Here is a 72089-nt window from a genome sequence, read left to right on the forward strand (position 1 = left end):
TTTTACCCTCATTCACCATATTCCACTCTTAGTGCATTAATTCCTTTCTATTAAGAACTTATTTACACTTTATAATCATATCACTCATTTATCATAGCTTTAGAAATTTATTTCAAAGTTATAATTTACTCAAAATGACCAAAATACCATTTTTGGCCTACACACTTCTATCATAAAGTTACTAACTTTATCATATTCACATACAATATTTTGCACTATTAATTAGTCAGAAATTATAGATTACTCTAGCAAAACAAGTGTGACAAGTTATCTCCATCTTAAAAAAATGTCCCCGAAATCTAATTAAAACAAGTACGGGTATTTAATTTTAAATTCTTCTTCGGATTCCCATGTAACACCTGCTCCTCTATGATGTCGTTATTTGACTTCTACAATTCCAATATTTTTACTTCACAGCTTTGTATCCTTTTTGTCCAATATTTCCTCTGATTGTTCTTGATACCTTAACTCCTCGTCTATCTTTATCTCACTCAACGATACTTCTTGTGACTTGTCAAATAATGTCTTTTATAAACACAAAACATGGAACATGTCATGAATAGCTTCAAATTCACTTGGTAAATTGAGATGATATGCAACTTTTCTAACTCTTTGTATGATCTCAAAATGTATAATAAAATGAGGACTCAAATTTCCCCATTTTCCAAAATGGAACACACCCTTCCATGGGGATACTTTTAACATCACCATATCTCAAACTTGGAATTCTATTGCTTTTCGGCTTTTGTTAGCATATTTTTTTGGGGATCTTGAGAAACTCTCATGTTTTTTCGAATCTCTTTAATCTTTCTTCCATTTCTTCCACAACATCAAGTTTAGCAAGCCGTTTTTCTCCAGCTTTCGTCCAACAAGTAGGAGTTCTACACGGTGCTCCATATAAAGCTTCATATGATACCATTTGTATACTTGAATGGTAACTATGAAACGTCCCAAAATACAAAATAAGTTTTTGATTTTCAAAATATAATAAACACCCATTTTATAAAGATATAATCGATGTAAAACCATTGTTCATAAAATGTAGTTTAAAATCAGATTTATAAGGAAAAACAACATGAAATCTCGAATCATAAATACCATTGATGTGTGTGTACAGTCCCACCTTCGCGATCCAATACGTACGTGAAAGCATTATATCCACGACTGTAAGCCAAAACTTAGTGAGTTTCCCCAAAATACCTCATACAACAATAGAAATACAATTCATGCATATATGAGCCTTCAGCTTGCCTGGACCGCCTCACAAGGTCTACAGTATGTCTGGACCACTCTACGAGCTTACAACCTGATTGGATAGCCTCACAAGGCCTACCATCTATATGAACCGCTCTATGGCCTACGACCTGACTAGACCGCCTTGCAAGGCCTACAGTCTATCCAAATTGTCCAGGTATCTTGACCTTCAGCACAAAACAGGACTGCTTGAATCCAACCAACATAATATGTCGATATATACAAATAATCAAATAACAGGTAATAACCAACAATACAGATAATCATACAAATCTACCAATTATCCAATTCCTACCGCATACCATATCTTATATACTAAGATACACACATAATCCAGATGACCGACATTGGTACCTTCTACCCCCAAAGTATAATGAGGAAGAACTCACCTACTATGAGGAACTGAAGATCACACATACACGTCCACAAAGAAATCCGCTACACAGGCCACCTAAAACCAAAAGAGGTCCAACCTCAATCTATATCTTAAATCTATATTTATAATCCCTTATTCTCTCATTTCAAGCATAACTTATTAATACTTCATATTATACTTTTTAATTTACTTTCATTATCGTTATAGCATTGGGTTCATGAACCGATTAAAATCTACTTAGGGCCCTTATAATTATGTCCATTCATCGTACCAAATAATTATAAGTATTTCATGACCTATAAAATAGTTAATTCGAAATAATCTCACCACATATTCATAACCTTTCCTTTAATCTCGCTTAAGAAGCCTCATCAATATGTTATTGGGTCACTTATGAAATTGCATTCACCCGGTTAGCTTTGAAGTTCCTATTATTTGAGCCCATAACGAAGCCCATTTACTAAATATGCAGAAACCTAATTTCCATTTTAGCTCCGGTAGTTGTCCTCTTCTCCTGCGATTCTATCGTCCCCGACAGTGCCTTCCTCACCGGCGGATCCTTCTTCTCCGGTGTAGCTTTCATCTCAAATATTTATAAAACAAGTGGCAAACAGCCAAACATCTACATTACTCTCAATATTTCCCACCTCTCTATATCAGCGTCCCCCCTCCCCTCGATTCACTCTCTGCATCTTCTCTTTTCCATAAGCTGTCAAATTTCACTCACGTTGTTATTTGTCTCGATGGCGTCTTCACTGTGACCTCAAGTGCCGAGATGGTAGGAAACAATCGAGATTGTACAAAGCAGTCTATGGAAAACCTCATACAAACACCTCAAGATCCAAATCCTTGACATTGAACGAGTTTAAGGCATTCTCGAACAACGAATAGCCATTGCATTAAGATCTTTCTTCCATATCTGATGTGGTGGTCGTGTAAGAGAACCACCAGAGTACTCTCCCTCTCTCTAACCTCCGGCGAACTAGCCTCACTCTTGTAGCTTCTAGTTCACGATCTACTTTCTTTTTCTTCGGTTTTGAGGCTTAGGGGGTGTTTGGGATATTTTTTGAGAGGAAAAAAACTTTTGGGAAAAGATACAGGACAAAAGATGTTTGGGAAAAGCTTCTACTTCTTTTGGATTTTTTAAAGACGAAAAACTGATTTTTTGGAAAAATCAGGGAAATGTGATTTTTTGAAACTTTTGCCAAAAGTTGTTTTGCCTTTGAAAAGATACCCCAAACACCCTCTTAAATGAGAGAGGAGACGCATAAAAATGATTAATGGTTGAGTATAGAAAAAGGGGTAGGATCAGTTGGCTTTCGGTGGGGACCGGTTTGTAGTTCTGAAAATGGCATGGATGGAGCTGGCCTGTCGAAAATACCCGATACCCGAATTACCCGCCCGATTTTTTCGGGTATCGGGTAAATTTTTCCGGGTAATCGGGTTACCCGATTTTTTTCGGGTTAGGTAAAGGGTACATTTTTTGGGTTTCGGGTATACCCGAATTACCCAAATTATTTAAATTTTTTTTTTTTTTTTTTTTTTGTAGAGCATGTACTATATAGCAGGTATTTGATCACGCTTAAACTAATATCATTATTATAAAACATAAATATATTTATTATGATAATACGACACTAACAATATTAAAAGTAATTTTTATATATCATCACGTTCTTTAAAACTTAACTGTTTTCTATATTATAGTTTTTATTACAACTAACAAACTCATTATCTTGACGAAACTTTAGAACATGGAAAAACTTATGACTACATTTATCTTAAACATTTTAAACTTTTAAATTAAGATTGTTAGGTATTTGTTTTCTTAACATCTTATTAGATTAGATTAAGTCGTTAAAAAAATACTTGATATCTCATGTATTATTGATTAGAAAATCTCAACGTTCAAAGCTTGAGTAACTTCGTTTATGTCTCGTTTGTTTATATAAACAAGATTAATAAAGCACGACGTATTTATTTCATTAAATTTATTTTTAGGTGAAATTCAAAAAAAATCATATATTTCGAGTAATACCCGAATTACCCAAACCCGACCCGATACCCGAATTACCCAAACCCGAATTACCCGAATTTAGTTTGGGTAGGGTAACGGGTAAATTTTCTAACATGAAAAAACCCGAATTACCCGAAACACGAAAAAATTACCCGTTCAACACCCCTAGATGGAGTTGCATCGATGGGTCGCTGATAAGGATAAGAAGACACAGGCTTTTCCAAATTTGGCAGATTCAGCCCACAAAGTTCGATATTTTGACATAATCTACCCTAACATCAATTTCTCTCTACAAAAGTGATTTATGGAAATGACAAATAAAACCTTTAACTATGTGTGTGTGTGTGTGTGTGTATATATATATATATATATATATATATATATATATATATATATATATATATATATATATAGTAACCGTTTACCCGCGTCAAGCGACAGGTATAAATACTTTTTTAAGAAATTAGTTTCTAAAGACGATTATTTGTTTTACACAAATGGTTTATTTCACCAAATAAACAGTGTATTAAAAACTTAGTGTGTTAAAAACTCAGTTCCAGGCAATCATAAAACTCTCGTACTCTACTCACTTGGCTATAGGTCACTAACAATAATTAAATATACGACTGAATCAATTCAATCTCGACCCATCCAGAACAACACAATTCTATAATTGTTTACTTTAAATAGCAACCAAATTATAATAAATGAAAAAATATTAGTTTTTTATATTTAGACGTGATACATAGACACCATATTATAGATATGCTTGTACATTATAGTACTTCCGATATTGTTTTTCTTATTACAACATTGTAGTTTTTTAAAAAATGGAAATATATGAAATTAGGATGCTACTTTCTAGAACCTGCATATATGAGAAATCTATAAAATAATGTGTTGGCTATCCCACATCACAATAGAAGTGCAGGGTTATTTCTTGCTAGTTTACCAAAATTAAATGCAATATATAGCAACCTACTTTCATTTATTAGCAAAAATAGAAACTTACAAATGTTTCTTTTTACAAATAACCACACATACACATACAAACCTATTTCTTACCTTATGCCATTATACTTTCTGAGTGCAATGCTTAAATAAGAAAAAATAATAAAAATAATAAAAAGGAAAGTAAGATGTTATAATAGACAACGAAATGAATGTGACCTGTGTGTGGGGTAAGGGCATAATTTCATTCTAAAGAATATAACAACTAAGTGTTTGTTTTAACAGCCTAGTGACCAACCATGTAAAAATATCAAAACTTGGATTAATATCACATATTAAGGCAAACCACATGCACCGAAACTATAATTTACTATATATATATATATATATATATATATATATATATATATATATATATATATATCTTTACTATATTATTAAGCATATTGATCATTTCTTGAAAAAATTAAGAGGTACAATCTTTACAACAACAAGTACCATAATCAAATACAAATACCACTAATCTTTATTTTGAGAAAATCAAGCTATTAATTCTTACTAAATACAACGGACACCATGAATTGAGGAGATAATTATGGAAATCAACTCTAAAAAATAAATATTAAGCTTGGTATACAACTTAACTAGACATAAATAGATCACTAATTAGTCCTTACTAAAAATCAGATATCCTCCGATCTCGCCTAAAATTTGTCTTTGTGTGCCTCTCGCTTCTCTGCTTTAGAAACCCTAATCTCAAACATCATCAAGCAACACTTGCTCTGTTTCTTTCGGTCTGCACTGATGTATCTCATTCTTTCAACATTAAATCAAACTTGATCCAAACACCACTCACCACTTCATTTTGATAAGCTCCTATATCTCTCGATAGTCCGCTTCTACCATCGTGGACCATACCATCCCTCAACCACTCATCCGCCAAGCCATAGCCACCACTCATGCTCACTCTCACCTGTGTATATATCTGTTTACGTTCACAACACTACTCATCACATTATTATCGCCATCCACCACTCATTACTGTAATCGCCGCCATTCATCAATCGTCGCTGCTCCCCCTTCTCCTTCTATAACTGAGAAAAGCCCCAACTGTCTTATTTTCTTCAAATTGAGACTGTTGCTAGGAACCACTCTAATCTTTTCTTCTTATTTTGGATAGGATGTTAAAGTTAAGTTTGATAATGCTTGATTATGTATTTTTATTCTTTGAGTCGTTGTTAGAATGGCAGCTCTAACCATTCTCACCACTGGTTCTTTTTGTTTTGTTGCATATCTGTTTCCTTAATGGGTCGGGAAGTTCTTGGAGTTTCTTGATGTTCTTGGCCTACATTCCCTGATTTTTTTCGTGTTTCAGGAAGAAGAGGGGGATGCGGTGCTTATAATTTTGAATAAAATAAAGTAGGGTTTTAGTTCTTTAGAGCCCCTTATAACTCAGGACATGTAACAAAAGAATGGGTTTTCTACAGAAAATCAATTCATTGCCATATACCTACTCCTTTGTCTTATTGGGACCATTTTTCAGAAGTAAAGAGCTCATTTCCTATATGTTCTCATTCATATTTTCAGACATGCCTTGCAACATTGTCACATATTTCACAGTTTTTTTATCTTTACTTATGTTGGTATTGATGCTTTGATTATTAGAAAGACAATTTTCAAGTACTGACCATGTTTAAAAACGGTTTTTGTATTACATGTTTATTCTTCTATCTGCTTTGTTGATTACTGTGATTTTAAATCAAGGTTTTGTCAACCATAATTTGGATTCTAACAATGGTTTATTCTTAACTTTGGATAGACAACATAGACCAGAAAGGTAAGCAAATTAGATCTTGGAAGTTTACTTCTTAATTTTAAAATTGATTTGATACAATTGATTTTGTTGGGATTTTTCTTAATATGAGAATAAATTTGAGATTGTTCTGGAACTTTTAAATTTATAAAGGGTACTTTGGTTATTATTGGAAAGTATAGTAATTAGGTCCTACACGAATTAAGGTTTATGCTGAATTGTTGGAGTTTTTATAGTGATGTTAAAAATTGATTATCTGAAACTTCAATTGAGGTTGAAAAGCTTTTGGAATTAGATTGATAAGGTTATTTTGGTCAAAATCAAGGAAATTTCGATAGAAGAAATAAAAAGTCATAATTTTTTTTTTAATTTAATTAGTTATCTACACTATTTTTATCATCTTGTAACATAGTTATGCATTTGTTGTTTGTTCGTACATTTGTTTGATTTAATGACTTGATATGGTGTTTTATTTGGTTTTCTGAGACAAGGCATAACTATGTTACACACAGTAGGTTACACACTAACGCCAGAAGTAAAAGACAAGTTTTGAGAAACATTGTACAACTCAAGGGCCACAAGGGTATTGTTCTAACTTTTCAAATTTGGCGAGTCTGCGTGAGAGGAAGTTGAAAGGACTTAAATCACATGATTACCACATGATCATGCAAATGTTTTACCCATTGAAATACGATCTATTATGAATCTATCCACCAAAAATGTTATCATCAGGTTGTCTTTCTTTTTGAAATTAATATGTAGCAAAGAAATCAAAGTGTATGAGGTCTATAAGATGCAAGAAGAGTTATGTGAGACGTTATGTCTTCGTGAGAAACACTTTCCACCAACTTTTTTTGATGTTTATCGTTCATTTAAATGTGCATCTTACTAGATAAGTAAAATTATGTGGTCCTATTTTTTTCGATGGATGTACCCATTTGAAAGGTGTATGAAGGTTATTAAGGACCTTGTGAGAAGAAAAAGTAATCGTGAAGAATGTATTGCTAAAGAGAATGTTGTGGAAGAGACAATTAAGTTCTTTAGTGAGTTCATTAAAACCATGCTTACTGTTGGTATTCCATTTGATAAGCATAATAGTAATGGAATTGAGAGTGGTGAAGATAATAATGCTCAAATGGACGGAACTACACTATCATCGGGTAAAATGGTTGAGGTTACTCCACAACTCTTCAACAAGGATCATTTCTGTGTACTCCAAAACACAACTGAAGTTGAACCGTATATTAAGTAAGTATGTTTCATACATTTATATATAGATTATTTACATTTGTACATTTATGTCTGTTTTTTAATACGATTCATTGTAATGGTAGAAGACACAAGGAGGTTTTGGAAATTAAACACCCACAAAAAAAACTTTGCTAGAGTAAGAGCATAGTAAAACGTTTGGTAGTTGGTTACGAAACGAGGCACATTTTTTTTCATATTGCCCATTTTTTCGTAAGTAAATGTATTTATCTTTATCAAAAGATTACATTGTACTAATATTCAGGTTAAGAGAGAGGTGTATAGGAGAACCTTAGATGGATTTCAAATGGAGCTAACAAGAATGTACTAAAATACGAATTGTATGCTACTAATGGATATACATTTCATACAAAATGTCATGAAGGTAAAGTTCACCAAAACAGTGGGGTTAGTGTAGTGGCAAATGAAATGCACATATCTAGTAAAGAAATTATTACCTATACAAAAAAACATTATTATGAAGTTTTATAGGAGATATGAGTACTAGATTATCATGTTAAAAATATTGCAATTTTCAAGTGTGATTGGGTAGATAATATAAATGGTGTCAAGAAGGACAATTTTGGGTACATATTGGTTCACCTAAACCATTTAGGCCAAACACTGATCCCTTAATATTGGCATCACAAACATAACAAGTATTTTACGTGACAGATCAATTGAACAAAAAAATATATATTGTGTTCAGGACACCTCCCAAAAATTATAAAGATGCATATGAGGATGGGATGAGGAATTTAGTACTAAAGTTTTTCCTCAAAGTGATAATATATATTACCACGTATAGACCCCCAAGATTTGCTTAAGGAGTCCTAAAATGTTTATTTTTGTCTCGACTGTCGGGGTATTGTGTTACGTAAGGTATGTCTTATTCATACTAAAATTTCTTATACTTGTTTTATATGGTTACGTTTACATAATATTATGGTTCATTGAGCTTACACTACTATTTACATTTATTTGTATCAGGAAAATGAAAAAGTTTTTGTTCAACAAAAGGCACGTGACAAGCCTTAATACATGATTTAATTCTTGTGAGGTTTACAAGCAAGACAAATTATACATTTTGTGATTGTCAGAACAATATGCAGGTTGATCTTAACGACTATTTATATTTACTGTGTTTTCAAACACTTTCAAATATTGTAATTACATATGTATGTAATGTTTAAATTGTTACCATATTTATTGCTTTTTGTCGATGTGTATTGTTACAAAACTTATAAAATACATTACATGCTTATACAAATTAAAATTACATCAATATCCTTAAAAAACTTGTAATATGAGAGTCTGATATATGTCCAAATATTTAGTCTAGTTTTAAATAAACTATTAAAATATTATAAAAATGTATGTATTAATTTATTTATTAATAAAAGTACTAAAATACACTTACCATCATCAAAACAAATATAAAGAAAATAACTTCTTCACATAGTCCTACATTGACTATGTTCGACCATTGATCAACATATGTATTTCAAACTTTGGATATTTCAAAACATTAATTATGTAAAACATCTACACAACATATAAAAGGTTTTACACATTGGTATAAATGATCAAATCTAATGGTCAAACTTAAACAAATTAACAACATCAACTGACTACCTAATTATATACCATACAAAGTGCATAGTCTAATTACCAATAGATTACATATATCTATTCACATTAAACCAAATTACACATATATATAGTCAAATTAAACCAAAATACTTATGTAATATGTATAATTAATTATCTGAAACAAACAACCATCAACTAACTATTCCAATCTAATGTGAAACATCCTAGAAAACTCAACCAAACAAAAATCAAATTAATTAGTAAATAGTTAATAAAAATTCTAAATATTTACCACGATTAGTATATATTATATATAAGTTGGGAAAAATGTCAAAAGTTGTTTTGAAACCATAGAGTTCGATTTTACGATTTATATGTTTTTAATATAACAAATATCGAATTAATTAGTAAAAAGTTATTCGTACCGCTGAAGGTGTCGCCCTGGAAGGGTGTCATCTGCTTTCGGAAGGTGTCGCGCTGGAAGGGTGTCATTGGTCCATTCATGATCTATGCCCGAGTTGGTAAGGTTGCGTATCGTTTGGATCTCCCTGATGAGCTGAATCGGATCCATAACACATACCATGTGTCTCAGCTGCGAAAGTGTGTATCAGATGAGGCTGCAGTTATTTCATTGGTTGAAATTCAGGTGGATGAGAATTTGAACTATGTTGAGAAGCCTATTACAGTTCTAGATAGAAAAACTAAAGCTCTTCGTAATAAAGAGGTGAGGCTAGTAAAGGTGAAATGGTAGCACTGGAGGGCTCCGAATGGACCTGGGATCCGGAGGACGAGATGAAGGTGCATTACCCGGATCTATTTGTGTCTGCAAACTTAGAGGATGAAGTCTAAATCAAGTGGGGGAGAGTTGTAACATTCAAAATCCAGGTATTTAATTTAACCACTTGAAGTATTAATTTATGGAATTTGAGGACCTTCGTACGCTGGGCGTACATGTGTGTACGCTTAGCGTACACAAGCGGATGCATCGGGTGACTTAGGCACATACACGGGGCATACAAGCTATGATGCAGGGTCTACGGGTCCAAAGTATAAAACCCTAATAATCAGACTTGTGCCCTATTTAAACCATCGTATAACCTTTGGAACTCATTTCTTTCAGACTCCTTTGCCTCTCGTTTTCCCTAGAAACCCTAATAGCCATTGGAAGTGAGTTTGAGCTTGGAGTGTAGAAGCCATTTTTGGGTGTGTTTGCAAGGAGAATAGCTTGTCGTGCAATTCTTGATTGTGGTGAGGCTTCTAGATCTAACATTTCCTTCATCTTAGGGAACTTCTAGAGGTACAAAGTCCATACCTTGCTCATATATTGTTTAGATCTCCTTTTTGGACTTGTTTTGGTCTCTTTGGTCCTTTTTGAAGGTCTTGATGTGTCAAGATCATTTATGATGCCAAGGCTATAGATCTAGATGTTTAGTGACCTCTTCTAGCTTAAAGGTGTAAACTTTATGGTTGTTGTGACGACCATGAAAGCATTAAGTCATTTATTAAGTTATTTTGGGCTTTGGGGCTTCATTAAGCCATGCATGCACGTGAATTTGGCAAATTTACGTGATTACCCACCTCAAAGAGGTCAGATCTGAGTATTGGAGCAAGTGTCTGAACCAATTAAGAGCTTAATGGCATAATTGGCAAGTAAGAGGAGTGCGTTGGGCGTACAAGCTCGTACGCGCATCATACAGGCCCTTAACCATGTATGCTTAGCGTACAAGTTGAGTACTCCCCACACACTCAATAGAGGGTTCGAGTATTTTGGGCCTTCGGTGTGGGTTTCACATGTGGACTTTAGAAACTTAGGGCTGCATCGTGGGCTGTGACCTGGTTAAGTTAGGTGGGCAAAGTTCCACTGTGGGCCTTTAGGGTCATGATTTGGGCCTTTTGGGCCTTAGACCCATTAGTATAAATGGGCCAAGCTTGTTGGGCCCATTATAAAGAAACTTCTTTTGGGCATTTTGGCCCATTATAGTTTGGACTTGGATGCTAGGCCCATTAGTGAAGGAAAGACTTTTGGGCCAGAATGGAGAGTTATTTTTATATTTATACAGTGTAACATTTTGGATTTGTAGTTGAGCAGCTATTGTTTTCAACAGATTGAGGTGAGTCTTCTCATTATACCAATGGGTTGAATGCACCAATTGTTGGGTTTTGGCCATAAGAACATACTATATGCTCATACAAACCCTAATGCTTGGATCTAGGTTTCTCTATTGTACATGCAATTCATCCAAGACTATAAACCCTAAATCTAGCATATGAAAATCGATATTAGCATAATAATGGGTTTAAGATATTACCTTGATTGTTATGTAGCAATAACAATCTAAAATCCTTCTTGTATTGACTTTAGAAAACTTAGAGACACAAATGTCACTCCTCTAATGGTTCACAAACACCAAGAGCAAGAGGATGAAGAGGAAAAGAGAAGGAGGCTGCCCAAAACATGTGGAAACCCTAACCAATTAGTTCCCCACGTTTTTTGGGGCTTAAGGGTACTATATATACATGTAGGCAATTAGGGTTTTCAACTAGGAAAACCTTAATTTCGATGCTTAGGCCCTAAGAAACCCATGGACACTTCCTTAATAAGCCTTGGACGATTTCTAATGGGTTTCCCCATAGAATTCGTCCAACCTTATAATATAAGGTGATCCATAGCCCAATTTCAATTATATTATAATTACAATTCCAGTCTCTTAAGTTTAATTAATCTCTTTTAGCCACAAACTTAATTCTTATTAATTCTTGACTAATATTAATTAAATAATATGATTTCTCCTTTAATATATTATTCTCATAATATATTAATAAATCATATTTAAATAATTCATCCTATCAAGTTGCTTTGGTGAAGGCAACCCAAAAGGACCATGCACCATCGGGTCAAGTACATACCAAAATAGTTATAGACTTAGACACTAATCCAACAGTCTCCCACTTGGATGAGTCTAATAACTATTCCGCGTATGACTTTAGATCCTGATCTGCAATCGTAGCTTTCTAAAGTCGCTGTCAACTCTGATCTTATCAGATACGCGTGTCCTTTAGATAAGGGATCATATATTCCTCCATTCTAGATATTATGGTATAGACTGAGACATGGATCTAAATCATTCTCTTTGTCTATATGTTGTTTCCCGAATTCAGATTTATGACGACTGACAACAGACTACAATTGAACACATCAATTCAGTCCCAACTTGGCCAAGCGCTTAGGTGTCATCACTAAATCATCGAGGGGCCCACAGATATCGCTTTTATCCTACTTTGGATACAAGGAACGGATAAAATTTGACTCAATGCTCGCTTGCACTAACTCACCAAATCACACACAACAATATGTTTTATAACACCGTGTTACTGGTACGTTTACATATTATCAATGTGCAACCAACTCGCAAGATACAACTCAAACATCTCGTTTCAAGAATATAAGATGTTATCGTCTCACCAATCACTCGTGATAAAATCCATGAAGTGATCTAAGTGAGCGTGGGTTTGATCCAATGCTCAAATCAAATTCATAAGCACTCATGAGCGTTGCAGCAAATATTTGCTTATGTCTAATTCTCTTTAAACAATCCACACACCAATTCACGACGGTCTTCATTCATACTTACTTCCAACATATGAATGACTGTGGTCCGTTCGAATAATTAATTATTCTAAAATAATTAATTATTCAGGAAGTCAAAACATGCAAGGTGATACACAAGGGTAATACTAATCCCATATGGCCTCAAACCTTTGAGTATAAATAAAACACCTTTTATTTATCACAATATCGATTACTCATTATTTTTCGTTTTGGGTAATCAACTTCTTACTTGAATTACAACACTTGTCCCATGCTCTTAGCATGCACACAATGTTTACCTATGGTTCTTACTTTGTGAAATAGATCAAATAAACACATTTCCAATCATACTCATTTCACAACTCCCAATCCATATCACAAGTGTAAGAATATCAAATTCTTGCCACTTATAGAATTTGTTAGATTCTAACATTTTATGCAATGATCCTTTTTTAATGTCACTGCACTAAAGTCACAATGACTATTGCCAATGATATTACAAAGTCCTCTATCGGAGATTGTTACAATACAATTCCTTAGATGTGATGTCTCTCACTCAAAATACATTTCTTTGAACATCCTTTTGCATAAAGTTTCTAATCTAGACATAGATTCTCAATATCTAACTACCAATATGGAAACCTTTCCATACTTACCATATCACAATTCATTCTTAATAGAATCTTATCTATTCATAATGTCCATATGCTCCATCCATTACCATACTTCCAACTACTCACAAGCGACCAATCCTCAGCAAGCTTTGGATCGTCCTTTGATAGTTGTTTAATTATCTTAGTCAAAACCGATTCTATTCCTTTTTCCCTCTAAATGCGCTAGACATTTGGAAATTTTAGAATGGTCAAATATTATAGCATTTGCAATCGATCCTATACGTGAAGCGTATGGGACACGATGCATAATGTCTTACAAAAGATTTGATACTTTATCAATCTTCTGCCATAATATTTTATATGTTACGTTCTCATAATTCGAACTTTATGAAGAGGAATGTCGTAATTATAATCAAAATTTAAGAACACACTATGTATCTTTGACTAAAGATATTAACATTCCACAACCTAAGCCTTTAGATTTGAAATGAAGCATAATATTTTCTCCCTTAATTATAGCAAAACAACTATTCAACCCTTACAACTTTGCGAGGTATGACTCTTGTTTTCTATAATTAATATTGCTAACTTGCAATACTTGACTTAATAATCATACAATCATAACATTTGTGCTCCCACTATCATGATGATTATTATAAACATAACACTTATGCTCCCACTAGCTTTGACATGTATTCAGAAACAGCTTAACTTTCAGAAAACAATACTTATTGAATTTCTTAAGTTCATGTTTCTAATACCTAATGCTTTGATAATCCTTTATCAAGCTTATACACCTTTCCTTTAGATAACTCATATGTGTGTCTAAACAATTCAGACTAATTGCCAAATCTCACAATTCGAATCATGGAAAGGGATACAGTAACCATAATCGAATTCGAGAATCCAATTTTCACAATCACTATTTTTCTCAAAATCTCATAGTCATTTTCATGAAGGAGGCAATCTTATGACACTTAGATTTTAATGGTGTATGTGTTTCTATCCATGTGAATTTGTCAAAACCAAAGTTTGCGACAAATCCAAACTCTTATGGACGAAACTTTTTCAATCTTGATCTCTTGCCTTATGGTAACACGGCTGCCCACCATGTCTTCCAAGTAGTTAAGCAACTCACCCTATCTTATCAATGTACCATTCATTGATCAAGGTCCTTGCCTTTTATGCATTCAAATGAGAACTTGTAGGGCTCACATGCATAATTAACTCTATAGAAACAAGATAATGTCAACACGATAGGTTGTAAACCTCAAGTCGTGTGATAGTGATGTTCGATAAGGTTTATTTTGATTTGTTCTTGAAACCTTTCAAGACCATTAAGACTCCCACTGACTCCTTGACATACAAGATTCTCTAATCAATGAACATTTATTGATAAACAAATATTCAAGAGTTAGTGTAGCTTTTATCAAGACAAAGCATTACATAAAATTGGTTCTAGTTGGTCTTTGTCTTATCAGAGACATCACAACTTTCCAATTTCAAATGTGCAAGAATAAGAAAAACCTTTTTTCTATATTCAAGAATTGATGAGTGTTATAAACCTTCTTAAGACTTGTCACTCAATATTACAATCTTAACTTTAAGACTTGTTTTGGAACGAAGTATGATTGACTTCTTGATTTAACCATTTTCTTCAATTCTCGATTCCTCTTCTTAGATACACAATTGCACTAAGACTCACTTAGAGGATCAATTGGGATATGGTTCTTAATCATTAAGACCTATCATAAAACATAATAAAAAGTACTCTCACTTCTTCTTAGAATAGAGAAACTTTTATCTTTCTGGCTACTTGATTTTTCTTATTCGTTCTGCAATTGATTTAAACTCTTACAATCAATTCAAAATTACACTTAATCTTATAAGTATAATCATTGTTACTAAACCTTTAGTAAATCATGACGAATATCTTTGTTACTCTTGTGGTGGACTTGATCAATACACAACTTTGTGTACTCGATCTCCTAGTCCTTCACTTGACACTTTGTCAATGAATTAGTCTAATTTCCAAATATGAAACTTCTCATTTATCATGCAATACTTGTTGTATGATTCCAAGTCTCTATCCAATTGAAACCTGGGCGATGAGAAACTTTCCCTATTCGGTAAATTCTTGACCTTTCCACAAATAACATAATCACGAATCACATCCAGTTGTTGTAGAAATATGCAAACATCAATTTTTTCATAACGATTTCATTGCAAGGAAATAAATAAATAAATAAATGAGTCAAATCAAAATTTATTTTATTCATAAAAGCAGCGGAAAAACATTTGTCCTTACAATGCAAAATCAACTGAAAACTATGTAGTCAAAAGAAAATTTTCTAACAACTCTATCATAACTTTCTAAGCTCAAAATCTAGTCTTCGAATCCATGCAATCGAGATCCATTTTTTCGTGATTAGATTCATCTTTCTCTTTCACCAAGCTTCCTCTCTTTTTCATTGATCCTACAAAACATTCAAATGTAATCTTATCACATTATGTATTAAGAATCAACGAATAGGAACTTAATTGAGTTAGATAGTGGATTTTACATGAAGCACAACCATACTCTTTGACTCTCCCATCTTCTGGAATCTTCAGGCTCTTAGGGAAAACTTGTATCCAACGCCCTTTCACTTGGCAGCAAACGCAGGTCGGTTCTCCTAGAACGTCCTCAGAAGCATGGTTGGTTGACTCTCCCAACCAATATGCTCCATTGCTTTGCCAAACCATTTCTGATTCAGCATCAATGAGCATGTAAGTTAGGTCAATGAGGTTTGTATCATGATCCATCATATAATACTTTCTTTTGAACTCATTATATATTTCAGGGAGTGACTGTAGAACCCAGCCTATAGCCAACTCATCAGGGAATGATGCACCCAACATTTTCAACCTATCAATGTGTGATTTCATTCCTAGAATGTGGGCACACACGGGTTTACCATCTTCATGTTTCATTTCCAATAGGGCTTTAGTGACATTGAACCTTTCAATTCTTCGATCTTGTGGGTTAGGGAGAACAACGGGAGGAGGAGGAGGAAGTGAAGCATGATTTCTTGTTCCTCGATCGAATCGTGGAATATCATCTTCATGTGGAAAGCTTGTTCCACGGGATTTAGGAAGACCATAGTTGTCGAACTTTGACATCTACAAAACGGCAGAAAACAAATTCAAGTTAGTTGATCGATTGAGTCCTTAATAAATCACCAAAATGAGATATTAAGGCTAGGACCCAACACAATACGCTACAACCTTGAAAAGGGATGCCGTAATCTAGTTGCAGAATATTTGAAGGTAAGTGAATGACGATTCACTAATTTTCCACCATGAAAAACGAAAAAGAAATTTAAGTTTTAAATATATGAAAACTCCTAGATCCTTTGAGATTCATTGAACATTTAAATGGCATGTTTAAATCTCGATATGCCCCTCTAGTTTGTGACTGGGATGCCGAGGATCACAAAGCGGGTGTGAATCACCATGCAAACTTACATGGTGCCCTCACATGTTACGGTCACCTATCCGATGTGCTGGTAAACCACACACGCTCCACCGAACTATGACAAACATTGAGTCACCCTTTGCCACCTTTGCTTAGAACCATTTAGTGTGCCGGTAAACCACACACGCTCCACTAACGTCTTTGCAAGGGTACAAAGTGTAATTTCATGGAATTGCATCAATTCACTTTTGCCTAAAGTAACTAAGATTGGGAATTTGTAAAAACATTTAGTTACTTTTGTACTTTATTATACTTATAATGGAAGGTTTTGTCCTATCCTACCCGTTCGGCTAACGACCCTCCACTAGTCAAGAGTGCGGTGGGTAAGAGTGGATACCCATTTAATCGCCATTTTATAGCCAATTTCCTCAAACACCCCTTATAGACCAACTTCGTGAATGAGGCCTACTAATGGTAAGACTGACTTTTACTCATACACATATATAATGTTAGACCTTTAATGTTATATATAATATAGGATGTATTTTACACTTTTAAAATACTAGGTGGTCAAATTTAACAATTATACTTTTAATTCAATTAAATTGTAAACCAAAACTTATGGATGTATTAAATCCCCTTTAATTATACACCTTAATTAATTAATAAAACCATAAGGGTGTAATTTGAACTTTTCAAAACAATACTAGGATTTTAGAATTTAACATTTCTAAATTAAACTTTTGATCAACTTTTAAATTCCAAAACTTGAGGGCAAGTTTTGAAACATTTCAAAAAATTAGGGTTTTAACTATTTAAATTTCAAAAACAAAACTATTAAGTTCAAATTTAAACTATTAGACCTAAAAGGGAAAAATTGAAATTTTTCATAGCACAAGGATCAAATAACAAATAATATAAATTAAAAAATTAATTTCATCATTATCTATATTTGACCTAATTTCAATTTCTTGCAAAATAAGTTACCCAATTAATACGAATAATCAAACTTATCATATAAGGAAGTTATTATCTAATCAATTGGTAATTATCTTTTTTTTAATCAAGGATATACTCACAAATATGATTAAAATCGGATTTAATGACTTAAAATGGATAAGGCAAGTATTTATGAGTAAAACAGCAAGAAATCCCGAAATCCCCTCTTTCTGACGCTCGAACTCGCAGAGTCAGTTCGAACAGAATGCCAGAATTCGATTTTCAGTACATAATTCAACATAGCATCAATACAATAGAAACCAATCTAGGCTCTGATACCACTATTGGGTTTTGGCCATAAGAACATCCTATGTGCTCATACAAACCCTAATGCTTGGATCTAGGTTTTTCTATTGTACATGCAATTCATCCAAGACTATAAACCCTAAATCTAGCATATGAAAATCGATATTAACATAATAATGGGTTTAAGATATTACCTTGATTGTTATGTAGCAATAACAGTCTACAATCCTTCTTGTATTGACTTTAGAAAACTTAGAGACACAAATGTCACTCCTCTAATGGTTGACAAACACCAAGAGCAAGAGGATGAAGAGGAGAAGAGAAGTAAGCTGACCAAAACGTGTGGAAACCCTAACCAATTAGTTCCCCACGTTTTTTGGGGCTTAAGGGTACTATATATACATGTAGGCCATTAGGGTTTTCAACTAAGAAACCTTAATTTAGATGCTTAGGCCCTAAGCAACCCATGGACACTTCCTTAATAAGACTTGGACGATTTCTAATGGGTTTCCCCATAGAATTCGTCCAACCTTATAATATAAGGTGATCCATAGCCCAATTGCAATTATCTTATAATTACAATTCCAGTCCCTTAAGTTTAATTAATCTCTTTTAGCCACAAACTTAATTCTTATTAATTCTTGACTAATATTAATTAAATAATATGATTTCTCCTTTAATATATTATTCTCATAATATATTAATAAATCATATTTAAATAATTCATCCTATCAAGTTGCTTTGGTGAAGGCAACCCAAAAGGACCATGCACCATCGGGTCAAGTACATACCAAAATAGTTATAGACTTAGACACTAATCCAACACCAATACCTACCCATTACTTGATATGAGATCTTAATAGTTGATATACAATGGTTTGTTAGTTGGCATGTAATGACTTATGTGAAGACCATGGGGGAGCCCATGACACTTAGTTATCAGACCATAGGGGGGGGTCCATGACATTCCAGGTAATGACCATGGAGGGAGCCCATGTCATTCTAGGTGAAGACCATGGAGGGAGTCCATGGCAATTATGTATATATATATATATATATATATATATATATATATATATATATATATGTTGCATGGTATTAGGTGGTTGTATTTTTGTGTATTTTGGGAACTTACTAAGCGTTTGGTTACAGTTTGTTGGGTGTTTCAGGTACTTCTGGTTCCAAGGGAAAGGGTCCAGCTTGATGGCACAACATTCACTCTCCAATATTTCTGCATTATTGTTTTGGATACTCTGATCTCTTGGATATGATATGATGTAATGGAAATTTTAGGAAACAAAACATGATTATAATTTCTAAATAATAAATGAAAAATTTTATCTAAATTTACGGGTTGTTACACTATTAATATATTAATACATCATTTATTCCAATTTATTAATCATATAATAAATTAACAATTCAGTCTCTCTCTCCAAAGGTCATTCTATCCACATACTAGTTTTGAAGGGAACCCAAAAAGGATTTTGCTTCTAATTCAAGAATATATCAATTTAGTTATTGGATTAGACACTTTAATCCAACACATACTACCTTCCACACCTACTCGTATTTGTCGCAAGGAATCATCACGTAACACCCTCTCATAAGGCCCAAATAACTAGGATACGCATACATCCTACACTCACTCCTTAGAGAGTGGCTAATCATTTCCTCACATTGGCATACTACAAACCATACTCACTTATGAAACTTCCACTATCCTTATAGTCACTCGTGTATGCTAATCATCCATAAAACTGGATTTGATAAACATTCGAATACTTGATTATACCCTAATCCAACAACCAAAAAAGGAACATAAAATAAGGCTAAATAAAACATTCTCAAGATATAAAATCTTAGTTATGTACAACTATAATGCATACACTAAGCAACCACAGTAATAATGTCAGTTCCATATAGCATAACAAGAAATCCTCCTAGGCTATCAGGCATCATACATCGGGCAGTTCTATCATGTAATTCATGAAGATCCATAGCCTACATACTAGCATGCAACTTTATCAATACACAAAACAAGTTTGGGTATCTTGGGGAATCACTTTTCTTGGCTTTAGTTGATTATACACACCACATCCTTCCTGTCGGTTCTCTTACGCTTAAGTTTTGAAAAACATTTTGCAGATCCTTAGTTTGAGTCTAGAAACACACAAGTGGTCATCTAATTCTCTCAAACTAGGGCACTGATACCAACTTGTAACATCCCAAAATCATGACAAAAATTTTGTTATAAAAACAATTTCAAAATCCATAAATTATAGAAAACATAGTTTCCAAAACCAAATCATGAATCAGAGTATCTAAAAATCATACATGAAATAAAAAAAATCAAGGATGATGTACACAATCATGCCTTCACCTTTTCCCTCTGCTTTGATGTACCCGAAACTATAAAAAAAAACTTTAAGCCAAAGCTTAGTGAGTTCCCCCAAAGTACCACACACAACAAAATAATACAATGTACGCAACAAGGCCTATAGCAAAAAGCTAGACCCCATCGAGCCTTTAGCTACAAGTTGGACTTTTCCCGAGCCTACATCATAAGTTATACCGCTCCCTTAGGTATACAATATCAAATGGACTGCTCGGGTATCTCAACCTTCAACACAAAGCATGACCGCTTTAACCCAACAAAACACTAACATGTTGACATATGCAATAATAATCAATAACTAGCAAGTGCACGTAATCATACATATATACTACTCTAATATATAACCAACGAGCATAGGAAATCCTACATATCTACCACTCTAATATATAACCAAGATAACATCATCCTATATATCATGATACATAACCTAGTGGGTCGACATTGGTGCCTTCGACCCATAAGTACAACGAGGAAAACTCACCTCACAATCTGAATGATAGTTGAACTGATCATTGCTCCAAACACTGGCTCTACAGGTCACCTATACATCACACATGGATTAAGCCTCAATCTATTACTCAAAATACCCCAAATGACCTAAAGTCAAACTTGGTTAAAGTAAATGGTCAACGTTCAAAGGGCTACCTTCATTCGATCGCCATGCCCTGGCCATCCTCGGCCACATTGTGGCAGTGAAACAACAAAACAGACGGCTCTAGCCCAGTCACCATATCGTGACGACCTAAGGTCATGCTGTAGGCATTGGGTTCCTAATAGCTTAATGGGTTAGGTCATTTTCTTTGACTATAAAGCCTCTAAATCTTAGATCTGATCCATTCTATGGTCTAAATGGATAAAGTTTCCATCTTTATCCCTTAAGACTATTGTAGATATAAAGGTCTTAACTCCTAGGTCCAAAAATGGAAAAACACACAACATGGCTTAATTATTAGCACTTAATCTTAAAGGTCTCTTGTCTAACAACTCCATACGGAAAAAACACAACATAGCTTAATCATTAAGCACTTAATCTTGAAAGTTTCTTATCCAAAAATTCCATAAGGGTTTGTAGCACCATTACTAACATAAAAATCCATGTTTTTCAGACATGCATGTCTTGAACTCCTACTAGGTCAACATGAGGGTTAATGACCAAAACTCCATACATGACAACAAAACTCATTTCTAATTCAGATCCAAAGCAAAAAGTAATCCAAATGGACTAGAGATTCATAAAGTTGCAAAATTTATGATACCTCACCACTCAAACCCATCAAGACATGAAGAGAAGGGACAAAATCTAAAGATCTAGCAACTTAGCAAGGAAAATGTTGGGTTTTGGACACTCGCCAAGGTCCAGAAGATTTGCTATCTGATGTAGATGATACTTGCAAGGTAACTACCACACAAAGGACTTCCTTCTCCTTCAAAGATCACTAAAACCACAAAGATTGAGTTCAAATTACAATGGAGGCTTAGGTTAAGGTTTCTGAGCTTGAGGGGGTTATGGAGGTCGAATGATCATGAAAACCTAGCCTTAATGTTCTTTAAGTACAAACCAAAGCCCAAAGATTAGGGTTTTTCTCTAAAAACACATGGCATGTCGTGGCGAGTCATTTAAACGGCGACCCAAATCAACACCACCATACTGTGGTGAAGCTCTACCACACCATGGCCACCCAAATGAAGGTTTAATGCTTGGAACGGGTGTTACATTTTTTTTTATTGTTAATGTATCCAACATGATGTCTCCATTTCTCAACGTAATAACATTCTTATTATTACCTTCAATATATGAATGAGTTATCTCTATAAACCGTAAAGAAATCCAATACTTATATTGATCAATCGAAGGTTCTAAATGGTGCGAGGAGTGGTATGACAGTAAGGAAAAACCTCAAGCCATGTGGAGCCTCGGCAAGCCATGACGTTTTCCAAGGCATGACAAATTTATATACATTAAAAAAGATAAATCACATAATTATAAATTTTTATGAAATATATTAAGTTTATAGAAGTGCTATATATCAACAATTAATATGAAAAATTAACTAAAACTCAATTCTTTAATATCTGATTATTAAAAAAAACTTGTACCTAGACTCGGTTTTTGGACACCACACCTAACAAAAGATGCCTTGGATTTTTTCAGGGATGGATACCTCATGCCTCGATGTCATTGCACGTTACTTAGAGCACTGATCAAATATGCATATCATATTATTGATTTTATCCATATATACTAGAAACACACTTCGAAACTCCATAAATATGATTTATGGAGTTTAGTCTCACTTGACTTGGAGTTTTATAAAAATATGCCATGCTTACTTAGAAAGATGACAAATATAACACTTCAAATCAGGTAATTACCATTTATACCCTTGAAATAAAAATTATTGCATAATGGTCCCTTTGTACGCTGGGCGTACTCCAGGAGTATGCTTAGCATACTAAGGATGAATGATCGTGGAGGGTTGGCACATATGCTAGGCGTACCATGGGGTACGCGGGGCGTACATGACTAATGGTCAAAACCCTAAATTTCGGACTTGACACCTATATAAGCATCCTTAAGTCATTGGGACTAAACCCTAACCAGCCTCTATAGCCTCATATGGCCCCTTAACCTCATATTTCCTTGTGAGTGTGATTCTTGAGCTTAGAAAGTGTGTTGGTGGCCATTTTAAAGAGCATTCAAGAAGGAGAAGGTGGTGTTCAATATTTGGGTGTCATTGAGCTTCTAGATCTTGCATCTAGATCATCTTGAGGAACTTCAGGAGGTATAAAGTCATAACCTTGTCATCTATTTCATTATATTGAGCTAGGGTTTTGTTATGGAGTCCCTTTTTGGCTTTTGGACATTCTCTTGTGAGTTGAGCAACTCTAGAGACTAGAATAGATAAATATGAGCTCCTTGAGCTTGTTATATGCATAAAGGTGACATCTTGATGGTGGTTTGGACTCCATGCATAAGTTAGAAGTCTTAAATGAGGTCTTAGTGGAAAGGATAAATTATTGGGGCCATTCATTGCATGACTTGTTTGTACGCTGTGCGTAGCAAGTTGTACGTTGCACGTACAACTTTGCAGTCAGTACGTTGGGCATACTGGAGTGGTATGCAGGGCGTACGCACTCTGGTTGGATATTAGGCTTGTAGGCATGGTGTGCTTTAATTAGTGTGCATGGTCCCATTTAGAGTTGTGGGATGATATTCTGAATTGGGCCATAACTATATTGATAGGGCCTTATTGGGCCATGTAGCCTCTTAATAGTTTTATCATGAACCTTAGGCCTATTAGAAAAGGGAAGACTTTTGGCCAATATGGAAGGACTTGGGCTTAGGTGTTTGGACTCTTTAATTAGATTTTGTTATAATCCTAATTTAGGGTTTATGGTATTATTGTTCAGTGTGTGATTTCGGACTGTTAAGCGAGCAGTGTTCATATTTATCTAACTGAGTTGAGTTTCCTCACTATACCAATGGGTCGAAGGCACCAAGGCCAGCCTATGTTATTTAGCTGTAATGATCATTTATGTAAGTAATATTAATATGTTATGTACTAATGTAAATACCATGTGGGGGTTCCCATGACAGTTGGCTAAGACCATGTGGGGGTACCCATGCCAGTTACTTAAGATCATGTGGGGGTTCCCATGGCATCCGGAGTAAGACCAATGAGGGTTTCCATGACTTCCTTACATGTTTATTTGTATGCATGGCATATGTGGACTTATATGATTGTATGTGTGGTATGTTATAGGGATTTCACTAAGCATTAGCTTATAGTTTGTTGGTTGTTACAGGTACTTCGGGATCTAAAGGCAAGGGCCCGACATCATTACGTAACATGCACTCTCAAGCATTTTGTTATGGATACTCTGATCTTTTGATAATTTAATCGATGTAATGGATTTTTGCTAAATACTTTATGGATGGAATTTACAATTAAGGAACATGGATTATTATTTAAATGAAAATTTTAATTTGAAATTTTTGGGCTTTTACAACAAAGCAGCCTTTTATGGGGAAAGTTAGTAGACTCGAAGCAATATTAAGTTTCATACATATTGATGTATGTATGCCTTTCAATACAATTATAGAAGGATTTAAATAATTTGTCATTTTTATTGTAGATTTTAGTAGATTTCCCTATCCCTACCTATTAAGAAATACGTGAAACCTTTTAAGTTTTCAAGGAATTACATCATAAAGTAAAAAATTACTTTGGCACAAAGATTAAGTTCATTTAATATGATCGATACCAAAAATATTTGAGATATATTTTCAACACCCATTTTCAAAATTATGGAATTTTTTCACAATTAACTCCACTTGTGATAACTTAATGGAATGACATATTTAAGAGGAGACAATAAACCTTGTTAGACATGGTAAGGTCAGGTATGAGTAAGAAAATTTTAATATCGTCATGGGGATACACACTTTACACAACCATACATCCTCGAAGAGGCTTTTTGTATATACTTGTTTAGTGGTGGTGGTCATCACTTTTGTTCCTCAATTGATCCGGATAGTTAGGGGTGTTTTTGAGTTTATGAAGACAAACATAGAGTGTATCCTGATTTTGGGTGCTTAGGAAGATGTGTTTGCTCCTAGAAATCTCATTGAATGTATGGGGATAAAGACGACAATTTCTTCCAACTTGTTGTAGCATGTCCCATAATTGGAGCTAAATAATGAAACAAAGATGCACTTATCTTGATGAGTAGTGTTTGTAGTGCTAGTATTCTTGTTGTATCTTTAAATCACGAGAAAACTAAAATGGTCAGTTACATTCTAGGGTGTGGGCCGAGGGTTATGTCATACCGCTCAAATTAGTATGTGTAAGATCATGGGAGAAGACTATATGAATGAAGGGATATCTAATAAGATTTGTATTCAGTCCTAGTACGAGGTACTAAGTAATAGGCGTCTTATTGTAGTATGGTTGTCATGCCACTCCACCTTGGTGTTTCAATCACGATTAGTGTGGTTGTCGTGCCACTCCAGCTTGGTGATTCAGTCATGATTAGTTGTCGGATGCAAAAAAATATGTTGAGCTTACTATTGTAACCACATGACAATGTTTTATAGTTATTGGTCCACTTCATCCCTAAAAGACGGGGGTGGAGTCGTGGACATGTGTTATGAGCCCAACCAATTATCAAGATTAGGTGGAGTCCTTATTGGTTAAAAACCAAATTTAGATATATAATAAGATAAATATTTTTATTCTTTAATTTTTTTAACCACATTGTCTACGTTTTAAAATATGAGAATGACACAAAGCCATACAACATTTTCAAAGTTGGTCGATTCAGTTCTTAAAGTTATTTTATCGCTTTATAAGAGTATAAGGTAGGTTACAACACCCTCTTTTAGTCCTTTCAACCTCTAATAATTGGTACACCATGCCACATGTGATCATTTAGGCCCGAAAAAACTCACCTCATGACCCATAAAAAGCCAAAAATAAATATATTTTGGGATCATCTAAACCAAAACTCAAAACACACATTGAAAAACACACTTGTTTTAGGTTGACTTCTAGTCACTTTATCTGAGTAGGATGAGGTTCCTGGGTGATGCTCACTTGGTGAACACGAGCATCATGCTCATTCGTGAGCTTTTTGTTCTCAATTCCAATGCCAGGCGACGAAGACACTGGGCAAGCTGGAGGCTACATGGGTATTATGACTGACACCATTTCTATTGAATTTGATACCTTAATGGACGTTGAATTTAAAGATATTAATGGAAACCATTTGGGTGTGGATCTTAACTCGATGATATTCAGCCGACACTATCGATTTCACGATTTGGATTCCTTCAACATTGATCTGAGAAGTGACGGCCAAGTTAACTCGTGGGTGGAGTACAATAACATAACTCAGCAACTCAAGATCCTAATTTCATAAATTAACATAAAACCAAGCTCACCAGTTCTATTAGTCCCCATCGATCTCAATTAATACGTGAGCGAGCACATGTTCATTGGATTCACTTTGTTGACTCAACGCACCACCATTGATAGCACCAACCCAATCAAACTCCATTCAAACCCATCATTCTACACAAAAAAGAACAAATATAAGAAAGAATTATGAAGGAAGGTGCATGGGCGGTGATGGGGGTGGAGATTGTCGGTGCATTTTTTTTAGACGTGTGTAGTATATATGATTACTATCAGATACCGACGAGAATATTGCCATGAAGAAAGTCAAAAATACAAAAAATATGGGTCTACTCCAAGAAAGTTAAAAATACAAAAAAGTCGCAACCTTTTTCTTCTGAATTCATAAAACCCCCAAAAGAATTCTCATACAAAGAGCTTAAATTTTCCACGAAAGGCTTTGATCCCACACGGATAATTAGACATGGAGCATTTGGGATTGTTTACAGGTATACTATCACATACCGACGAGAATATTGTCGTGAAGAAGTGTAGCCATACAGGTGGTCAAGGAATGACTAAGTTCAGAGTTATCAATCATCAGAACTCTCCACCAATGAAATCTTGGTGTCACGGAAAAGGTGAAATTTTATTGGTTTATGACTTGAAATGGGTCCCTTGATAAATCAATTTTAAGTCAAGAATAACTCTCTCGTGGGTTCAAGGGGTTCAACGGAGCAAAATATTAATGGTTGTAGTCTCTACTTTAACTTATTTACATCAAGAATGCAAAAGGTTAGGTTGTGGTTTTTATAATTTTTTTAAGTTTTGGTGTAAAACCCGATCTAAATCTATCATTTGAAATCACTATAATTGGTGCGGAATCCCAATCAAGTGAGTGCCACAAAATGTAAATATGAAATAAGAACACCGTGATGAATCTTCAATCCACACTATATTGATAATAGTCTAGTACATAAGATTTACAATTACTCTCTCGGTAATCTCTTTCTCTCCCAGTTCTCGAAAAACAACCACTAGAACTGACCAACCCCCTTTTCACGGCTGAAACAATAACATATATATATATATATATATATATATATATATATATATATATATATATATATATATATATATATATAAAGGCGCAACCTAATAACCCAACCGAAATCATGGAGATTTCGGTCTTAAACTGAGAACTATAAAAGCCTTGAAAAGCAAAGTATAAACCATAAATTTATGTCCTAACAATCTCCCCCTTGGTTTATAGTATTATTTTCTTTTCAGTCTTCCTTGATCTTAGCTTGCAGTTCTTTCCTCAATCTCTTCACGAATTGACTACAAGATGTACATATGAATTTTCTACATAATAACTTCATCTTTAGTAGTTGGACTTCCCTCAAAATTTGACTTTGAACGCACATGGGGTATAGAGGCTTCTTGTAAAGGTTCTTGTAAAAAAGTCCTTTCAGCTTTGAGAAACTTCATAGATAATAACATAGAGACCGATTCTCATGGATCACTTCAGCAAGTTCATAGATAACAGCAAATTGATCGAGGAGGCTTCAATGCAATTCGTCACATAACTTCAAAAACAACTTTACCATGCTTCTGGGGTTGAAAGATTAGGTGTTGAAAAATAATATTCACTTCTAGATCCTTAGAATAATTGTGACTTGAAAAGTAACCATGACCAAAAAGTCCATGTGGATCACAACATCATAAAGACCTTTCTTACCATAGTTGTTTAAGGACCCAACCTTGACTCAGAAGGAGACCACTGTAAGTATATATGTAAACACGGAGGAATGCACTACAATTTGTTGAGTATCAGAGAGCTACTCATGGCTATTTTTGATGTTAGCCCCTGCATATCCTCGATCAAAGATCTCTATACAATTTTTCAAGTTAACAAGTTAACTTGGCCCTTGGCGAAACGTTCAGTTGTAATCGTGCCTTGCGAGGTGCATCGCCCTAGTGCCAATGCCGTTAATTCCTTTTCCTGCGAAGAATGTATCCGAGAATACATTTGAGTCTCCGTAGTTTTGCATGACAAAAAAATTGTCAAGACCCTTGGGCGGGATGTTCATCGATATCGATTTCCCGGTTGGGTGAATCACCCTGGTGTCATGACAGTTCTTACGTATAGATAACTATAAGACCAATTTGACAATCTATATAGTTTCAGACTTTCAATTCTTTAAATACGACAGTTCTTAAAAAGATATTGCCTAAGTGACAATTTGTACAGTTTCAAGCCTTCAATTCTTTGTGAAAGTAGTGTGAAGTGTAATAACCGTCATTTCATTTCCAAATTTATTCTCTTTGCTCAGAAAATTCCAATAGAGTCTCCTTAAGTCTCTTCTTTTAATACAATCTACTTGAGTCTCTTATTCTTTTGAATTCACATTATTAAGACAAACAAAATTTTGAGATAAAAAAAAGTAAAAATAAACTTAGCACAGAGTAAAACAACTAAGAATAAAAATAAAATTAAAATACACTCAAAACAATGTTTTGGATTTTTGATTTTTTTGAAAAAGAAATAAAACATAAATAAACATATTTTTTTGGATTTTTTCTTTATTGGGAAAATTCCATATATGCCCTTCTTAAACATCAAAATATCATATTTACCCAACTTAATTTCTAAATATCATATTTACCCTTCATAAAATTTCTAAATATCATATTTACCATTCATAAAATTTCAAAATATCATATATGTCCATTTTAAACATCATAATATCATATATGCCCTTCTTAAATATCAAAATATCGTATATGTACTTTTTAAACATCAAAATATCAATGGTAATATCTAAAATATTCTTCATCTACAACATAATCAACAAAAAAAAACTAAACAATCAAAATATACATTCCATAGAGAGGGTTGAAGATGAGTATTTTTGTTTGTCAAGAGGACGACATTCCAACAATTTAGAAGTTCACATTCCATTATCATAGACGTAAGGATAATATCGTTAAATTTTTTAATTATTATAGTAATTTTAAGTTATAAAAAATGATTATAAAATATTAAAAACATTATAAAAAAGGATTTGGGCAAATATGATATTTTGAAGGTTTATGAAAGGTAAATATGATATTAAGGAATTAAGCTAGGCAAATATGATATTTTGAGGTTTAAGAAGGGCATATATGAAATTCTCCCTTTTTTATGATTTTGTTTGGTGTTAATGCTTCCCCTAAATTTATGCATAGAGGAAAAATATGAACAAATTTAACAAAAACAAAAACAAAATAAAATAAAACAAACACATTTCGATAACTAAATTTAAAGCTTTTGGAATCAAAAGTTGTCAAGCAATTTAATATCATTTATCAGCACACACCTGCATAAATAGCTCTGTCACTCACCAATATTGTGGTCCACTTAAACACAAAAGATATTTGCAAGTTGGACATATTATAAGTGACAAGACATTGCAATTATATTCCAAATAGACCATTTTGCTGACGACGACCAAGGATATTTGTAACGACCCGTTCCCGGTATGTTAATTAATTGTTAATTGTCTAAGTTTTCAAGAGGGACTCGACGAGTTCTAGCCTGACTCGCCGAGTTGGGTCGCGTATTTTGTGCACGCGGGAGCCGGGGACTCGGCGAGTCCATATCTCGGACTCGGCGAGTCCGTCCGTCTGGGTGAAACCCTAAATCCCCGGGTTTGCCCACTATTTAAACCACATTATAGCCTCATTCTCGCCACTTTCACCCTGAGAACACAGTGAGAGAACCCTAATCCTCCCTTGAGAGCTTATAAGTGATTTGGTGCCATTTTGTGAAGGTCTGAAGAAGGAGAAGAAGAAAGAAGCAAGGAAACGAGTTGTAGTGCAAAGATCCAAGGGCAAATCTGAGTTTATTGAGGTATTTTCGGAGTTCCCTTCTTGTTATATGCTTTAAACTTCCATTAGAGCTCTTCTAAGAGCTATTTGATGTTTGTTCCAAGCCTTATGTTTGCATGAATGTCTTAATAAGTCGAAATACCTTTGGATCTGAATGTTGGGGTGTTGTAGAGCCCAGATCTACTGTCTTTTTGGAGTTACATTGCATAATAGCCATGGATCTACTCATTTTGTGCATCTTTTAGCCTTATTTCCTTTATTCATGAGGTTGTGCACGTAAAGTTGGAAACTTTACGTGGTAAAACAGCTTATTGGACCCAGATCTATCATTTGCATGTGTTGGATTCAAGAGAAATCGAGTAAAAACTAGCTGCATGGCAGCGACTCGGCGAGTCGGGATGAGCGACTCGGCGAGTCGGGTCGCGAGTCCCCGATTCCTTCGTTTTTAGCAGTGCCGAGTGCACCCAGTGAGTTAGAGAGTGGACTCAGCGAGTTGAGGGTAGACTTAGTGATGGAGGGACTCGACGAGTTGTTCATACAACTCGGCGAGTCCAAGGCAATCTCCTTAGGATCAAGAACAACTCGTCGAGTCTGTTCATACGACTCGGCGAGTCGGATGAAGATTGTCTGAGTTCTTGGATCAAGAGGGTACTCGTCGAGTCGATGCCACACTCGACGAGTCGCAGTGAGTATGAGTTGGAAGTGAGAGTGAGACTCGGCGAGTTGGGCGGCCCAACTCGGCGAGTCAGCCCCAAAAGTAAGTTGACTTTGACCTAGGGTAAAAGAGTCATTTTACCCCAAGTGCAGTGTTTAGTATTTGATTGAGTGTGTTCATGGACTTGTAGCCAAGGAGATTCAGGAGCAGCAGCCGTTAGCTTTCAGAGACACACACTAAGCCGCCAGTTTACGAGGTGAGTTTCCTTCCAGTAGGGACGGGTCTAAGGCCACAATGCCGGCCCGTCCAGATAGCAGTAGTTTACGGACTTGATCCGATGCAGTAGTTAGTATGTTTGATGCCTTCGTGGCTCAGACAGGATTTGTGAACTATGTTTTATGTGTTATGTATTATGTGTTCCGGGCTACGGCCCGATGCAGTATGCAGTATATGTGTTCATGCTAGTTGTTATGATATGCTATGCTATGCTCAGTTCCGGACTTCGGTCCGATGCAGTCAGTTCTGGACTTCGGTCCGATGCAGCCAGTTCCGGACTTCGATCCGATGCAGCCAGTTCCGGACTTTGGTCCGATGCAGGGGACAAGGTCCCAGTCAGTTCTGGACTTCGGTCCGATGCAGTTAGTTCCGGACCTTGGTCCGATGCAGGGGACAAGGTCCCAGTCAGTTCCGGACTTCGGTCCGATGCAGTTTCCGGGCTTCGTCCCGATGCAGTGGGCAAGGCCCGATATGTGTTTATATGATATTGTTATTGTATGGTATGTGGTATTTTGGGGGAGCTCACTAAGCTTCGTGCTTACAGTTTCAGTTTTGGTTTCAGGTACTTCCGCAAGCAGAGGGAAGAGCTCGGGATGACGGCATCGCACACACCACCGCCTCAGCTTTAGCCTGGGATTGATTTAGTTGTTTGATTTGATGTAGTATGATACAGTTTTCCGCACAGTATCTTATCATGTTTTGGAATACATCACGCATGGTTTTATTATATGATACTCTGATTACAGTTTTGATTATATTAAAAACAAATTTTTTTGGGTCGTATTTTTGGGTCGTTTCAAGTTGGTATCAGAGCCCTGGTTTGAGGGATTCGGATACACTTCCGGGTGTATCTGAACTCAAACTAAGGGAAATGAAAGATTTTATTAAAATAAAAACGTTTTATAAAAAGAATTTTGAAAGTACTTAGAAAGGAAGAATTTTTTTTAAACAAGATAGAGGTGTGTGCATGCGGTCAGCCGAGCTCAAGTAAGTACTCCCAAATTACCCATACAAGTTATTTGTTCAATTTCAGTTTTAGTAGAACAACATGCTAGTATAGGACTAAGGATTTAGGAGAATGCCTTATGTGCTTGCTTATGTGTTACAGCTTTATGAGTATTGCATGCTAATACTGAGTAGACAGCAGTAGGATAGCCTGATTAGGTTATGCCTGATAGCAGGAGCTTAGCATCTTATGCTAGTGCAGTTTCTTGTTATGAGAATAGTTTGCTTGAGTCTGTTTTCCGTGTCCGAATGCTGCTTGCTTTGTGCTTAGTGGGGTTCCGAGTGATGGGAGTTAGCCATTAGGTGAACACGTCACACCACATGTGACTAGGATTGAATAATCTCAGAGTACTGGAACTGGCCCTATTGCACAACTCTTGTTTGAGTCCAACCGTTATAGGGACGGGTCTTTTACTCGAAGGATTATCTAATCCTCATCACATGTGATGGTGTTTAGGTAATGGCTAATTGGCGTTATGAGGAAACCTTCAGTAGCTGAGGACCAGTTGTGTCGAGCTTGAAGTTTCCCTAAGGCAAGCCTAGGATGAGAATAGCAGAGAATGGCAGTAGTAGAAGTGACTTGGGGAAGTCAAGGCAGTTCTTGAGGAAAGTACGGATAGATGTGGAAGGTAGTAGGGGCCCATACTACTGAAAGCAGAGGATCCGTACCCGAATCAAGGAAGGCCAAGACAAGACCAGGAAGCTAGTAGTCGTATCATGATCCCTTGAAATATTTCAGTGTTCTGATGTTGTTATGATATGTTTCAGAATGGTAGTTTTGCGTCCGAGGCCAGCAGCCGGCAGTTCAGATGCCGGTGGGGGATCAGGATTGGGATCAGACCCGGAGGTCGGACAGATGGATGAGCAGACTAGGGAGTTCCTTTCTTCTGAGGTTACCCGCATCATACTAGAGCAGACTCCTGTGATCTTCGGTTCGATCAAGGAGGGTATTTTAGAGCTGATGGATGAGCGATTGAGTACTTTTCGGACTGAGATGGCGGCCGTGATGGGGTCGCGCACTCTTACATTCAGGGAGTTCAGGGCGTGCGGAGCTCCAGACTATCATGGGGCGCGGGACCCCATAGCGAGTACTAGATGGTTGGCGGATGTGGCCAACGCCTTCCGCACTAGCAGGTGTCCCGAGGGGGACAAGGTCAGATTGGCGTCCTGTCTACTGAAGGACAGGGCACGGGATTGGTGGGAGGAGGTCGGACACGCCATCGGGGATGATGCGGCGTTGGATGCTATGACCTGGACTGATTTCTCTACCAGGTTCAGGGCGGAGTTTGCACCGGTCATTGAGGTGCAGCAGCTAGCCAGGGAGTTCCAGGATCTTACTCAGACTACCGAGTCAGTGGCGGAGATCACCGCCAAGTTCAGGGAGAGGGCTCTTCTTGTTCCTCAGTATGTAGCCGATGAGGAGATGAAGAAGGCCCGTTATCATGAGATGTTGCGGAGTGATATCCACATGTTTGTGAGCCGGTCCAGTTGTAAAACGCTGGACGACATGATTGCTAGAGCCAGGGAGAGGGAGATTGATCTCGAGATGGAGAGGAAGAGGAAACCGGAGGCGGTTTCGGGTTCAGGTAGTGCGGGCAAAAAGCCCAAGGTTTCAGATCACAGGTCCAGGAGTCAGCAGAGCCACGGTCGGTGTGGCAAGTGTGGGAGGATGCACGAGGGGGCGTGCAAGGCAGGGAGTTCCGGCTGCTACAAGTGCGGTCGGATTGGGCATATGAGCAGGGATTGTACGGCCCCTGCTACTGCGGTTTCAGCATCAGATCTGATTTGCTTTCAGTGCAATCAGAGGGGACACAAAAGGTCCCAGTGTCCCAGTTTAGCTGCAGCAGGGAAGGTGGTTGCACCTGCCCCTGCCACCCTGAGGATTACGGATGGCCGGCAGGGCCGAGCTGATGCGCCGGTGGCGAAGAGCAGGGCATTTCAGATGACAGCAGAGGAGGTGCGAGCGACTCCTGATGTGGTGACAGGTATGAATCTTTCCTTCATATTTTTTTATTATATTGCTTGAATATCACTTGATGATATGTTTTATTTAGGGTCGTTCTCGGTGAACGGCATCCCTGCTTTGGTATTGTTCGATTCGGGGGCTACCCGATCATTTGTATCGCTTGCGCTTAGCAAGAGATTTAGCAGAACTCCAGGGGAGCTGGATTGTCCACTAGAGGTTGAGATAGCAGATGATAGGACCGTGAGGGTCGGCAGAGTACATAGAGGGTGTTCTCTTCAGATATTTGATGAGCAGTTTTCAGTGGACCTGGTTCCTATTCCCCTGCGTGGGAATAAAGTTATTGTGGGCATGGATTGGCTGAGCCCCAATGGGGCGGTGATTGATTGTGAGCTACAGCTAGTGAGGGTTCGCACTCCCAGTGGGGGAGAGATAGTGATTCAGGGCGAGAGGCCGCAGTGAGGACCGATCTTTTGTTCCGCCGCAAGGGCGAGGCGCTATGTTCAGCAGGGTTGCGCCAGTTTTATCGCAAACATCTTGGATGCCCGGGAGAAGGGCAAGACGACGATTGATGATGTTCCCATTGTTCGAGATTACCCGGATATGTTTCCCGAGGATTTGCCGGGGATACCTCCAGAGAGACAGGTTGAGTTCAGGATCGACCTAGTTCCTGGTGCGGCTCCGATAGCCAAAGCACCGTATCGACTTGCTCCCCCTGAGATGCAGGAGTTGTCTACACAACTTCAGGAGCTGTTAGACAAGGGTTTCATTCGGCCGAGCAGTTCGCCTTGGGGAGCGCCGATCTTATTTGTGAGGAAGAAGGATGGGTCGCATCGGATGTGCATTGACTATCGGGAGTTGAACAAAGTAACGGTGAAGAACCGTTACCCACTTCCGAGGATAGATGATTTGTTTGATCAGCTTCAGGGAGCGTCTTGGTTCTCCAAGATCGATCTACGCTCTGGATATCATCAGATGAGGGTTAGAGATGAGGATGTACAGAAGACTGCTTTCAGGACCCGGTATGGTCATTATGAGTTCGTGGTGATGCCATTTGGGCTCACCAATGCCCCAGCCGCGTTCATGGATCTCATGAACCGCGTGTGCAGACCGATGTTGGATCGGTCGGTGATAGTATTCATAGATGACATCTTGGTATATTCCAAGACTCAGGGGCAGCACGAGGAGCACCTGCGGGAGGTGTTGGAGACTTTAAGGAGGGAGAGACTTTTCGCAAAGTTCTACAAGTGTGAGTTCTGGTTGCGCGAGGTGCAGTTTCTTGGCCATCTCGTCAACCAGAAGGGTATTTTGGTAGATCCGGCCAAGATTGAGGCCGTGATGCAGTGGGAGGTCCCGAGGTCTCCATCTGAGATTCGGAGCTTCCTAGGGTTGGCAGGGTATTATCGGAGATTTATTCAGGACTTCTCCAAGATAGGAGTGCCACTCACCCGACTAACCAAGAAGTCGGTAGTATTCCGTTGGGGGCCTGAGCAGCAGGCGGCGTTCGAGACTCTCAGACAGAAATTGTGCGAGGCACCGATCCTTACCTTGCCGGAAGGAGTAGAGGACTTCGTAGTCTACTGTGATGCTTCAATCACAGGTATGGGAGCAGTATTGATGCAGCGAGGCCATGTGGTAGCCTATGCCTCGAGACAGTTGAAGCCTCACGAGGCTAACTATCCTACCCACGATTTGGAGCTGGGGGCAGTTGTGTTTGCCCTCAAAATTTGGAGACATTACCTGTATGGGGTCCGTTGTACTATATACACGGATCACAAGAGTTTGCGGTATCTTATGGATCAGCCGAGTCTGAACATGAGGCAGAGGAGGTGGTTGGACGTACTAAAGGATTATGATTGTGAGATCCTTTATCATCCAGGGAAGGCCAACGTGGTGGCCAACGCCCTAAGCCGCAAAGTGTCGGCGGCCCCTATCAGGGATCTGTGCATGAGGATGACAGTGATCACTCCGCTGTTGGAGCGGATCAAGGAGGCTCAGGTGGAGGACCTCAAGGAGGAGAGGCAGAAATGTGAGAGGATAGTGGGTCGAGTAGCATCGTTTGATTACGATAGTCGGAGTCTGTTGACGCTTCATGGTAGGGTGTGGGTACCGTACTGGGGTGGAGTACGGCAGGTATTGATGGACGAGGCTCATAAGTCTCGATTTTCTATCCACCCAGGGGCGACGAAGATGTATCGAGATCTTCGACCTGATTATTGGTGGCCCTGCATGAAGCGGGACGTCGCTTGGTACGTTGAGAGATGCTTGACCTGCCGGAAGGTCAAGGCGGAGCACCAGAGACCTCACGGCATGATGCAGCCGTTGGACATTCCCGTGTGGAAATGGGAGGATATCACCATGGATTTTATCACCAAACTTCCCAGGACCGCACGTGGAGTGGATTCGATATGGGTAGTGGTGGATCGGTTGACGAAGAGTGCCCATTTTATCCCGATCCAGGAGAGTATATCGGTGGAAAAGTTAGCCGATATCTATGTGCGAGAGATAGTGGCACGTCATGGAGTGCCGGTATCGGTGGTGTCAGACCGAGATGTTCGTTTCACCTCCAGATTCTGGAAGCGGTTCCACGATGAGATGGGTACTCGTCTTCATTTTAGCACCGCTTTCCACCCTCAGACTGACAGGCAGAGCGAGAGGACGATTCAGACTCTTGAGGACATGCTTAGGGCATGTGTTCTAGATTTTGGGGGCAGTTGGGATATGTATCTTCCATTAGCGGAATTCTCGTATAACAACAGTTACCATGCGAGTATTGATCGACCTCCTTTTGAGATGTTGTATGGTAGGAAGTGTAGGACCCCGATTTGCTGGGGCGAGGTCGGTCAGCGAGTCATCGGGAGCACTGAAGTGGTGCTCAAGACGACTGAGTTGATCCAGCAGGTCCGTAGTAGGCTGCAGACTGCGCAGAGTCGGCAGAAGAGCTACGCTGACAGGAGGCGTTCGGACTTGGAGTTCCAGGTGGAAGATATGGTTCTTCTGAAAGTCTCACCTTGGAAAGGTGTCATCAGGTTCCGGAAGAGGGGCAAGCTGGGCCCCAGATTTATTGGTCCTTTCAGGGTTATGGCCCGGGTGGGTCGGGTTGCTTATCGGTTAGATCTTCCTGAGGAGCTTAGTCAGATCCACAACACTTTCCACGTGTCGCAGTTGAGAAAGTGTTTGGTGGATGAGTCAGCAGTCGTTCCCCTAGAGGATATTCAGGTTGATAGCAGCCTGAATTATATTGAGAGACCGGTCGCGATTCTGGATCGGAAGATCAAGACCTTGAGGAACAAGGTCATTCAGCTAGTGAAGGTGCAGTGGCAGCACCGGAAGGGATCGGAATGGACGTGGGAGGCTGAGGAAGAGATGAGAATGCACTACCTGGAGTTATTCGCAGATCCAGCCGTAGCAGACTTCGAGGATGAAGTTTGAGACAAGTGGGGGAGATTTGTAACGACCCGTTCCCGGTATGTTAATTAATTGTTAATTGTCTAAGTTTTCAAGAGGGACTCGGCGAGTTCTAGCCTGACTCGCCGAGTTGGGTCGCGTATTTTGTGCACGCGGGAGCCGGGGACTCGGTGAGTCCATATCCCGGACTCGGCGAGTCCGTCCGTCTGGGTGAAACCCTAAATCCCCGGGTTTGCCCACTATTTAAACCACATTATAGCCTCATTCTCGCCACTTTCACCCTGAGAACACAGTGAGAGAACCCTAATCCTCCCTTGAGAGCTTATAAGTGATTTGGTGCCATTTTGTGAAGGTCTGAAGAAGGAGAAGAAGAAAGAAGCAAGGAAACGAGTTGTAGTGCAAAGATCCAAGGGCAAATCTGAGTTTATTGAGGTATTTTCGGAGTTCCCTTCTTGTTATATGCTTTAAACTTCCATTAGAGCTCTTCTAAGAGCTATTTGATGTTTGTTCCAAGCCTTATGTTTGCATGAATGTCTTAATAAGTCGAAATACCTTTGGATCTGAATGTTGGGGTGTTGTAGAGCCCAGATCTACTGTCTTTTTGGAGTTACATTGCATAATAGCCATGGATCTACTCATTTTGTGCATCTTTTAGCCTTATTTCCTTTATTCATGAGGTTGTGCACGTAAAGTTGGAAACTTTACGTGGTAAAACAGCTTATTGGACCCAGATCTATCATTTGCATGTGTTGGATTCAAGAGAAATCGAGTAAAAACTAGCTGCATGGCAGCGACTCGGCGAGTCGGGATGAGCGACTCGGCGAGTCGGGTCGCGAGTCCCCGATTCCTTCGTTTTTAGCAGTGCCGAGTGCACCCAGTGAGTTAGAGAGTGGACTCAGCGAGTTGAGGGTAGACTTAGTGATGGAGGGACTCGACGAGTTGTTCATACAACTCGGCGAGTCCAAGGCAATTTCCTTAGGATCAAGAACAACTCGTCGAGTCTGTTCATACGACTCGGCGAGTCGGATGAAGATTGTCTGAGTTCTTGGATCAAGAGGGTACTCGTCGAGTCGATGCCACACTCGACGAGTCGCAGTGAGTATGAGTTGGAAGTGAGAGTGAGACTCGGTGAGTTGGGCGGCCCAACTCGGCGAGTCAGCCCCAAAAGTAAGTTGACTTTGACCTAGGGTAAAAGAGTCATTTTACCCCAAGTGCAGTGTTTAGTATTTGATTGAGTGTGTTCATGGACTTGTAGCCAAGGAGATTCAGGAGCAGCAGCCGTTAGCTTTCAGAGACACACACTCAGCCGCCAGTTTACGAGGTGAGTTTCCTTCCAGTAGGGACGGGTCTAAGGCCACAATGCCGGCCCGTCCAGATAGCAGTAGTTTACGGACTTGATCCGATGCAGTAGTTAGTATGTTTGATGCCTTCGTGGCTCAGACAGGATTTGTGAACTATGTTTTATGTGTTATGTATTATGTGTTCCGGGCTACGGCCCGATGCAGTATGCAGTATATGTGTTCATGCTAGTTGTTATGATATGCTATGCTATGCTTAGTTCCGGACTTCGGTCCGATGCAGTCAGTTCCGGACTTCGGTCCGATGCAGCCAGTTCCGGACTTCGGTCCGATGCAGGGGACAAGGTCCCAGTCAGTTCGGGACTTCGGTCCGATGCAGTTAGTTCCGGACCTTGGTCCGATGCAGGGGATAAGGTCCCAGTCAGTTCCGGACTTCGGTCCGATGCAGTTTCCGGGCTTCGTCCCGATGCAGTGGGCAAGGCCCGATATGTGTTTATATGATATTGTTATTGTATGGTATGTGGTATTTTGGGGGAGCTCACTAAGCTTCGTGCTTACAGTTTCAGTTTTGGTTTCAGGTACTTCCGCAAGCAGAGGGAAGAGCTCGGGATGACGGCATCGTACACACCACCGCCTCAGCTTTAGCCTGGGATTGATTTAGTTGTTTGATTTGATGTAGTATGATACAGTTTTCCGCACAGTATCTTATCATGTTTTGGAATACATCACGCATGGTTTTATTATATGATACTCTGATTACAGTTTTGATTATATTAAAAACAAATTTTTTTGGGTCGTATTTTTGGGTCGTTTCAATATTGTTGTCCGTTTAAATTCAACAATGAGATCTACAGTCAACCTTTAGTCATGAACCAATTTAATTTTAAGTACACTAGAACGTGTTCCCCGCTACACGAATACCCTAGCAATCAAGGAATTCTAAGGAGCTCTTTACTTTAGGTGAGTGTTTAATTATTTAAGAGAGAAGATAGATATAGAGATACACATGTTGTATTCCAAGTCGGATCTCTTCCAATCACGCAGAGGACAACATATGACTAACATAGATGAAGGGATAGAGAAATAGAAAGGTGCTTATGCTGTGTCCCAGGTCGGATCTCTTCCAATCACGCAGAGAGGACAACATATGAGTAACATAGATAGATAGAGAGATGCATTGAAATAGAGATGCATATGTTGCGTCCCAGGTCGGATCTCTTCCAATCACGCAAAGTGGGCAACATATGACTGACATAGAGGATAAGAAAGAAAAACAATTTCACACAAACCTACTTTATCAGAACCCCCCAGTAACCCTATCAGCACCAGAATTAAGGACATAAGTTCGTATGTCAAAGAAGTATTGAATCATAGTTCTAGATGATAAGTAACTTTAATGTATCTCGCAGGCTCCCTTGTTTATCTCACTGCTCAATCTATGCAAGCGTCGTATGGTCAGTTCAAATGTAACTATCTAATTCCAGATGAGTTAACACTGTCAAGTCCTTTCATTGTCAACAATGTCTAGTCCTTTCATTTTGAATCCTTCATGCCTATCAACACATTGAACATAGAGTCTAAACAATTCAGCTTCAGTGCATTACAAGTATTTTAGATTTCCCTTTAACACTAAACTTCAAATCACTTCCCAAGAACACTTACAAAAGAAGACATATTTTTGGAAATTTTTGATTTTATAATTTTTTTGTAATTTTGATTTCTCCCCCTAAATTTATACATAAAAAAAGAAAGGAAATAAAATAAATGTGCAAATTTAAACAAACAAAAAAAAATAATCTTCAAAACGAATCATTTTAAGAAAACTCAGGAGTGTCGAGAAAAATTCAAATCGTAATTCAGCATATGAAGTTGCATCCAGATGACCTGATGACCTGAGAACAACACGCAGAGCAGCAACGTGTTCAGCCTCAGCTGTATTTCAATTCTGGAATGAAGTAAACATATTAAAAATTCATCACGCCGTTAAATATGGTCCCTATTTGTGATATTTTCTTTCTTCCTTCCCGCAAAGGATACATGCTCTCCATATATTTCTGAATGTCATGTCGATGAGAGATGTCTCTTATCATGTGCCTGGAACAGTCACTATCAACATACCGAAGCCTAATGATATTCCTTTATAGTTGCTCTGACACAGAGTGAAGGATTAATTGGTTTAAGGAACCTAGTACATTTTGAAACTAGGTTTACCATCACTATTTACACAAGATACTCTATCCCATGACATATCTTGTTTATTAGATAAGAAACATAAAGAGGTTACATGACTTTTGGACGACTTTGAAATATGACCTTTGGGAACCCATTGATAATTAGGTTTGGGTACTTTCTTGTTGAACCGAAAAGGACCTTTCTCACTAGCCTTTGGGGTGGGATTGCCTTTCGATTTGGGCTTGTATTGTGAGTATCAGCTAGAGGATGACCCTTGAGATGAATTCGATCTCACCGAATTCGGTTTGGCTGAACCATCACTTGAATTAGGCTTATTGTCCGACATGCCCTTCTTGTCCTTGGGAATCTGATTCTTGGCCTTGTTAACATTCCATTCATCATTGCGTGAATGTGACCTCGAAGGATTTCTTTTGGAAGATCTCCCCCTAGGCACGTTCTGCCAACCTTGTTTATAGTATGGAGCATATAAATGATGTTGGTAATTTCTAGCAATGTGACCGGGAGTCCCACAGTTAAAAAAAAGTTTGTATTTTCAAATGAATAAGATTGTGGCTTGGTCCTTGTCCAAATGAAGTTTTTTTTAAGGAACTTCCACAAGCACAAGCACGTGAACATTTATTAGACTGTTTAACAGATTTTGGAGGCTTGGATTTTTCAGCAAGTTTTTGAATCATTTTCAGCAGAAATATAATTATTTTTTTTTCTACTCATGCCCATCTTGCACTGAGACTTTATTTGCACATGAGGTAGAAGTATTAGTATCATTCACACTATCATTATACACTATCATTATTTACTATCTCAACTACAATAGGTTTGCCATACTGTAAATGTGTTTCCCTTGCTATTTCTTCCTCGGTTATAGGAGTAAAAGTGTAGTTATCATTGAATGGATGAAGAACACTATCACACCCTAGACCTACATTCTTTTTGTATTTCCATCTAAGTTGCTTTTCAATCATTGTCTCTACTTTCTTACTTGACACATCAAATTTTTTAAAATTAAAATATGCATTTTCAAACTTAATTTTCAATGTATCAAGCTTGGCAGTTAGACTAGCTATCTTTTCTTGAGCATAATCATAGTGGTCACATTTAGTGTTGTATTCTTCCTTAATTCTTTTAGATCTTTGGTTTGGGCCTCTAATTTTTCTTTTAAGGGTTTTTGGGCCTTTCTAAGAGTATATCCTTCTTATTTAAGATCCACAATTTCCCTAATTAATAACTAATTATGCTCACGGTATTTATTTATCTTCACAAGACTAAGAGAATGGGATTTCACTTACCTTCTTGGTATTATTGTAAGAAATAATTATTTACCAACGAATGAAATATGATTGTGTAAATGGATTTTGACCGAAAATACCAATGGTCAACTCTATGTTGACCGAGAACCTTGAAAGTCAACCTTTTGTCCGAAATAAAAATCTTGACCTAGAACGAGGCTTCTAGCCCGAGACCTTATCGAGCTCGAGTTCGGACTCGTTAAGGTAGCTCACGAGTACCACGACTCATTTACATCCATAATTTCAACAAATAAATATAAAAAATAACTTAATTGCTATACGTAATACTTTACATGGTTTTCTATATATCATATTTTACAAAATCAAGCAAAATTTAAAATATTACAAGAAGTTGCACTCAGATATGGTATTGTTTCTCAACATTCATTCTCAATTATATAATATTACATGAAGCAGCTTGTGGCTGTTGGATGTCTTATGGTGTTGGTGAACTGTTTTTATTGGTTTTAAAAATTAAGGTTTAATCAATAAAAGCAACAAAAATACACAATCATGTTTGAATATATAGTCTAGCATGCCATATATAATAACTAAATTTAACGATTTAATTAGATAATAGTAAGATTTGGATACTCGTAGGATGAAATATTTATATTGTGAATGTTGTAAATCAGACGAAGTTCATTGAAAGCTGCAAGGGAAACCCTAATATCAACAATTTACTAACCCAAGACCCGATCAACCCCACCAAATTTCCCACTCACTTATCATCAATTCCTATTGCTCACATTTCTTTTATATTCTATTTTAAATGATAATAATAATAATAGCTTCTAAAATAAGATCATTTTCATAGAATATAATCTCATGTAATAATTTATTAAGGATACATTAATGACTCGAGATTCCCTCAACCAAATCAAGATCAAAAAGTACAATCAAGCATTTGAAGGGTGCAAAATGCAAGTTTTCAATTTCAAAGTACTAAAAGTGATGTTTTATTGAAGGCTTCAAGTTCTAGAATATTCATAGAAGGCAACTTTACACCTAGCTCCATGGTCAAAATTCGTGGGCTAATGTTTATTTCCCTCCAATTTCAAGTACAAATCATGAACAAATAACTCACATAACCCGTTGGAGAAAGAATATATATATATATATATATATATATATATATATATATATATATATATATATATATATATAAACTTACATAATAGAAACTTTGGATATGTTTGGTGACTTGGCACATACAAATTAGTTTATTTTCCGAATTTATTATAATTTTATGTTTGATGAAACTATAAAAATATTTTATAAATTACCTTTTTTTTTATAATCTATCTTTTTAGTATGTGAAGCACAACTTTAGTCTTATTATGTCTAACACTCATTTGAAATTTATTAGACTAAGACTTAAGCAAAGATTAATAGAACAAAAGCTATAAATTTTATTCCATTGGAAACAAGATGGATGGGTCATTAGGGTTGTATTTAGCTTTTTAAAATTATAATGTTTGACCAAAAAACAGCTCATAAGCTAGTTTTTTAAAAAACTATTTAGACTAGTTTTTCACGAGTTTTTTTATTTTATTTTATTTTAATTTCAGTTATATCCCTTAATTAATTATAGAAAATATGTTCTTTTAAATGTCTTTTTATATCATTTAATATCTTTTAGCTAGTTTTATCAAACATCAAATTTTATAAACTCTTTTTTTCAGCTATAAGTTAGTTCATATAATAACTAGCTTTCAGCTAACATCACGCAAACTTATGAAAAACTAGCTTTCAGCTAATATCACGCAAACTTCAACTTATGCCAATGCTCTCAACATCATGCAAACTTAGAATTACTATTATTTGTTACGAAATACAAATTATTCTTGTACTGCATCTGACTTACATTTGCATTAGAGTGAGACTATAAAAGATGTTAATATTATACTTTTTGTACGCCAAAAAAGGTGGAACAAGACGGACTACCCTCTATGCAAATTAACATAAATGTCCTCCATATCTAAAAGTACATAAATACCCTCTACATCCATATTATCATTGAAAATAACCCTCATAAAACTTGTCCACCATCCCATGTATCAAATACTATAAAGAATATACAATAAATTTGGTTGCATAAAACCAACATTTTTGCTCATCAAGAACTCATGAAAGTATGATTCTTGGGTCATTAATGAATATGTATCAAGAATCTATAAGTAAGCAAGTTCTAAAACCATATATGGCTTTAACAAGTTTTTTTTTTTTTTTTTTTTTTTTTTTGGAGGTTGATCTTTAAAACAGACCATGTACAATGATGTAATTTGGTGTCACTTTAATGCAATTGTTTCCCAGAAATTAAGAAAGATAAATGCAATCAGAAAACTTGGAGATACCAAAATTATCACAAATTTGGAAAGATTGATCAGAAGAAATGTTAATGTGAAACTTATTCCAGTTTTATTTCAATGAACATCAAGAGTGTTAAAAAAAGAAAAAAAAAGAAACACATATATGAATTATGAACATGTTTTTAGCCATTAGAATCAAAATTAGCATAAAACCCAAGTTTACACCAAGATCTTATCTGGAAATTTGAACCCTTCCGATCAGTTTCCAATTAGAAGAAATCAAGCAGCAAGTATCCAATTATTAGTGATCAACCATATCCCTAATGCTACCTCTGCAAAAGTTGGAAAAAGAACACGATGATTAGAAAGTGGGATTTGGTATGTGTATCGAAGTTATGAATTAGAGAAGAAGAACAGTGATTATCAATTTTTATCATCGGATTATTACCTTTCCGGTTTCGATCTCGTCGGGAACTTTGTACAGATCGGCAGTTATTTCCGACAACCACAATCCCGGGAAAAGAGTCTGTGAATCAAAGAGATAATGCAACAGTTAAATTTAAAGATGCTTCGCAGATTTGAAAAAGAGATCAAGTTGAATTAGTTTATTTCACTTACATCCAATTGTTTTTGAACAATCCGTGGCCGTTTCTTCGGCTTACGCGGCAGTCGTCGACCGGCCATAGCCATGAAATCGTCCTCCAACTCACGACGGGAAAGGGAAATGGAAAACTTCGGTCTGTCTCTCTTCTCGGCACTTGTAGTTGCGGTGGCGATTCCGATGATAGGCCGGTGTTTCGGAGATTTGCATTCGTTTCTTACCGGAGAAGAATTAGGTTTCAGAACATCACCGTTACCGTTGACTCCGTTCGATGGAGACGGCGGAGCCTTGCACGCTGCTCGTCTAGTCCTCAAATTCCATGGCCTCTCCGCCGGAGAATTAGACGTCGTCGCCGGCGGCGGCGGAACAACAAGACCTTCTCTGAGAATGGCATCCTTCATCTTACCAACCTCCTTCTGAAAATCGAACATCAGCTTCTCTCTAGTCGCCTCGATCTCACCATCTCCGGCAGCTCCGGTTCTCGCCTTCATTTTCTCTGAGGAAGAAAACTTATAATAACTCTCCATCTTACGATCATCACTCGATCTAAATCGTCTCTCAAATTCCGAATCCCTTCGTCGTTTTCCGATTACAGAGCCACCGCCGCCACCACTCTCCGACGATTGCTTGCGATCGACGGCCGACGCATCTCCGTTTGAATCCACCTTCATGCACCGTAGGAGCTTCTGATTCCCCCACTTCAAGCACGGCAAATCGAAATTGTGCAACGGCTTCAATTTCTCCATATCTTCCTCCACGGTTTCTATTTCTCCGCCGCCTCTTCTCTTACCGGAAAATACCATCAAAACCTCTTTCAATCGCTTCTCTTTCGCTCCAATCTTCCCCTCGTAATTCTTGTCACGGAGGGTATTATTCTTCCTTTCTGTGTGTTTTGTGTTTAATCTGAAATCGCCGCGAAACATTCATATAAATGACGAGTCGAGAGAGAGAGAGAGAGAGAGAGAGAGAGAGAGAGATGGGAGAGGTGAGATTTAACGTTCGAGAAGCAGGTTAGACTGCTAACGTGCACCGGCGTGTGAGTTTTGTGCGCATTTTTGGTATGGAGGATGGATTTGCCGACCGAATTTCAAATGGGATGTCTCATCACAACCGTTCATCTCATTAAACAATATGGATAAAGTTACATAAATGATCCCTACAGTATAGTAAAATAGACAATTTTAGTCCAAGTTTTATCTTAAAATATTGTTCCCTTTGGGTTGTGGTTTACTAGACCACTATTCGTTTGGCTGATACCATCCCTTAGAAATAAGAGATGCGGTAGATATGAAAACACTAATTTATACTTATTTTATTCTTTTGTTTAAACAAAAATTATACAATTGGTCAATATGGTTTTCTATAACTAGAACTAGTTGGTTGATAACAGTGGCGGATGCAGAACATTTTCGTAGGGGTGACATTAAAAAAAATTCAAATAAATTTATATTAGTAGTGTCACTCATGTTTTAAGTCGGAGCACCCAATGGAAAAAACATAAAAAAAATTTGTACACTACGTGCCGGTGTCGGAGCAGTGGTCCGGAAGCTCTGGAGCACCACTAAGGTAAGCCACTGGTTGATGACAATTATGAAAATGTCTCGGTGTTTAGGCTTTGTGGTTTTATTTTGCTTCATCGTTTGTTTTTGAAACGTTAAATAGAACTTTGAGTTGTTACTTTTTTTAAATAACAAATATTACATAATTTTATCTATTTTATACTAAATTATAGTTTTAACTGGTATCGAATCTTTTACTATTCTCATCTATTTCACACACACAACATCCTCCAATCTCCTCTAATTCCTCAAAACTGAAAAGAATCGACAAATTAAACTAATAAAGAAACAATCTGTCACTAAAATCCCTAAAGATCATAATTCTCTTAAATCCATGACAAATGTACTCTATTTCTTAACAACATTCATGGCGATTTCACTTGTGTAATCACGATTCAAATATCGACATAGGAATCGACAAAGGCTCAATGAACAACCATCGGTTGCTAATGGAAATGATGAGAGAGAATGGGCTTAAGAATGTGGGAGACTGTTGGATTAATGTCTAAGTCCATAACTATTTTGGTATGTACTTGACCCGATGGTGCATGGTCCTTTTGGGTTGCCTTCATCAAAGCAACTTGATAGGATGAATTATGGAGAGAAATGATTAAATATGATTTATTAATATATTATGAAAATAATATATTAAAGGAGAAATCATATTGTTTAATTAATATTAGTCAAGAATTAATTGGTAATTAGTTTTATGACTAAAAGAGATTAATTAAACTTAAGGGACTGGAATTGTAATTATAAGATAATTGCAATTTGGGCCATGGATTTCCTTATATTAAGGAGTGGGCGAATTCTATGGGGAAACCCATAAGAAATCGTCCAAGGCCTTAAGGAAAGGAATCCATGGGTTGCTTAGTGCTTAAGCATCCAAATTAGGGTTTCCTTGTTGGATAACCCTAATAACCTAACTATATATACATCCCTTATGACCCAAAAACGTGGCTAAGCATCCTTCTAGGGTTTCACACATTTTTGGGCAGCCTCCATCCTCTCTCCTCTTCATCCTCTTGCTCTTGGTGTTTGTGAACCATTAGAGGAGTGACATTTGTGACTCTAAGCTGTCTAAAGTCAATACAAGGAGGAATTGAGATTGTTATTGCTACATAACAATCAAGGTGTGATCTTAAACCTATTCTCATGTTAATATGATTACTTGAATGCTAGAATTAGGGTTTATAGTCTTGGATAACTTGCATGTACAATAGAGAAACCTAGATCCAATCATTAGGGTTTGTATGAGCACATAGGATGTTCTTATGACCAAAACCCATCAGTTATTTGAAGCAGAAAAAGGATCATGGAAGCCCTAGTTGGATCAAAGATTGAAGCGATGATGGTGATCCTTAATTTGATGTTGTTGGATATAAGTCAATATCCAATATATGTTGATTATTGGTTTGATGCTAATATTACTACTTATGTTTATCTTGGTGGTGTTGTTATCAAGTTAGAAACGAGCCTTTTATCAAAGCATACACCGCCACATATCTCCAAATCACATTATTTATCAGGCGAAAGAGTGGATGGGAGGGGTAGGTTGAGATCCATAGTCAGATTGAATGTCAATCTGCGAATACTTTTGAGAGGATTCACTTGCTTTTGTTCTTTTTCGGCTCAAACTTTTGAGGGTGATTTCTTTCGTTTGGCCATATGCTTCTTACGTCCTCCTGAAGAGGTTGATTTGTTCACATCTGAGGCTAGATCATCCGAGATTGGGGTAGATTGTGTTGGGTTGAACACAACCGAAATCTCAAGATGATTTTTGTGATATGGTGAGTTGGATGGAACTGTAGCTAACATGTGTACTGGAAAACGTTTGATAGGTCCATAAGCGAATTGGTTCGATAACCTATAAGTCTTTATATCGTTAGACCAATATACCTCTTTGATGTCCGAGTTGAGATGAATGGCTTCAAGTCTCTCAAAGTACAGTTGTTGCAGCGTTAGAGCCCAGAATCTCAGACTGGAAGTTTCATTCGGCTTCCTTTTGACAACGAATTTCCGAAAGTCTTGCCATAGCACCTCGATTAATTCAACTGCATTATACCTTCTAGAAAAGATGGTGTACACAACATAGAGCCAGTCTTTGCTCCTGGTGCCTGTGCCACCATGTTTTTCGGAAAATCCTCGAAGGATTAAGTGCATCAGTACACTCCATAGTGTAAGATCCCCCTCTAGCACGTATAAAAATATTGTCCACTTTGGGCTCCTGACACGAAACTTCATAAGGAGTCACCGATCCCTTGATTTCTCACCCGAACACACTTAACTCTAGAGTTTTTATGGGATTTGCTGCCCTCACGACTTTAAAACGCGTTGTGAAAAGGAAGGTATCCACACCCCTTATAAGGAAATGTTTCGTTCTCCTTCCAAGTTGATGTAGGATTAGGTGCAACCCACATTCACCCCCCCCCCCCATTATAGGGTTCGACGTCCCCTTCGAACACATCGATCCATGCCCCAGCTCTGATACCAACTTGTAACACTCCAAAAATCACAATAAATTTAAAATTTTTAAAGCCAATCATGAATCAATATTTTTACAAGAAAAAGTCATTGTTTTAAAAGCATTATTCCAAATAAGAGTTTTCCCAAGTCCCGAAGACATAAACACAGGAAGCTATGTACGATCACGCCTTTGCCTTCCTATAATCATCTGAAGTATCTAAAACGATAAACTAAAAACCATAATCCAAAGCTTAGTGGATTCATCCAAAGTACCAGCACACCACAACAAACAAGCATACAATATGAGCAACCAACCTGACTGGACTGCCTCCTAGGGCCTACAACTTATTTGGACCGTTGTACGAGCCTTCGACATGATTGGACCACCTCGCAGGGCCTACAGCCTATCTGGACTGCTCCACGGGTTGTCGGCCTGACTGGCCGCCTCGTAGTGCCTATAGTCTATCCAATCGTCCCTAGGTGTCTTGGACTACAGCACAAAGTAGGACCGCCTCAACCCAACACACCATGTTGAATTATGCAACAAATAAACATAAACACAGAGCTAGCATATACAGATAATCATACGGAACTACTGAAAAGCTACAACTGTCATATCACTATCCTGACCATGATAATTAATCTAGTGGGCCAGCATTGGTGCCTTCGACCTACGTGTATAATGAGGAAAACTCACCTTTCAGTCTGAATGCAAGCTGAACGAATCTCGGTACCCAAAATCGGCTCAACGATCATCTAACCAAAAAAAGGACCTAATCTCAATTAATCAACTCAAAATACATATAATACCCCTAGTTCAATTTGGTCAATGCTCTAGTCAAAGGTCAAGGTCAACAGGTCAACTTGATCCACTGAGTTGAGTACATGGGGCGTACTCAGCTCCTACATTGGACGTACTCAGGCTTTGACCGGAGTTAGGCAGCTGACCATGTATGCACGGCGTACGCTGGGTTGCACACGACATACACATATAATCCATTTTTCCTCAATAAGAGTTTAATGCATTAAGCTCTCATAACCCAATTTCATATCCAAGGCCAAAATACCACCAAGAGTCATAAAGTTTCCAACTTTATGACTTTGCATGCCCATTAAGTGCTTAATACACAAAATAGCAGCTTCTTAACACCTTAAGACCTTCTAGAGCATGCATGGGGAAAAACTAAGCATCAAGACCACATTTTTATGATTCAAGACCCCTCATTAGGTCTGAAAGGACGACTTATTCGACTAAGAGCATCCCATGCTTAAGAATCATCATAGTTGGGACCAAAAATTCCCTAAATGATGAAATGACTAGATCTATAAGATAATATGATCAAGCTATGAGCTTTTTACCTCCTGGAGGTTTCTAGCAAGGAGAGAATCCCAGATCCAAGTTGCTTCCAAGCTCCAAAGTCTTTCCACCACCTTCTTCTTCTTCTTCTTCTTCAAGAATACCACCAAAACCCAAAGATTAGCTCAAGATGCACTCTTCTCACTTAGGGTTAGCTAGATGGATGTTTTCTCAGGTGGAGGCTATTGAGGGAATGAGAAATGAGGAGTAAATGATGATTATATATAGACCAAACCCTAAAAATTAGGTTTTGAGGATCCTTCACGTATGCCTGGCGTACGCGGTATACGCCTAGTGTACTAATGCCTGCGCATATGTGCCCAACATACACAACATATGCCCAACGTACTAAGCCTAGCCCGAAATTTATGAAAATGCCACTATGGGACCAATTTGCAAACAAAACTCATTCTAAGGGCTAAAATCATAACCTTCATATTTAAGAGTTAATTTTGGAAATACCTCATTGTAGGGATGTTACACATAGGTCGGGAACAACAGGCTTCTTAAACTCCTTAGCTTTAAATTCTCCATTGTATCCAATCTGATTCCGAAACAACTAAAACTCTTCAGTCGTTGGTTCTTGAACGCGAAAACCTTTGGGGTTTTCTACAATGTCGTTCACTTTGAGGAAGGTGTTCTTGTGGACTAGAACAATCTTGTCATCAGAAATCTTCACTTCCAATACATCATCCTTAATTTTTACTCGTTTAAATGCTTTGTGAAGGATACGAAGAGGAAGTTTAGGGTTAGGGATTTTGGTGAGAGGAACTGTGATAGGTTATCGGAAATTTGATTATGATGCAAATGGATTCATCATAATCTATGGGATTGAGAGAAAACAACTCGGTTATTTCTCTGAGGATGAACTCAGTGGATGAAGATGAGGCGGATTCCTTTGAAGAATTCTTCTTTGATGAAGGTTTGGAAGTTTTGGGAGCAGTTTAAGAAGACGCCATTGTTGAAGGTTTGAGAAAGATTGAAGTGCAGAGTACAAAGAGAAGGCTCTAGGAATACGATAGCAAAAGTGAAAAGTGGGAATAGTAGTTAGGATTCAAAATCTTTTTATACGTTGGATATTTTAGGCCGGATCGGCGAATGCAATGATGAAACTCAAACATAAAATGGGTCGTATTAAATGCATTGTCAAAAAAGGATTCCTAAATGACTGTTTCGAAGGAAATATGGGATGTTTGTTTGTTCAAAAGAAAACCATTGATTTAATTCAGATATCACTCATTGCTTTATTGGAACGTGTGCCAAAGCAATTTTATTGAGCATTAAGTGATGAACTCACTTTACCATAATATAGAATTCAATATGACACAGTCTCAAACTGAATATCAGAGGTAAAATGCATGAAGATCTTAGAGGACCAGTTCCAAAAAGATTTTAGGTTCCGAGAGCTGAAGGAGCAGAGCTCGGAGGAAAATAAGTGATGAACTCACTTTACCGTTTCAGATTTGAATCCCGATGTGAACTTCATAACAAATGCTTGTTTTTGACAAACACTCCGAGATGGGAATTTTCAAGTAATCTGATGTAACTATATCGGTCAAAACTTCAAGTGATGAGGAAGGCTGAAAAACTTAAAACAAAAAAAATAAAGGTTAGATAAAAAGATACATATAATGACCCTATATTTTCCAAATAAAGATGTAACTATATTGGGCATCATCATTCCCATTTTTTTTTTCAGAAATCCATTAAATTTGGTTTCGTCTAATGCCTTAGTAAAGACATCAGTAATTTCATCATCAGGTGGAATAAAAATGAGCTCAATGTTTCCTTTTAGAACATGATCTTTAATAAAATGGTACTGAATGTCAATGTGCTTGGTCATTGAGTGCTGAATTGGATTGTGAGAAATCAAAATATCACTTTGAGAGTCACAATAGATGGAAATCTATTGAAACGATAACCATAGTCCAAAATTTGAGATTTCATCTAAAGAACTTACGAAGTGCTTCTTGTAACAACAATGTACTATGCTTCGTCCGTAGAAAGAGCAATATTGTTTTGATTCTTGGATGACCAGCTAACCAATCTTCCACCTAAAAATTGACAACCTCCATGTGTGCTTTTATTTACTGGATACCAAATTCTGAGGTTCTTCGTTCCTTTGAGATATCGTAAAATTTGCTTAACGGCTGGAAGATGAGACATCTTCGGATTAATCTGAAATCTAGCATACAGACATGTAGGGAACATGATGTCCGAATGATTTGTAGTGAGATAGAGTAGCGATCTAATCATTCCCCTATACTTCTTCTGATCAACAATAACACATGATGGGTTCGAGAAGATTTTGTGTCCGAAACCCATTGGAGCCTCTGCAGAGGCAAAGGTGTCCATTGAATATTTTTTCAGAAGTTTGGAAATGTATTTCTCTTGATGAATAAAGATTTCTCTATTGGTCTGCTTAACTTGTAGTCCGAGGAAGAAACTTAATTCACAATTCATGCTCATTTGGAATTGATTAACCATTAACTTTGTAAAATCAACAATCATCATTGAATTCGTTGATCCAAAGATGATGTCATCAACATATATTTGAACTAAAATGAGATGGTTTCCATTCAATCTTTGGAATAATGTGGTATCAAGAATTCCTCTTTGAAAACCGAAACGCTTCATAAAATCAGTGAGAGTCTCGTACCAAGCGTGTGGAGCTTGCTTGAGGCCATAAACATCTTTTTGAATTTTGTAGTAGTGTTTTGGATATGAAAGATTTAAAAATCCAGGGTGGCTATTGAAGATACACTTCGGTATCCAGTTCACTGTTAAGAAATGCACTTTTGGCATCCATTTGGTAAACTTTAAAGCCTTTGTGAGCAACATAAGCGAGAAAGATTTGGATGGCTTCAAGACAAGCAACAGGAGTAAAGGTCTCGGTGTAGTTAAGTCCTTTGATCTAAGTAAATACTTTGGCCACCAATCTCGCTTTGTTTCTGATTATGACTCCGGCATTGTCGATTTTATTTTAGAAGACCCATCTTGTACCAACAATAGGGTGATCCTGAGGAGGAGGGACAAGAGTCCACACTTGATTTCTGTCAAATTTTGCTAGCTCTTCTTGCATGGCTGTAATCCAATCATAATGTTCTAAAGCTTCCTTGATGGATTTTGGTTCAACCGTTGGTATGAATGCTGAGAAGTGACACTCATTTTGAATGTTGGTAGCAAAGCGAGTTTGAACTCCATTTTTGAGATTTCCAATGACTTGATTCGGACCATGATCCTTTGTCCAGATATGCAATCTTGAAAGTTCTTATGCAACGGATGATCCGATACTAAACTGTTTGAATTTGACGATGATGCTCCTCATGAACTTCTGAACCAGACATATAAACGTCGTCATCGTTCGGAATGTCAAAGAAGTTGTCATCGTCTTTGTTGTTGTTAAGAATGGGATCAAATTCAACGAATTGATTTGTTGCATCTTGAAATACATCAACATTTGATTCGAGGGTTGGATGACTATTTTCCCCCTCAACCTGAGAAGGTTGAAATGGATCAGAAGCAAATGGAGGAAATGTTTGCGTTGGACCAGAGACATATTGATAAATCGGAGCGATAGTTGATGAGGACGATCTTGATCGAGATTCTGAATCAAGAGCAGTTTCTATTGGTCCGAACAATCTTTTGAAGTCAACTTCATGGATAATTTGAGGATTTGGAGACCCAGGCGGTGGAGGATCAGACTCCAAGATGTGTGTTGTAACAATAGTAGGATCCAAATTCCAAACAAAATTATCATCAAAAGTGACATAAAATCTTTCTTCAAGTACACGAGTTCTACAATTTAGAACTCTGTAAGCTTTAGACTTGGATGAGTATCCCAAAAAGATGGCTTCATCGACTTTTTATTGAAACTTGGTGAGTTGATCACATTTATTTTTAAAAAAGCATCTACAACCAAAAACATGTAAGAACGATATACTCGGATTTCGACCATTCATTGTTCATACGGTGTCATGTTGAGACGTCGATTGATGATGCTTCAATTTTGAGTGAAGCAAGCAGTGGAGACGACTTCAGCCTAAAGGTAGAGAGGAAGGTTTGAAAAGTTCAACTTCGATTGAGAGGCTTCAACGAGAGTTTGGTTTCTTCTTTCAACCACACCATTTTGTTGAGGAGTATAGGGATCAAAGAAATTATGGTCGATACCTTTGTCAGTGAGGAATTTCTCAATGGTAGCATTTGTGAATTTAGAGCCATTGTCACTTCATTATTCGAACAGGAAGTTTGACAAACACTTCAATTCCTTTGATGAAATTTATGAGTTCAGAGGTTGTTTCGGACTTTGGCCCAAGGAAGAAAATCTAAGTAAACCTTTTGTAGTCATCGACAATCACAAGTATATACTTTTTGTGATGTAGACTTTCTACTGTAGATGGTCCACAAATATTGATATAAAGAAGTTCCATTGGTTTCGAAATTGAATTTTCAATGATCACATGATGACCTTTCTTTGATTGCTTCTCATATTTACATGCATCACAAAGATGATCATTTTCAAGTTTGAGGAGTGCCAGACCTTGGATCATTTCACTTTAAACTAGATCATTCATGTATCGGAATTTGAGATCAACGAGCCTCCGATGCCATAGCCAACTTACGTCGGGAATGGCCTTTGAAAGAAGACAAAGTTGAGGCTTTTTTATGATCATATTGATGTCTAAAGGATACATATTTTTGATGTGATCTGATTTGATAAGAGATTATTTCTGGTCTTCTGTCATCACGTAGCTATGCTTCTTGCAGAATTCAACTCTCCGGTATGCATTAGTGAGTTGAGCCACACTAATCAAATTGTGTTTGTGATCAGTTACATATGCCACACTAGAGACAGTGAAATTTTCATTGGTCAAGACGCCATAACCTCAAATTTAAGAATTTGAATTTTTGCCATAAGTAATGTAACCAGCGTTAAGAGCGAGATTTAGATCACGCGGAAAGTCTTTCTACCCAGTCATGTGCATGGAACAATGTCACACCCCCAAACCAGAAGGGCGGAAACATTCGGGGGCGAAGGACGTCATATTCAGTATCATAACAGTTCATAGAAAGGAAAGTACACACCACCATATATATTAAAGTTTCCAAGATGTTTACATAGTTGTATTCATTACATGTTCAAAAGATAAATACATAAACATCATTCAAAAGAAGTAATTAACGCCAGCGCGTTAATCCCAAAAGTTGATTCCCAAACCTGCTTAGCGGTTCCCTGAGAATACAAGTTATTTCAAAGAAAAAGTGTCAACAATTAAGTTGGTGAGTTCATAAGTAGTTTAGAAAAATTGGATGCCATTCCAAAATGGGTGTATATTTTCCAGAAAACGCAGCATTTCAAATGTAAAGAGTTGTGATTTTTTGTGTTGAAATTGAATGTATTAGATCCAGAAAATCTCATATTTTCCCTAATGGTTGAAATACGAGTTGTTGTGTTTTCCAAGAAAAACCCTTATTTTCTTATAAAAGCATGAAATGCATATAAATGTTCGTGTTATAAGTTGTGAATAATTGCACCAGGAAAATCCCTTATTTTCCTATTAGTTGTTTGGTTTGTATGCAGGAGAAACCCTTATTTTCCTAACATAAATGGCAGTCTCTAAGACCGAAAATCGCAAGAAACCGACGTTCTCAAAAGTTGTGTCATAGTTTTATATAATAAAACTATACGAAGATCGCATTTGTTAGATGAAGAATAGTTTTAATAGCTACTCGTTCATAAAAACATAATACCATAATAATTGTATATCCGATGAGTTTTATAACCATACTAAACATAATATGCCTGTAACGACGTTCTTCAGGCATCGCAGCATTATGACAACTGTCACCCCAAAAGATGGACTGTAGCTAACAGTCAGGGCGCGGGATCATGACTTCCCGTATAGATCTATACACATTTGACACGTTCTCCGAACGGGAGACTCTGGTTATAGACAGGACTTGCAGCATTACTTTCTAAAAAAGAAAAGTAACGTTTGAAGATATACACGTCTCATGGATTCTCAATTAAGCCTGTATTAAAGTGATAGTTTTCTATGCAAAGTTTATCCTTTTTCACAATGTTTGACAAATCAAAATCATAAGTTTTTAGAATGTATAAAACGACTTAGCAATGAAAGGTACTTTGAAATCGTTATATACTTTGTATAAGTCTAATGCACACAAAGTATGACAAGAGTTTTCCATAATAGTAATGAGTTCCAAGTGATTTATTCGGTAAAGAAAGCTAAGTGAAACTTTATAAAATACACGATAATAACCGTATGTTTACTTGTATTCCCCCCCTAAAAGAGTATAAAAGCATTTGAAAATGTATTTAAAGTGTGTTTGAAAGGGGTATGAACTCACTTGAAAGCTTGAAGATAGCAAGATGGAAAACTGGGCAGAGTTTCGTCTCGGGAAATGGATTTTTCTCGGAAATCTCGGGATTCCTCGGGAGAAAAATCGACCTTCGGGACTTGCACAAAATGACCAGGGCTTCGGGGTAGTGCGAGCACGGAAAACGAGGTAAAACACAAGAAAAAGGAGAGAGAATGGGCTATTTTCCCGGGAACCCTCGCATGCTATTTATAGGGGGCCTGAGAGGCCTCGTACGCGGGGCGTACGCTCGTACGCAGCGCGTACGCGTATGTCATGCGTGACCGAAGCCTCGACTGCCTCGGCCTCGGATGGGACGGCTCAGGCAGTCGGGTCGGATGGGACGGCGGGTCGGACGGGCGGGTCGGGTGCCTCGCATAGGGCGACGTGGACGGTTTGAGGCCAAGTTCCTCGGGTACGCAGGGCGTACAGGGGTACGCAGCGCATACCTCGGATGAGGACGCTGACTCCCCTTCAGATAATACCGAAGTTTTAATAAAAATATATATAAATTAATTATCAAACTTCGAAAATTCATATCTCCTTTATACGAACTCCGTTTTTGACGTTCTTTATATCCCCGCTAAGGTGAGACTACGATCTACAACTTTCATTTAGATTCCGTTGGCAAATTCCGTAATTATTTTTATTATTTATTTATTAAAATGACGTGATTAAGGAATTTCTTTAAAAATTCATAACTTATTCATACGATGTCCGATTTGAGCGTTCTTTTTATGCATGTTTGTAGTTTAACGATATCTACGACTTTCATTTAGACACCTAAGGTCGGAAAGTGTTTTATTGAAACTTTGCGTTTTTACGCAACTTCGTATTGCTGGTTTTTGTCGGAAAACTTAGAATGAGCATAACTTCTTCGTTATAACTCGGATTTTTGTGTTATTTATATGTTTGGAAACCTTAAGACGATAACTACCACATAGTGTACTCCAAATAGAGTTTTTGAATACTTCATTTTTCGATGATATTCTATTTCCTTTCTCAAAGAGGTTACAGGACTCGATTTTTACTGACTTGAAATTACGGGTTGTTACATCATCCCCCGTTAGAGGGAATTTCGTCCCAAAATTTTAATACAAAAGAAGAGTCCTAGGGGCTGGGGAAGAGATGTGGATACTTCTGTTGCATTTGATCTTCTCGTTCCCACGTGAACTCAGGTCCCCTCTTAGCATTCCATCGGACCTTTACTATTGGAATGCGACTCTGTTTAGTTCGTTTAACTTCCCTATCCATGATCTCGACGGGTTCTTCCACAAAGTTAAGATTTTCATTTAGTTCGATCTCATCGAGTGGAATTACAAGTGTTTCGTCGGACAGACACTTCTTCAGGTTTGATACGTGGAATACTGGATGTACTTTGTTAAGCTCTATTGGAAGTCGGAGTTTGTAGGCTACTGGACCAACCCTTGAAATGATTTCGAAGGGTCTAATGTACCTAGGATTTAGCTTCCCACGCTTTCCAAAGCGTATCATTCCCTTCCAGGGTGAGACCTTCAGTAGTACCCGATCGCCAATATGAAATTCCAAGGGTTTACGTCTTTTGTCGGCATAGCTCTTTTGCCTATCCCTCGAGGATTTCAGTCGTTCTCGTATTTGCACGATCTTTTCAGTAGTTTCTCTGATGATCTCTGGACCAGTGAGGGTGCTATCAGGGACTGGACCTTTTGCTAGTTGTGTGTCGCCCACTTCCGTCCAGCACAGAGGTGATCTGCACTTACGGTCGTAAAGGGCTTCAAATGGAGCAGTATTGATACTAGTATGATAACTATTGTTATAAGAGAACTCAACCAAAGGTAAGTGAACATCCCATGCTTTACCAAAGTCGATTACACATGCTCGCAACATGTCTTCCAAGGTTTGGATCGTTCTTTCGCTCTGTCCGTCAGTTTGGGGGTGATAGGCTGTACTCATGTCCAATCTTGTTCCCATAGATTTTTGCAATGATTGCCAGAATCTAGATGTGAATCTGCTGTCTCTATCCGAGATGATAGACATTGTCACTCCATGGAGTCGTACGATCTCTCGGATGTAGATTCTCGATAGCTTTTCCATTTTATCAGTTTCCTTGATCGGTAGGAAATGAGCGGACTTGGTTAATCTATCGACGATTACCCAAATAGTATCTTGGCCACCCTGAGTTTTGGGGAGTTTCGTTATAAAGTCCATGGAAATCTGCTCCCATTTCCACTCAGGAATTTCAGGTGTTGGAGTAGTCCTGAGGGTTTCTGGTGTTCTATTTTGATCTTGGCGCAAGTCAAACACTTGCTCATATATGTAGCGATCTCTGCTTTCATGTTTGGCCACCAGTAGAGTTGTTTGAGATCTTGATACATCTTTTCTGACCCGGGGTGTACGGAGTATGGAGTCTTGTGTGCCTCGCTCATAACTACCTCTCTAAGTCCACCAAACTTGGGCGTCCATATTCGGTTCATGAGGTAGCGTGCTCCGTCACTCTTGATTTCTAAATTCTTGTCCATTCCCCTAAGGGTCTCACCTGTCACGTTTTCGGGTTTTAGGGCCTCTATTTGAGCTTCCTTGACTTGTGTCGACAGGTGCGAATGGATTGACATGGCTAATGACTTCACTCTTCGGCCAGAGTACTCCTTATGACTAAGGGCATCTGCTACGACGTTAGCCTTTCCTGGATGATAGCGAATCTCACATTCGTAGTCGTTGAGCAATTCAACCCAACGTCGCTGTCTCATGTTCAACTCCTTCTGGTCAAAGATGTGTTGTAGGCTCTTGTGGTCTGTAAAGATAGTGCATTTGGTACCATATAGGTAGTGTCTCCAGATTTTAAGAGCGAAGACCACCGCCCCAAGTTCTAAATCATGAGTGGTGTAATTGACCTCATGCGTTTTCAGTTGTCGTGAGGCATATGCAATAACCTTTCCCCTCTGCATTAGTACACAGCCCAGCCCTTGCTTCGAAGCGTCGCAATACACCACAAAATCTCCGGTCCCTTCTGGGAGAGAAAGGATGGGCGCACTGCAAAGGGCCTGTTTCAAAGTCTGAAATGCAGCATCTTGCTTTTCTCCCCAATTGTAGGTCACACCTTTCTGGGTTAAGGCGGTAAGAGGCCTTGCGATGCTGGAGAAATTCTGGATGAACCTTCGGTAATAACCAGCAAGACCTAGAAATTGGCAAATTTCTGTTGGTGTAGTTGGCGCAGACCAATTTTTGATAGCCTTGATTTTTTATGGATCCACGTGGATCCCTTCCTTGCTGACCACGTGACCGAGGAAGTCCACCTTTCTAATCCAAAATTCACATTTTGAGAATTTTGCATACAGTCTCTCAGTCTGTAACGTCTCTAAAACTTGCCTCAGATGTTGACCATGCTCTTCTTTATTCTTTGAATAAATGAGTATGTCGTCTATGAATACTATCACGAATTTATCCAAGAATGGACGACATACCCGATTCATTAGATCCATGAATACGACCGGGGCGTTGGTTAGTCCGAGCGGCATCACTACGAACTCGTAATGTCCGTATCGTGTTCGGAAGGCCGTCTTGGGAATATCACTCTCCAGGACTCGTAGCTGGTGATATCCCGACCTCAGATCGATCTTGGAGAAGTAGTTGGCTCCTTGGAGTTGGTCAAATGAGTCATCGATTCGGGGTAAGGGGTATCGGTACTTGATGGTAAGTTTGTTGAGTTCTCGGTAGTCGATGCACATTCTGAATGATCCATCCTTCTTTTTCACGAACAGTACGAGTGCTCCCCATGGCGAGAAGCTTGGCCTGATGAATCCTTTTCCAAGTAGTTCATTCAGTTGGCTGGATAGCTCTTGCATCTCTGTCGGGGCTAATCGATAGGGTGCTTTGGCTACTGGGGTAGCTCCGGGAACCAGATCGATTCGGAACTCAACTTGTCTCGCGGGTGGTATTCCCGGAAGGTCCTCGGGAAAAACGTCAGGAAAATCGCGTACGTCGGGCACACTCTTGATGTCTTGGACTTCGCGTTTCACATCTACAACATGTGCCAAGAATGCGTGACACTCCTTGCGTAGGCATTTCCGAGCTTGGATACTTGAGATGATACGAAGAGTGGTACTTGGTTTGTCGCCCAAGACAATGAAAGTTTCGTTGGTTGGCAGATTAAGGCGAACGGCCTTATCATAACATAGAATGTCCGCATGATGAGAACTCAGCCAATCCATGCCAATGATGACATCGAAACTCTTAATCGAGACTAGCATGAGGTTGATTGAAAAGGGATTATCGTTTAAAGTTAGGGTGCAGTTTAAGTATATCCCCTTAGTGCCTTCGGTTTTCCCGTTGGCCATTTCTACTATGAATGGTTCACTTAATGATTGTGGTATTGATTTTAGCAGGCTTTTAAAGTCGTGACTCACAAAACTCCTTTCCGCTCCACTATCAAACAAAATGCATGCATACGAGTTATCGAGAAGAAACGTACCCGTAACAACAGTAGGATCCGCAATGGCTTCATCTTGTCCCATTGCGAAAACTCGGCCCCTTCCGCCGGTATTCCGGTTGTTTGCCTTTGGGCAGTCCCTGCGGTAGTGCCCCGTGTCTCCGCACTCAAAGCAGGCGCGGCTTACCCCGGTATTAGTGGTGGAGACGGATGGTTGGGTTTGCCCTTTGCAATAGCGGGTTGTATGTCCCTTCTTATTACACTTGGTGCATTGAAGATCAGGGCAAGGACCGTGGTGGTGGAAGCTGCATCGGTTGCATTTAGGAAGTTTCCCATTATATGAGCTTGTGGGGGCAGGGTTCACAGGTACAGTCATAGCGTGGGTCGCTATTACTTGTTGTTTCTTGGGGTTTTCCTGGACAGTTTGTCCCCTCCTTTTGTTCCAAGGCCTACTCTGGCCCTGAGCCTCCCTAGGTGGATTTGCGGTTGTTGAAATGATACTGGGTCTGACTCCGTGGTCGATGAGTCGCTGAGCCAAGCGTTTAGCACTGTTGTAGGTAACAGGGCCGGAAGCTAGGACATGCCCTTGAATCTGGGGTGACAACCCCCAAATGTACCTTTCAACCTTCTTTGATTCTGGGTTGACCATGGTAGGGCACAGTGCAGCGAGGTCGTTGAACCTAGCTGTGTAGGTGACTAGGTCAGACCCAATCATTTTCAGATTCTAGAGCTCCTACTCAAGCTTTTGCACTTCGCCCCTTGGGCAGTATTCTTCCAATAGTAGAACCTTTAGATCGTCCCAACTCATGGCGTTGGCGACAGTGAGCGTCACTGAATTCACATGGCTTTTCCACCAAGTGAGGGCTCGATCTACGAAAGTGCAAGCAGCGAACTTGACTTTGCTTGCTTCTAGGCATGAGCAGATCTCGAAGACCGTTTCGGTCTTCTCGAACCATTGCATTAGTGCAATGACTCCCCCAGTTCCATTAAAAGTTTTTGGCTTAGCGTTAGAGAACTCCTTGTAAGTACATTCTCTTCCTTGGCGATGACCAGTGCCATGATTTGGATGATTCGTGCTGCTTCCCGCCCCTCCATTTCCGTGGGAGTTTATTTGCGAGAGGGCTGCAGTTACTGCTGCTGTGATAGCAGCCTGAACCATGGCTGGATCATAAGCTGGTAGTGGCCAAGGAAGAGAATGTACTTACAAGGAGTTCTCTAACGCTAAGCCAAAAACTTTTAATGGAACTGGGGGAGTCATTGCACTAATGCAATGGTTCGAGAAGACCGAAACGGTCTTCGAGATCTGCTCATGCCTAGAAGCAAGCAAAGTCAAGTTCGCTGCTTGCACTTTCGTAGATCGAGCCCTCACACCCCCAAACCAGAACGGCGGAAACGTTCGGGGGCGGAGGACGTCATATTCAGTATCATAACAGTTCATAGAAAGGAAAGTACACACCACCATATATATTAAACATATAGTTGTGTTACAGCGGGGTCTAGACAAAATTTCTTGGCCTTTCTAAAGGCCTCCGATTACAGAACAATTTAAAGAAAATAATACTTTTATCCGAAGTCCTAATTTATAACAAAATTTGAGAGTTGGGCAAGTACTACTTGCGGTGCGCTTTGCGTTTGGAGCTCGACTCCGTGTCGGGCTGCTTCGACTCCATGAGGCGTCTATCAAACGCAGCTTGTTGTTCTCTTAATTCTGCGAAGGCCGCATTTGCTTGTGCTTGAAACGCTTCGGCGCGAATGTGGATGTCGTTCTGCAACAACTCTAGGCGGTTGATATCGGCCGTGTGGATTTGTACTTCCACATTGACCTCTCGGATTCGGTTGGCTTGCACTCCGGATTGATAGCAATGGTTGGCGAGTTTGCCAACCATGACCGGAAGTGCGCGGTTGGCTGATCCCCCGCCTCTCACATCATAGAAGTCTCGGCACATGCCGTAAGGAGGGCGTAAGCTTTGTTGTTGGCTCCAATGATGGAGGTGACTTCCCCACACAGGAGTGGGTCCTTGGAAGTTCCTCACGTGGACGGGAGATTGTGGGATTGGTGGATTTATAATTTCTGGCTCCGAATCCGTGCCAGAGTCATCCCCTCCCTCCAACTCTATAGGCTCTTCGTCTTCTTCAGGATCTTCTTCGATCCACCCTCCATTACCTTGGTTGGGGTAGTAGGGGTCATTGGGGTGATGGAATCCCGCCATTTAGACTGTACGAGAATAGAGTTAAAAAGTTTACTATAAGCTAGAGCACATGAAACTTACCCTTAAGTTTAATGGTTGACGGCACTCGAATACTCCCTCAGTATTCTTTAGCGATATGCTTTTGGTAAGTTTTAAATTTGTTGTCCATTACAGACACTCCTTGGCATACGTTAGTCGGCTCTTGGACAAATATAGTTGATCAGGCTATATTCTTCCCAGTTCCGATTACATGTCCCAAGGCGTACCTGTACTGCACAACTTATTTATAATACTTCTAAAGTTATTTACTATGAAACTGTTATTAGTATAAAAATGAGTGCATGCTTACCTTAAAACTAATTAAATTTACTTTCAAAAGTATGAATTTTCCTCAGAGTGTTTTTGCCCAGTTGAGTTTATAGTTGTATATCAAAAAGCAATGGTTTTGATATACTTAATTCCCTATAAACAAAGCTCTGATACCAATCTGTCACACCCCCAAACCAGAACGGCGGAAACGTTCGGGGGCGGAGGACGTCATATTCAGTATCATAACAGTTCATAGAAAGGAAAGTACACACCACCATATATATTAAAGTTTCCAAGATGTTTACATAGTTGTATTCATTACATGTTCAAAAGATAAATACATAAACATCATTCAAAAGAAGTGATTAACGCCAGCGCGTTAATCCCAAAAGTTGATTCCCAAACCTGCTTAGCGGTTCCCTGAGAATACAAGTTATTTCAAAGAAAAAGTGTCAACAATTAAGTTGGTGAGTTCATAAGTAGTTTAGAAAAATTGGATGCCATTCCAAAATGGGTGTATATTTTCCAGAAAACGCAGCATTTCAAATGTAAAGAGTTGTGATTTGTTGTGTTGAAATTGAATGTATTAGATCCAGAAAATCTCATATTTTCCCTAATGGTTGAAATACGAGTTGTTGTGTTTTCCAAGAAAAACCCTTGTTTTCTTATAAAAGCATGAAATGCATATAAATGTTCGTGTTATAAGTTGTGAATAATTGCACCAGGAAAATCCCTTATTTTCCTATTAGTTGTTTGGGTTGTATGCAGGAGAAACCCTTATTTTCCTAACATAAATGGCAGTCTCTAAGACCGAAAATCGCAAGAAACCGACGTTCTCAAAAGTTGTGTCATAGTTTTATATAATAAAACTATACGAAGATCGCATTTGTTAGATGAAGAATAGTTTTAATAGCTACTCATTCATAAAAGCATAATACCATAATAATTGTATATCCGATGAGTTTTATAACCATACTAAACATAATATGCCTGTAACGACGTTCTTCAGGCGTCGCAGCGTTATGACAACTGTCACCCCAAAAGATGGACTGTAGCTAACAGTCAGGGCGCGGGATCATGACTTCCCGTATAGATCTATACACATTTGACACGTTCTCCGAACGGGAGACTCTGGTTATAGACAGGACTTGCAGCATTACTTTCTAAAAAAGAAAAGTAACGTTTGAAGATATACACGTCTCATTGATTCTCAATTAAGCCCGTATTAAAGTGATAGTTTTCTATGCAAAGTTTATCCTTTTTCACAATGTTTGACAAATCAAAATCATAAGTTTTTAGAATGTATAAAACGACTTAGCAATGAAAGGTACTTTGAAATCGTTATATACTTTGTATAAGTCTAATGCACACAAAGTATGACAAGAGTTTTCCATAATAGTAATGAGTTCCAAGTAATTTATTCGGTAAAACAAGCTAAGTGAAACTTTATAAAATACACGATAATAATCGTATGTTTACTTGTATTCCCCTCCTAAAAGAGTATAAAAGCATTTGAAAATGTATTTAAAGTGTGTTTGAAAGGGGTATGAACTCACTTGAAAGCTTGAAGATAGCAAGATGGAAAACCGGGCAGAGTTTCGTCTCGGGAAATGGATTTTTCTCGAAAATCTCGGGATTCCTCGGGAGAAAAATCGACCTTCGGGACTTGCACAAAATGACTAAGGCTTCGGGGTAGTGCGAGCACGGAAAACGAGGTAAAACGTAAGAAAAAGGAGAGAGAATGGGCCATTTTCCCGGGAACCCTCGCATGCTATTTATAGGGGGCCTGAGAGGCCTCGTACGTGGGGCGTACGCTCGTACGCAGCGCGTACGCGTACGTCATGCGTGACCGAAGCCTCGACTGCCTCGGCCTCGGATGGGACGGCTCAGGCAGTCGGGTCGGATGGGACGGCGGGTCGGACGGGCGGGTCGGGTGCCTCGCATAGGGCGACGTGGATGGTTTGAGGCCAAGTTCCTCGGGTACGCGGGGCGTACAGGGGTACGCAGCGCGTACCTCGGATGAGGACGCTGACTCCCCTTCGGATAATACCGAAGTTTTAATAAAAATATATATAAATTAATTATCAAACTTCGAAAATTCATATCTCCTTCATATGAACTCCGTTTTTGACGTTCTTTATATCCCCGCGAAGGTGAGACTACGATCTACAACTTTCATTTAGATTCCGTTGGCAAATTCCGGAATTATTTTTATTATTTATTTATTAAAATGACGTGATTAAGGAATTTCTTTAAAAATTCATAACTTATTCATACGATGTCCGATTTGAGCGTTCTTTTTATGCATGTTTGTAGTTTAACGATATCTACGACTTTCATTTAGACACCTAAGGTCGGAAAGTGTTTTATTGAAACTTTGTGTTTTTACGCAACTTCGTATTGCTGGTTTTTGTCGGAAAACTTAGAATGAGCATAACTTCTTTGTTATAACTCGGATTTTTGTGTTATTTATATGTTTGGAAACCTTAAGACGATAACTACCACATAGTGTACTCCAAATAGAGTTTTTGAATACTTCATTTTTCGATGATATTCTATTTCCTTTCTCAAAGAGGTTACAGGACTCAATTTTTACTTACTTGAAATAACGGGTTGTTACAAACAAGCACTATCAATATACCATATTGTATCTTGTTTTGAAGCACAAAATGCCTGCACAATTAGTGAGTTTTGAAGTTTTTAGGTCCCAAGTTAGATTTATGGACTTTGGCATGGGCTTTTGTCACACCTCCATACCAAGGACGGCGGAAACGTCCGGGGGTGGAGGACTTCATGTATAGTATCACAACAACGAGTATAATAGTGCTCAAAGTAGAAACGACCAACATAAATATAACTGAAAAAGTTACATCATAGTATAAGTTTACATGTTTCTAAATCAATTACATTATGTTCACAAAAATACAATATTTGACGCCTTAGCGTTCCATTCTCAAAAGCCATTGTTTACCTGTTTTATTGATTCCCTGAGAATACAAGTAGTTTTAAAAAAGTGTGAACAATTAAGTTGGTGAGTTCATAAGCTTTTTGAATGAAATGTTGAAATCCTTCCTTGTAAAAGTAATGTTTGTTCCAGAAAATCCAATATTTTCCCTTTTAAAATGTATTGTAGTCTTAAATGCCAAGACTAATAGTGTACTAGTATTTTTCCATATAAAATTGTAATTCATGCAAGTTTAAATCGACATAAACTTGTTAGTCTAATGGAAATCCCATAAATCTTATGTTTTTAATACCCCATGTGAGTTAGTATAACCATACTATGACTTAGTTGGCCTTGTATACGATGTTCTTCAGGCGTCGGAATGTTAATGACATTTGTCACCCCAGACCTGCCGGTCTAGAAACTAAGGAGTGGGTTTGTCAAACCCAATATAGATCTATACACAAATATCATGTTCTCCCTACAATACATTCTGGTTATAATGACAGGACTTTTGTTGCGCTACTTTGGAAGTAACGTGAAGCGAATGTCTCACAAATTTATTCATTAACAGATTTACGTAGTGTGAAATTGAAAAAAAAAAAACCTTTTTGTAGAAATTTACTCTTTCGTAATGTATATGTAACATAAAATATACCTATTATAGTTTATCAAAATGTTTGCAATGTGTAGTATTCTTTTTCTATGTAAGTAGAATATATAGCAAAACATAACTATGTTCACTAATGCCTCATCATGCATTAATTGTAATAATAAAGAGTTCTTACTATTTAGTGAACATTTTTCTGTAATATAATTATATCCCAATAGAAAACACATGCAAAATATAAATCCATCAAAGATTTACACTTTGCTCAACATGTTAAAAAGTGTTAATAAAGTTGTAATCTGTGAATTTGTTTTTACCATTTCTACACTAATTTAGAAAAATCACAGAAAAATCATACAAAATCAAAAACTAGATCCGTAAACTCTAAGAGTTTAGAAAACGTGTCTAGTTTGTTCACAAATTTTTTTATGATTTTTAGAATCCCCTAAATGGTGTGAAAATGTTTATATTCATAGACAAGTCCGAATTCGTAGCTACATTGATAGGCAGTTTTGTAAAAATAACCATAAATTGTAGAAAAATCGTATGGACATGTGCAAGTAGAAATTTTAAAGGTATAAACCTGGAATATTTGCACCTAATACATTTTTGAAAACTAAAAATTTTAAGATGTTCAAAACAGTTCGTGAATGAACATTAACTAATCTGTTGAAAGCTGATGTTTGAGCTTAGTTATGTTGTTGGTGTTTTAACTTGTATTCTACCCCCTAAAACTTGAAGAAAACATGAAAATGTGGGGTTATGAACTCAAATTGAGTGAATTTAGTAGATGGATGATGAATAAAATGAGTTTCCAAGTCAAGTTCACTTGGGAGATACTTAAGGATTTGAAGATCTAGTAACAAATATGATGATATTTGTGTAAGGAATCCATGATTTGAGTGAAAGGATGAAAGATAATCAAATTTATGATTAAGTTACTTACCAAACTTGGGGGGAAATGCTCAAGAATAGCCTTCAATTTCGATTTTTAGAGAGAGAAAGTGAGAGAGAAATGGGTTTGATTCTTCTTGAGAAAGAGTGAATAAAGTGGGAAGTAAAGTGAAGATTTCCAGCCCTTTGATCTGATTATGGGCTGGTGAAATAGTGTGAAATGACAACTAGTTGAGTAAGTATGGAAGAATAGTGACTAAGTACGGCCCTGGAGTGGGTGTGGTGGGTTGCTTGTGTCATAAATTTAAGGTAAAGTCAACACTCCACCTCAATATCTTACCCACTGGATTTTGTTCTTAAATAAAGACTTCCCTAAAAATATGTTTAAATTATGAATATTTAGGGTCTTATATGTTAAAATATGATTTTTGGTGAAAATCCCACGTCAAAATCATGAAAAATGGGCTTAAAACGCGAAAATGGTCGAAAACCGAGAAAAAAATGCGAAATCTGCAAAATTTCGGATTTTGGAGTCGAGGGTTCGGTCGATGGGAAGTCAAGAACTGAATGTGGTACAGTTTGGAAGTCACAAAACTACATTTTTAGTTCAAGTAAATCTGTTGATATTGGTTGTGAGATGTTAGGCTTCACTGTACCCACCAAAGTACACATACTAAGACCTGCTTTATAACCAGATTCTCTTGTAGGGAGAGCGTGACACTTGTGTATAGATATATACGGGCTTGACAACCTCGTGCCTAAATTTTTTGCTACAGTTAGATTGGCAGGTTTGGGGTGACAAATGTCGTAAACAGTTCCGACGTCTGAAGTGCGTCGTTCAGGCAACTAGTCGCATTAGCATGGTTATAATAACTCACATAGAGTATCAACAAACAATGATTTACGGATCAACATATCTTAAATAGTTTTATTTACATAAAGTTATAAAACTACATTACACTGTTTTCTAGTATAATACAGTTTATACATAAGGAAACATGCTTTCAAACGATTTCAATATGAACAAAGCTGCATTTTACTACTTTCGTGTACAACAATACTTATACACTTTTGGTCTTAGAGGTTTAAGACTACAACTCATTTATAAAGAAAATATTGGATTTTCTAGAAGTATACATTGTCATTTTACATTAAACAGTTACAAACCCCTTCGCACACAAAAACCCCATTATAGCCTCCCTCTGGATTATTACCAGTCTCCTCACCCCCAAGAAAACCCAAGCACGTCCTTACTCTCTCTTTTGTGTGATTTTGCTCTTTGTGAGAGTTTTTGGTGAGGAAGAAGTTGTGAACAAGGAAAGCAAAGGTTGGAGAGGAAGCTTGACCTTAGAGATCTGGACTAGACTCACTCTTTGTCACCAAAAGAAGGTATAAAGCACTGAACTTTCTTCCTCATATGCTAGATCTAGAGTTATTAAAGTTTTGGACATCTTTAGGTCCAAAGGTTGGACCTTGATCATGAAAATTCGTTTTTGAGCTTGGGATTGCCATCCTTTTGGCTCAAAACACCTTCTTAGCAATAAAGTTTCGATTTTTGAGGTTTGCATGAGGCCATGCATGAGATCTAGACATTTCTATGGAGTTAGGATATTGATTTTTGAAGTTTGAGCCTCTTTGAGCCATCCAAGCCATCAAGCAAGCAACTTTATGGCTTAGGAAATAGAATAAGATGTGGATCTATAATTGTAGCTTCTAAATCGATGGATTAAGCACTTAATAGGAAGTTGGCTTATCAGGGTTGTACGATGGGCGTACAAGGAGGTACGCACGGTGTACAAGCCAGCAGTCGGTACGTTCAGCGTCCCTAGAGGTACGCCCCGCGTACACTGCCAGATTGGGCTTTGAGCAATTGGGCCTCGATGTGGGTTGTGCTTTGGACTTAGAGTCTTTGGGCCTTAAAGGCCATTAGGAGTCAGTGAATATGGGCCAAGTATAGGTGTTGGGCCTAGGGTAAGGCCCAATAAAGGGATTTGGGCCTAATATAGAAATTGGGTCATTAGTGGGCCTCTAGAGGGGTCATTGATGGGCATAAAAGAAATTAATGGTTTGGGCTAATGTATGTAACCCACACCATAGCAGGGGTAAAATGGTCATTTTACCCTAAGATTAGTTATCAGTATTTGATTTATTGTTTATGGAATCTTTAGCCGGGGAGCTCCAGAGCAGCAGTCAGACAGTTTCAGATTTAGCACCTCAGCAGCCAGCGTTACGAGGTGAGTCTTCCTTCAAGTAGGAACAGGTCTACGGCCACAATGCCAACCCGTTTAGTCAGCAGTAGTTCCGGACTTCTATCCGATGCATTAGTTCACTGTGCTTGATGTCTTTGTGATTCAAACATGTCTTTGTGTTATGTGTTCCGGACTTCGGTTCGATGCAGTATAGTATATGTGTTTGTGTTAGTAGTTATGATTATGTCATACTATGTTCAGTCAGTTTCCAGACTTCAGTCTGATGCAGTTTCCGGACCTCGGTCCGATGCAGAGGGAAAGGCCTTGGTTAGTGTCCAGACTTTGGTCCGATGCAGTTTTTGGACTTTGGTCCGATGCAGTTTCCGGATTTCGGTCCGATGCAGTGGGCAAGGGCCAGTATGTGCTCTGTATGTTATTGTATGGTATGTGGTAGATTTGGGGGGGGGGGGGAGGGGATCTCACTAAGATTTGTGTTTACAATTTTCAGTTTTGGTTTCAGGTACTTCCGCTAGCAAGGGGAAGAGCTCGGGTTGATGGCATGGCACACACCACAGTTATAGTTTTATCCTGGAAGTTTTGTTCAGATGCTTCGATATGATATTAACTGAAATTTTGATTTGATACATTTATTATGGCATTTTGAGACATACGATGCATGGTTATATTATATAACATTCGTTGTTGTGGATTTTTAATAATGTTAAAACAAAAAAAATTTGGGTTGTATTTTTGGTATGTTTCAAGTTGGTATCAGAGCCTTGGTTTGAGGGATTCGGGCACACTCTCGGCTGTGTCTGAACTCAAACTAAGGAATTGGTATATGGTTTTCAAAAGAAAAACATTTTCGAAAGAAACTTTTGAAAAAGAAACTTAAAAAGAAAAGAGTTTTTGGAAAAAGCAAAGAAAAAGGTGTGGTGCATGCGATCAGCCGAGCTCAAGTAAGTACTCCCAAACTACCCATACAAGTTTATATTATGATTATCAGTATCAGTTTCAGTAGAACAACATGTTATAATAGGACTAAGGATCTAGGAGGATGCCTTATGTGTCTGCTATATGTGTTCTAGCTTTATTATAATTACATGCTAGTATTGAATAGACAGTAGTAGGATAACCTGTTTAGGTTATGCATGATAGTATGAGCTCAACATTGTATGCTAGTATAGTTTCTCGTTATGAGGATAGATTTGCTTGAGTAGTTTCCTGTGTCTAAATGCTTCTTGCTTTGTGCCTTGCGGGACTCTGAGTGATGGGAGTTAGCCCTTTGGTGAATATGTCACGTCATATGTGATCAAGGTTGAATAATCTCAGAGTGTTGGGTTTGGCCCCATTGCGCAGCTCTCATCTAAGTCTAACCATTGTAGGGACGAGTCTTTTACTCAAAGGATTATCTGAGCCTCATCACATGTGATGGTATTCAGGTGATGGCTAGTTAGCATTACAAGG

The 72089-nt window shown here is 38.0% G+C and overlaps 1 protein-coding gene and 1 pseudogene across 1 annotated transcript; one reads left to right on the forward strand and one right to left on the reverse strand.

Moving 5' to 3' along the window:
- The first annotated feature begins 7339 nt into the window (after positions 1–7339).
- LOC145009599 (L-type lectin-domain containing receptor kinase VIII.1-like) lies at positions 7340–27314 on the forward strand (annotated as a pseudogene).
- A 17475-nt stretch (positions 27315–44789) lies between these two features.
- On the reverse strand, positions 44790–46387 carry LOC145013258 (uncharacterized). Its single transcript, XM_078972064.1, has 3 exons — positions 45340–46387; positions 45170–45247; positions 44790–45053 (listed from the first exon to the last, which is right to left on the reverse strand). The coding sequence occupies exons 1-3, from the start codon at positions 46243–46245 to the stop codon at positions 45048–45050; spliced, it is 990 nt and encodes a 329-aa protein (XP_078828190.1). The 5' UTR covers positions 46246–46387; the 3' UTR covers positions 44790–45047.
- Between the last annotated feature and the right edge of the window lie 25702 nt (positions 46388–72089).

Source organism: Lactuca saligna, chromosome 8, assembly GCF_052625555.1.
Source record: "Lactuca saligna cultivar CGN05327 chromosome 8, ASM5262555v1, whole genome shotgun sequence".
Lineage (NCBI taxonomy): Eukaryota > Viridiplantae > Streptophyta > Magnoliopsida > Asterales > Asteraceae > Lactuca > Lactuca saligna.

Excerpts from the sequence above, each read along its gene's own strand:
- LOC145013258 (XM_078972064.1), bottom strand. The coding sequence starts at position 46,245 with ATGTTTCGCGGCGATTTCAGATTAAACACAAAACACACAGAAAGGAAG. Across the intron at positions 45,248-45,339 it reads TTGTTCAAAAACAATTGGAT|ACTCTTTTCCCGGGATTGTG; the intron begins GTAAGTGAAATA and ends TTTGATTCACAG.